The sequence below is a fragment of the Anomaloglossus baeobatrachus genome, chromosome 5 (genome assembly GCF_048569485.1).
Source record: "Anomaloglossus baeobatrachus isolate aAnoBae1 chromosome 5, aAnoBae1.hap1, whole genome shotgun sequence".
NCBI classification, from domain to species: domain Eukaryota; kingdom Metazoa; phylum Chordata; class Amphibia; order Anura; family Aromobatidae; genus Anomaloglossus; species Anomaloglossus baeobatrachus.
The window spans coordinates 333,676,692-333,748,780 of NC_134357.1; positions in this window are offsets into that span (position 1 = coordinate 333,676,692).

The following is a 72,089-nucleotide window of genomic DNA, read 5'->3' on the forward strand; positions in this document are numbered from 1 at the left end:
ATGCTATCGTCATAACATACTGGGTACGTCATCCATCGTTAAGGCACAGACCAATATGATGTGCTCAGTAAGTCCAATGTCTGTAAAGGGCTAATGCACCAGCGTTTGTTTTTTTCTGCACTGGACAGGAGTGATAACCCCTTAAGGACGAAGCCAAATTTCTATTTAATGACCAGGCCAAATTTTAAAATTCTGACCAGTGTCACTTTATGATGTAATAAATCTGGAAAGAATCAACGGATTCCGGTAATTCTGAAATTGTTTTTTTTTGTGACATATTGTACTTCATGAAAGTGGTAAATACATGGTGATACTTTTTGCTTTTATTTTTCAAAAATTCAGAAATGTGCCAACATTTTTCAATTTTCAAACTTTTCATTTTTATGCCCCTAAACCAGAAAGTTATGTCACACAAAACAGTTAATAAATGACATTTCCTACATGTCTACTTTACATTAGAGAAATTTCTCAAACAAACTTTTTTGGTGGTGATGAAGTTAGAAGGGTTTAAAATTCATCAGCAATTTCCCATTTTTTTCAACAAAATTTACAAAACTATTTTTTATGGATCACACCGTATTTGAAGCGACTTTGAGAGGCCTAGGTGATAGGAAATACCCAAAAGTGACACCATTATAAAAACTGCACCCCTCAAATTACTCAAAACCACATCCAAGAAGTTTATTAACCATTTAGGTGCTTCATAGGAACTAAAGCAAGGTGGAATAAAAAGAAACCCAAAAGTTATCATTTTACCTAAAAATGTTGCTCCAGACCCAATTTTCTCACTTTTAGAAGAAATAACACAACAAAATGGACCCCAAAATTTGTTACACAGTTTTTTCTGAGCACACTGATACCCCATATGTGGTCAGAAACTTCTGTTTGGACAAATGGGGGGGCTCGGAACAATAGGAGCAATATTTGAATTTTAGAACACAAATTTGGATGAAAAAGAGTGTGGGTACCATGTTACATTTGTAGGGCCCCTAAGGTACCTAAACAGCAGAAACCCTCTTAAAGTGACCCTTCAAGGAATTTATCTAGATGTTTGGTGAGCACCTTGAACCTCCGGATGTTTCATAGAATTTTATAACATTGAGCCATGAAAATAAAAAATACATTTTTACTACAAAATTGTTACTTCAACCAGATAGCTTTTTTCACAAGGGTATCAGGATAAAATGCACCATAAAATTTATTGTGCAATTTCTCCTGAGTACACCGATACCTTCTTTTTTTTAACATGGGTAACTGAAGAAAATGCACTGTGCAATTTCTCCTGAGTACGCGGATATGTGGTGGAAATCAATTGTTTGTGTGCACGGCAGAGCTCGAAAGGGAACTAGCGCCATTTAACTGCAAAATTGGCTGGACTCATTAGCGAATGCCATGTCGCGTTTGGAGAGCCCCTGAGATGCCTAAACAGTGGAGCTCCCACATAAGTGACCCTATTTTGCAAAATAAACCCCTCGAGGAATTTATCTAGATATTTGGTGAGCACCTTAAACCCCAGGGGCTTCACAGAAGTTTAGAATGTTGAGCCGTGAAAATAGAAAAACACATTTTTGCCACAAAATTGTTACTTCAACCAGATAGCTTTTTTCACAAGGGTATCAGGATAAAATGCACCATAAAATCTACTGTGCAATTTCTCCTTAGTACGCCTATACTTCATATATGGTGGAAATCAACTGTTTGAGTGCTTGGCAAGGCTCAAGGAGCGAAGGGAAAAAGCGCCATTTGACTGTGCAATTGGCTGGAGAGCATTTGGAGAGCCCCTGAGGTGCCTAAACAGTAAAGCTCCCCCACAAGTGACCCAATTTTAAAACTAGTCCCCTCAAGGAATTTATTCAGGGGTATACTTAGCATTCTGAACCCACAGGTACTTCACAGAATTTTATAACCTTAGGTCATCATTAGAGATGAGCGAGCCTCTTAAGGCTCGAGTTCTATTTGGTTCGTCGAACGGAGGCCCTCGACGAACCTCTCGAACCCCATTGAAAACAATGGGAGGCAAACACAAACACATAAAAACACATTATACATGTACACATACAGTTAATAAACATTGCCATAACACTTACAGGTTCCCGCGACGCGTCCTGCACTCTGTATCCCGCTGCTTTTCCTTTCGATAATCGCTGCGTCCTCCCGGTAACCAGCACTGATGATAGGACCTATCGTGACGTCAAAATAGAATGTGACCAGTCACGTGTCTATTATCTCATTGGCTACAGACTGGTCACATGGCTAGACGTCATTGCTAGGTCCTGTCAGTGCATCTCTCCGGTAAGCGGTGCTCGTTGTCCTTTTACCGGCGAGATGCTCTGGCACATGATCAGCTTCCCCGTCCATGCATGTCGGTGCTCTTTACAGAGTCAGCCCACATGCAGGAACTAACTGTCACAGCCAGTAAGTAGTGGCACCGGGAATCATGTGATCGGAGCACCGTTGCTATGGTAACCCGCCTGTCAGCGGTGACGTCACCGCTTACAGCATGCAGCTGCTGTTCACTCACTGAGTGATTAGACTGCACGGGAAGCAGCAGCGTCTTCCTCCCATGCTGTGCTGTCTGATGTAGCAGAGCTGCATGGGTTGAAGGAGAAAGAAGACGGAAGAGCAGGATCGTGGAGGGCTGATAGGGAGTAATAAACATGGAGTCTCTAATGTGTCTGTGTATTTATTTCTATTAAAGTATTTTTTCTCTGTGTGGTGTCTTTTTTTAACCCTTTATTGGAGATTCTTAACTTGCCTGACATTAAGAATCTCTGGCTTAATACTAGCTAGTAAAACAAAGCTAGTATTAACTCATTATTACCCAGCAAGCCACCCGGCTTCAGGGCTGCTGGAAGAGTTGGATACAGCGCCAGATGATGGTGCGTCTATGAAAGCGCCATTTTCTGGGGCGGCTGCGGACTGCAATTAGCAGCAGAGGGGCCCAGAAAGCTCAGGCTAACCTGTGCTGCGGATTCCAATCCCCAGCTGCCTAGTTGTACCTGGCTGGACACATAAATGGGGCGAAGCCCACATCGTTTTTTTTTTTAATTACTTCATGAAATTCATGAAATAATTAAAAAAAGGGCTTTCCTATATTTTTAGTTCCCAGCCGGGTACAAATAGGCAGCTGGGGGTTGGGGGCAGCCATACCTGCCTGCTGTACCTGGCTAGCATGCAAAAATATGGCGAAGCTCACGTCATTTTTTTTTTTTAGTTTTTTGGCAAAAAAAAAGTAAAAAATGCTTCCCTGGATTTTCCATTGCCAGTGAAGGTAACACCAAGCAGTGGGGGTTAGCAGCCAGTAGCTAATGCAGCAGGAGCCCATATATATATTTTTTAATTATTTATTTAAATAACTAAAAAAAAATGGGCTTCCCTGTATTTTGATTGCCTGACATCAGAGTACTGTAAAAATAAATCATTAAAAAAAATTACGTAGCGCTCCGCTGTATTTTTGATTCTCAGCGCAGATAAAGCAGACAGCTATAGGTTGCCACCCCCATCTGCCTGGCGTTACCTTGGCTGGCAATCAAAATACAGGGAAGCCCATTAATTTTTTTTATTTAAAAAAATAGTTACAAAAAAAAATGACGTGGGGTCCCCCCATTTTTGATAGCCACCTAGGGTAAAGCAGACGGCTGTAGCCTGAAAACCACAGCTGGCAGCTTTATCGTGGTTGGGGATCCAATGTGGAGGTCACCCCAGGCTCTTTTTTATAATTATTTTATAAATAATAATAATTACAAAAAAAAAGTAGGGTCCCCCCCAAATTGTATCACCAGCCAAGGTAAAGCGGACAGCTGTGGTCTGGTGTTCTCAGGGTTGGAAGGTCCATAGGTATTGGCCCTTCACAGCCTAAAAATAGCAGGCCGCAGGCGCCCCAGAAGTGGCGCATCCACTAGATGCGCCAATCTTGGCACTTCACCCCAGCTCATCCCGTGCCCTGGTGCAGTGGCAAATGGGGTAATAAATGGGGTTGATACTAACTGTAAGGTCACCTGACATCAAAACCAGCAGTTTGGGATGTCATCGCGTCTATCAGATACCCGACATCACAAACTGTCAGTACTAACAAAAAAAATAGACAAAAAAAAATGTAGTTGAAAAAACACTCCCCAAAACATTCCCTCTTTCACCAATTTATTGTAAGGAAAAAAAATAAGGGGGTCCCACGACGACTCTGGACCGTCTAGAATATGGGGGGACACGCTCAGGGAACGTATCCTGTTATGATCCGGAACCATGGAAGACCACCACAAATCATTGGCAAAAGGTGACAAGAGCATTGGCAACTAATCTGGCCGCCATCCCCTTACTAACCATCACAAGTAGAAGTAGCCGAGGGGTGAACTAACATCCTGTGCACCGCGAACCCAGCCGGAGAACTAACTATCCTAAAGGTAGGAAAGATGAATAACTCTCTGCCTCAGAAAATAGACAAGAATAGCTAGCCCCCCACATTCAAAGACTGCGGTGATATAGGAAAAACACAATACACAGGTAGATGACAGGATTAGCAAAAGGTGAGGCCCCCGCTGACTAAAATAGGAAAGGACAGGAAAGGGACTGATGGTGGCCAGAGAAAAACCCTGCAAAATACCAACTTCCTGATAGTACAAAAAGGCCCTCAGATCGCACGATCTGAACTCCGTCCTATACCAGGTGCCCTTGTCATACCAATGAACAGAAAACAAGAATCATAACAAAGTCAACAAGCCACAAACATATGGACCCAAAGGAGCTATACTCCACACAGAACTGCAGGGAGTTCCTCAACAATCCACTAAGGGGGAAAATCCCTGCAAGCAAATAAACTGAAACCAACCACAGCAAATGACAAACCCAGATAAACAAAAGAACCAGACAATAAATAAAGAGTAAGCACTTATCTGGGGAAGATGTGGTGTAGAGCAGGATTAAGCAGGCTGGAGATACAAAGAACAACTGACATCCGGCAACAGCCTGCAATCAGACCAGGATTTAAATAAGCAGAGAGTTAGCAAAGGAAACACCCACTGCACAACACACCTGGTCCAAGTCCAAACCATTCCTGGCCACCAGAGGGAGCCTCCCAGCAGCCAAAACATAACTAACATTCACAACAGTATCCCCCATTTTCTAGGAGTGCAGACCTTCCATGTGAGGAGTGTGGGTGCAATGAATCTGCACCCAGTCTCCCCGGGTCCACAGCAGCAGAGTCCATGCCGTAACTGTTGCTACCAAAGCCTCAATGCCCTGCTCATGAGGTAAGGGCATGCCTAATCAGGAGAACTATTCTACATTTCCAAATATTGGTATTTGCTGATATTATTGCTATTCCACCTACTATATATTGGGGATAGGATCTTGGACATGGAATACCCCTTTAAGTCCAGTTATCCAGCTGAATGAATACTAAACAGAGCTCGCTATTTAGACATGTTTTCTTGTGGCATATAACGGACTCTCATGTTTGGTAGTCGTTCAGCAGGGCAACTATAAAATCAAATACCTCTATTTGGAAATGTAGTATAGCTCTCCTGATCAACTATGTTCCTTACCTCATGAGCAGGGCATTGCAGAAGCTTACAGATGCATGGTTACCGCCACTCACTGTGTCTCAACACAGGAAGCTGAGCTGACAGCCGCTCTGTGCATGCGGCAGCGTCTATTGTGAAGGAGGGGGCCGTGGGGGATCAACGCTGCACAGGTACCGGGGGACACCGGGGAACACCGGTGGGGTTATAGGGGGTGACCTGGCAGGGCCTGGGGAGGAGTTTTCTGTTACATGTGTCATGGCACGTGCGACAGAAATCAGAGGAGTAGGGTAAATGCGGCCGGCGCGCTGCGGTGCGCGCGGCCATCTTGGATTTCCGGGAGGGGGTCGGGGGGGGGGGGGCACTTTGGCGACACCGGGGGACCGGAGGGGACCGGGGAGGAGATTTATCTCCCATCTGACATGTTTGTTCATGCCAGATGGGAGATAAATAATTTTTTACCGGCGCTGTCATTTACTGTAACGTGATCATCGGTATACGGTGTATACCGGTGATCACGTGAGTAAGGACCGGAAAAACCGGCCTGAATCATGATCTCCAGGGTCTCAGCTATCCCCTGAAGCCCCGTAGATCTTCTGACGCTGGGGGGCGCTATTCACTTATTTCTGCCTGCTGTTTATAAACGGCAGATCAGAATAAAGGGTACTTTACATGCTGCGACATCGCTAGAATTTCACATCGCTAACGAGATCGCTAGCGATGTCGCAGCATGTAAAGTACCCTTAAGGCTACATTCACACGACCAATCCGTTTTTGCGGTCCGCAAAAAATGGTCAGTTTTTTTCACGGATGCATCGGTGTGGCATCCGTTTCCGTTCCGTTCCGTATACGGTCTGTTTGTCATCCATGTGCCTTCCGTTTTTTTGCGTACTGCAAAAAAACTGAAGGAGGGAAAATACAGAAATTTACCCAGGATCCATAGCTTCAACCTACATGAGGCGGTCACATGTTCACTCCAGTGCCATTTTCTACTGCTTTTCACAGCGTAGAGCGCTCTGGTGATTTTCCTGTGCTTGTACACTTCATATCAGTCTTTTCTGTCATAATGGCAGAAAGACACATAATGTCCCACTCTCCTGCATTTTGTAATTTTCCTTTCATGTGGCACTAAGGGGTGCTTAGCCTTGTATTTAGCCAAAAAAATAAATACATTTTAAAAAAAATGACGTGGGGTTCCACCTATTTTTGATAGCCAGCTAGGGTAAAGCAGACGGCTGTAGCCTGCAGACCACAGCTGGCAGTTTCACCTTGGCTGGTAATCCAAAACTGAGGGCATCCCACGCTGTTATTTTAAACTAAATAAATAATAAAAAAAAAAAACACGTGGGGGTCCCCCCAAAATTGGATCACCAGCCAAGGTAAAGCGGACAGCTGGGGTCTGAGATTATCAGACTAGGGAGGTCCATAGTTATTGGACTCTCTCCAGCCTAAAAATAGCAGGCCGCAGACGCCCCAGAAGTGGCGCATCCATTAGATGTGCCAATCCTAGTGCTTCGCTCCAGCTCATCCCATTGCCCTGGTGCGGTGGAAAACGGGGTAACATATGGGGTTAATACCAGATGTGTAATGTCACCTGGCATCAAACGCTGGGGTTCGTGATGTCAGGCGTCTATCAGATACCCGACATCACAAACTCAGTCAGTAATAAAAAGAAAAATAGACGACAAACACATTTTTATTTGAAAAAACACTCCCCAAAACATTCCCTCTTTCACCAATTTATTAGAAAGAAAAACAAATCCAGGTCTGGTTTAATCCAAGGCGGTCCCATGACGATCCATACCATAGTCAATGTCCCAGTCAATGAAGAACAGAATGTTCCATATTGGCTGGGAGAGCAATGCAGTGACCTGAGCTAACATCAATAGGTCAGCCCAGGTCACTGCAGCGCATGACAAGTGCTGCTGTCAGGAGGATAGCGAGGTACATTACCTTCGGTGATCGCTGCACTCCTGATAGCAGAGCTGTCACTGCAGGGCATGACAAGTGCTGCTGTCAGGAGGATAGCGAGGTACATTACCTGCGGTGATCGCTGCACTCCTGATAGCAGAGCTGTCACTGCAGGGCATGACAAGTGCTGCTGTCAGGAGGTTAGCGAGGTAATTTACCTGCGGTGATCGCTACACTCCTGATAGCAGAGCTGTCACTGAATTCAATGACCGCCTGTAACGCCTGCCTGGATCCACAGACTCAGATGGACTGAAAAGGGGAGGGTAGAGGGAAGCCACTCACCAAGCAGGACCCCCAGAACCCTGAAACCCTTTAACCCCTTATACAGGGATTTGGAATTACACAGAGCCCTGGAGATCACTACCTGTGGAAGGCTGCAGTCCAATGAGAGTAGTAGTCAGGCAGGGTCAAACCAGGAATTGTGGAACAGGGACAGAATCGGCAGGCAATGACGTAGTCAGCAAACGTAGCAGAGGTCAAATCCGGATCGGGCAGCGAGGTACAAAAACAGTAGGCAGGAGGATAGTCAGAAAACACTCAGAAGTCAACACACAGGAATCACCAAACAGAATAGGACGTAACAGGAGTGAGGAAAATCAGAACTATCTCTGGCAGTGGTAATGTGACAGGAGGGGGAATAAGAAGGGTGTGGTGTCTTCCCATTGGCTGTAGCTGAACACTGGCAACTTCAGCAGGAAGACACATGCCACCCACAGTCAGCCAGCGGTACTGCAAATCCCAAGCTAACCCAGCCCAGTGGATGATCAGAGCCTGCGCCCACCGGTGCCGCTGGCATCGACTCCTCTCCCATCACCAGCACCATCTATGGCAGGAACACGGCGTCGCCTGGCGATCGGAACAGAAGTCGCTGCAGCAGACTCCGGAGGTGACGTAACACCGCCGCCTTCACAACCAAGTATCGCGGGTGCCTGTGACGTCACCGCTTGTGACAGTCTCGGTTCGGCAGCGAGAGGAGATGTAACAAGCGGCGGCCATGGAGGACAGTGACAGCGCTGACGTCGGGAGGGCAGGACTTCATCACCTTAGGTGAGGAACTTCACTAACCTCCTGACGGCAGCTCTTGTCATCCCCGAGGCTGCTGTCACTGCAGTGTGGGCAGCTGCAGACACCGTACAGTGCGGGCAGCTGTGGACACTGCTGAGCGGGCAGCTGCGAGGCTGGGGCTGGAGCGGGACACAGACTGCAGCGGCATCTGATGGAAGTCACACGGAAGTGCTTCTGTGTGGCTTTCGGGGATTTTTGCACACGTAGCCAGGGTAAACATCGGGTTACTAAGCAAAGCACTTTGCTTGGATACCTGATATTTACCCTGGTTACCAGCTTAATGCAGGCTGCCAGCGATGACTCCCTGCACACATAGCTGTAAAAAGCCATGCTTTTGGTGCTCGATCCGTTCTCGAATGTTACTCGAACTGTCGAACTTTTAGCAAAAGGCTCGAGTTCGTCGAACGACTCAAACACCCCCCAAAATCACTTGAACATGAAATTGACGAACCTCGAACTTCGAACATCGCTCATCTCTAGTCACAAAACCTGTGACTCAGCAGCGATCTCGCTAGCGATCTCGCTATGTGAGAAGTACCCCTAAGGGTGCGTTTTTTGCGGCGTTGTTGCGCGTTTTTCAGGTGCATTTTTGCTCAGAAAACGCTCTGACATTGCTTCCCCCGCAAAGTCTATGAGTTTTCATTTTTGCTGTCTACACACAGCGTTTTTTTAGCTGCTTTTTGTGCTGCACACAAAAACGCAGCATGTCAATTATTTTTGTGTTTTTCACTGCGTTTTCCACCCATTGAGTTCAATGGGATGTTAAAAAATGCAATGAAAAACGCAAATTGCAAATATAGCTGCGTTTTAGTGCGTTTCTATGACTAAAAACGCAGCTAGAAACGCAAGGGGTGGGTAGTAAAGTGACATGTACAGGAAGAGGATTCCTTCTGTCAGTAAATACAGAAGTGTGAATCCTCCCGGTACCGCCACCGCTGCGTCCATCTCCAGTCCTGTGCCATGTCAGCTCCCGTGCGGCGCCATGGCCAGGCGGGAGGTGGAGGCAGCTGTGAAAACAAAAGTGAACAGTAGAAAAAAAAATGTCATATTCACCTGTCAGCAGACTCCCGGTGCCATGTCCGCTCCCAGCTCCTCTCCCGGTACCGCCGCTCTGGCTGTGTGCTCTCAGGCATGTCCGATGGCTGCAGGACCTGGTGGTGGATTACCTGATGCGGTCACCTGATGCATCAGCTGATCGTTAAGTCTCGCGGTGACGTCGGCGCCCGGCGGGTTTAACCTATCAGCGGATGCTGTCAGGAGACTTCATCACTGATTACTGACAGCTCCTGTAGCGGTCGGACAAGATCAGACTCCGCTCCAGGAGCTGCCAGTAATCAACACATAAGTGAGTATTTTTTTTTTTTTGCACTGATACATCAGCTCATTGTATAAACGGCTTTTATACAATCAGCTGATGTGTCATGTGATTCACGTCCTTTAATGACATCATCTGATCGCTTTGCCTTCCAGTACACCGCTCAGATGATATGAATCCGGATTGGACGGCGCGGGACCCTGACCCAGTATTACTGCGGAGGGGGGTTCTTTATTTCATTAAAGATGGAGTCATTAATTGTGTTGTGTTTTATTTCTAATAAAAATATTTTTCTGTGTGTTGTGTTTTTTTTTATCTTTACTAGAAATTCATGGTGGCCATGTCTAATATTGGCGTGACACCATGAATTTCAGGTTTAGGGCCAGCTGATAATATACAGCTAGCCCTAATCCCATTATTACCCAGCAAGCCACCCGTCACCAGGGCAGCTGGAAGAGTTGGATACAGCGCCAGAAGATGGCGCTTCTATGAAAGCGCCATTTTCTGGGGTGGCTGCGGACTGCAATTCGCAGCCGGGGTGCCCAGAAAGCTTGGGCACCCTGAGCTGTGGATTCCAATCCCCAGCTGCCTAGTTGTACCTGGCTGGACTCAAAAATTGGGCGAAGCCCACGTCATTTTTTTTTTAGTTATTTCATGAAATTCATGAAATAATAATAAAAAAAAAGTGCTTCCCTATACTTTTGGTTCCCAGCCGGGTACAAATAGGCAGCTGGGGGTTGGGGGCAGCCCGTACCTGCCTGCTGTACCTGGCTAGCATACAAAAATATGGCGAAGCCCACGTCATTTTGTTAGGGGGCAAAAAACTCCTGCATAAAGTCCTGGATGGAGGATGCTGAGCCTTGTAGTTCTGCAGCTGCTGTTTGCTCTGCTGCATACACTATTGGATGTAGGATGCTGAGCCTTGTAGTTCTGCATCTGTCTGCTCTCCAGCATACACTAGTGGAAAAGGAAGAACATATTGAAAGTAATGACATCAGACATTTTTTTTTTTCAACAATCTTTAATGGCATTGTTCACTGATAAAAAAAACGCATAAAAACGCAGTGAGCAAAAATGCAGCAAAAAATGCACCAAATCGCAGTAAAAACGCATGCATTTTTGCTTCGTTTTTTGCCGCGGGTGCATTTTTGTGCAGCAAAAAACACACAAAAACGCACCCGCGGCAAAAAAAACGCGATTTGGTGCGTTTTTTCCTGCGTTTTGCTGCGTTTTTTCTTACTGCGTCTTTATGCATTTTTTATCAGTGAACAATGCCATTAAAGATTGTTGAAAAAAAAAAAAGGTCTGATGTCATTTCCTTCTTCAATATGTTCTTCATTCTCCACTAGTGTATGCAGGAGAGCAGACAGCTGCAGAACTACAAGGCTCAGCATGCTCCATACAGGACTGTATGCTGGAGGGAGAGGCAGGGGGAGCAGAACTACAAGGCTCAGCATACTCAATCCAATAGTGTATGCAGGAGAGCAGACAGCAGCTGCAGAACTACAAGGCTCAGCATCCTCCATCCAGGACTGTATACAGGAGTTTTTTATCCCCCAAAAAAATGACGTAGGCTTTGCCATATTTTTGTATGCTAGTCAGGTACAGCAGGCAGTTACGGGCTGCCCCCAACCCCCAGCTGCCTATTTGTACCCGGCTGGGAACCAAAAATATAGGGAAGCACTTTTTTTTTATTTCATGAATTTCATGAAATAATTAAAAAAAATGACGTGGGCTTCACTCAATTTTTGAGTCCAGCCAGGTACAACTAGGCAACTGGGGATTGGAATCCACAGTGCAGGGTGCCCATGCTTTCTGGGCACCCCTGCTGCGAATTGCACTCCACAGCCACCCCAGAAAATGGCGCTTTCATAGATGCGCCATCTTCTGGTGCTGTATCCACTTCTTCCAGCTGCCCTGGTGACGGGTGGCTCGCTGGGTAATAATGGGGTTAGGGCTAGCTGTATATTATCAGTTGGCCCTAAGCCCGAAATTCTTGGTGTCACACCAATATTAGGCATGGCCACCATGAATTTCTAGTAAAGATAAAAAAAAACACAACACACAGAAAAATATTTTTATTAGAAATAAAACACAACACAATTAGTGACTCCATCTTTATTGAAATAAAGAATCCCCCTCTGCAGTAATCTTGGGTCAAGGGTCCCGCGCCGTCCAATCCGGATCCAATATCATCTGATCGGTTTGCTGGAAGGCAAAGCGGTCAGATGATGTGTCAGGTTCCAGGATGTGAATCACATCACACATCAGCTGATTGTATAAAAGCCGTTTATTCAATCAGATGATGCATCAGTGCAAAAAAAAAAAAATACTCACTTATGTACTGATTACCGGCAGCTCCTGGAGCGGAGTCTGATCCCATCCGATCGCTGCAGGAGCTGCCGGTAATCAGGGATGAAGTCTCCTGATGGCATCAGCTGATAGGTGAAACCGGCCGGGCGCCGGCGTCACCGCGAGACTTACGATCAGCTGATGCGTCAGGTGACTGCATCAGCTGATCCATTGCCAGGTCCTGCATCTATCGTTGGTGTCCCAGCCGTCTGCACACAGCCGGAGCGGCGGTACCAGGAGAGGAGATGGGAGCGGACATGGCACCGGGAGTCTGCAGACAGGTGAGTATGACATTTTTTTTTCTACTGTTCTCTTTTGTTTTCACAGCTGCCTCCACCTTCCACCCAGCCATGGCGCCGCACGGCAGCAGACATGCACAGGACTGGAGGTGGAAGCGGCGGTGACGGTACCGGGAGGATTCACGCTTCTGTATTTACTGACAAAAGGAATCCTCTTCCTGTACATGTCACTTTACTGCCCACCCCTTGCGTTTATAGATGCGTTTTTAGTCATAGAAACGCACTAAAACGCAGCTATATTTGCAATTTACAGTTTTTCATTGCGTTTTTGAACATCTCATTGAACTCAATGGGTGCAAAACGCAGTGAAAAACGCAAACATAATTGACATGCTGAGTTTTTGTGGGCACCACAAAAATTCAGCTAAAAAAAAACCGCTGTGTGCAGACAGCAAAAATAAAAACTCATAGACTTTGCTGGGGAAGCAATGTCAAAGTGTTTTCTGAGCAAAAACGCACCCGAAAAACGCGCAAAAACGCCGCGAAAAACGCACTGTGTGAACTAAAGACTTGCCAGAAACCTGTATAGGTAGATTATCTTATCTTCTGATGGAAGAAACAATTGGTCATCTTCAAATACAAAATTCTTTCCCCATCATCTGCTGTATGGAGTTGGTTTGAGTTCTCCTGATACACATTTAATAGTCTGATGATCATTCCAACAACGGTAGGTTCGTCCTGCCTATTCTCTACTTTATTCTACATGAATAATATAAAAAAATCCTTAATGGGCTTTTTATAATAAAAAGTTTTCTGAACCAATATCCCCTTTTTAGTAACACTGCATGAGGTGGTGCATTTACAATCACAACCTGTATCCCAGAATGATGTATCCATTTAACTACAGGAATATCATAATATAGGGTGTAATATTGTGATAAAAGTTAAGACTAGCCTGTCATGTCTGTAAACACTATTGGACTGAAAATGTGACTACCAGGAAAATGTTATTCCTCTCGGGAGTCACCGACATTCAGTCATAGAGGTGTGCATGAGGTGCTGCTAGTTCATCTTAATCCAATGCTGTCCTGCACTTTCAGTAAGGCGGACGGACAGCATTGGAAAGTTATTAACCTGCAGATTAACTCTATATCTGCAGGTTAATAGCATTTTTTTTCCAGCAATGCAGTGGTGCTTTAAACTGCCCCATTCTTATGCAATAAAATGACCAATTTCCATCAGTGTTATGGATCAGTTTTTCATTAATATGTGATCACTGTGAAAAATTTTTACCAACAGAGTTTCATCAGTTTTCTTACATAGTGAAAGTTTCCGCAATCTTCTCCAACCGAACAAACATAAAAATCGGACAACACAGAGATTGCACCCAGATCTCATCCGAGTCCTGTCTCTGAATTTTTCAATGCACCCATAGACTCTTATTGGCCATGTTTGATCCCTGGCTCAGTTGAAAATCGGACATTTCCATGTTTTGGTGCAGGCCACTCAGTCTGCAAAAAAAACACAGACCTGTCAACTTCCTCATAAACTATAATGGGTATACCGAACCCAGCTGCGCATCATAGACATGCAACACCCAGACATCAGCTTTGCCGAATTCAAAGACCGGGCAATTCAAGTGCTGCTTGAACCATCTCGGTCCAATCCTGTGTCCACTACCAAGCTAAAGGTGGTTGCCAAAGAGCAAGCCATGGAAAATAATCCCCCCGATGATTGGTGACTCCAGATTCAGGAACTGATCAAGTGTGTGTCCACCTTAACCCATGCAGTGCAATTCAAGCAGGTGAAACAGCAATCGGTATCCATTGAAGTGGCTTCCAGTACTGGTAACCTTCCCTGGTAAGGACCCATTGTCCCAAGTTACTGATCGGTATACTGCCGATGAGCAGCCCATCTGTTGCCGTTGTGGTAAAGCGGGACATTTTGCAAGAGGCTGTCCCATGAGTGTGCAGAACCAGGAAGCCGGGACCGGTTCCCTGGTACAGCCATTTCCATCAGAAGCAGCAGTAAAGAAAGAGTGATAGTAAATGTTTTCTTGCATAAGAAAAAGTTAAAGTTAATGTTGATTTTACTATGCTGCACTTTGAAAAGTTAATATAACCTGCTGAACTGTCTGAAAAAGTTGAAATGTTTCAAATGTTTTATTTGCTGTGTCTCCCAAAAAGGGAAGCAATAATGTTTTGGTTTAATGCATAACAAAAATGCGGTAATCTTTGTAAAATGTTGCAGCACCGAAGTGCTGCCATTTGCCACTGGGGAATGTGGCGCCCCTGGGCTTCAGGCGCCACAGGGTATTATACCACTTTAATGGGGTAATATCTATCCCTGGTCAGAATGGGGTAACTGCCGGTGCCTTCACAAAACACACACATGCAACAGTAAGGTGCCTTCCCACAGGGTGTTGGACTAGGGCAGACAGGGTAATTAGCCATCACGAATCATGGGACTTTCCCAGTTGCTAGGACAACCACCGTGGCAGGCACCACATGTGGTAGAAGTAAGCACAACCAACACACTTACAGCAGAACCTTCCCGGGCACAGCTTGAGATAACATCTAGCACTGACAACAGGAGTTAATGTTTCTCTCTCTTTGTGGGCCCATGGCTTGGAGCAAGAGGTACTATCTCAGCTACGACCCTCACCATCAGCCCCGAAGATCAGCACTCGCAGTGGCGGCCCATCCCTGGCCTCATACCACAGGTGGCGTCACAATCTTAAAAATACTTTCCTTACCTCCAACTACCACCTCCATCCTTCCTACCACCCTCCGCCCTCCTTTCTTTAAACCTCGGGGCAACGGAACCGGGCCAGGCCACCCCGTGACGACACAGAGGATCTGCTTCCCCGGCCCATCAATGACTAGGTTAAAACACCTGCCCCGTGGGGTGCTACATGTGCACTCATGTACTCTGTAGTCTCAGGTGATCTGATATGGAGTCTAGTGTAGCTAAAGGATTGGGGCATTCTCATACTAAAATGGAACCAATATTTTTTCCTCTGAAAGTCCATGTTTGAGGGGAAATATACAGAAATAAGGAAAATACAATTTTCATACGTTTTTTTCAGAATCAGTTGATTTGCCCTCAAAATAATTACCTCAGAAGTGAATCCTTTAATTCTGCTTTGTATTTGTAAATGTGTGTGTGACGCCCTGGCCTATCAGGTCGTCACAGGGTATTGTGCAATCTGCCCTCCTGTGTAATATCCGCCTCCTCCTTGGTTATGGGTTCCTAACCAAATGGTGTTGCCAAAGACCAGCTAATCAAAATCCTAGGAGCACTCTGCACCACACCCACCAGACACACCAGTGGACGGCCTGAGTGGAATAGGGTCGCCCACTTGGGGGGTTGGTTAAGGGGAGGTCAGGAGTGTCAGGAGTAAGTCTGAGAAAGAGAGAGTGTAGTGTTGGAAGTGAAAGTGAGAGGAGGTCAGCAGCTGGGCTTTGCTACCCTAAAGTAGAGGCCATCAAAGTTTTGTAGCTTCCAGAGGCCCCTGACTCCCCACTCCTGTCTTGGCAAGCAGGTACATCCCCATTACAGGTGAAGACCCCTGCTTTAGCACTGCCCAAGCCGGCTCCTCTAATGACACACGGGGGCAGAACAAGTGATTTGTCTGCCCAAGTACAACAACTGAGTCACGACGTCGACAGGATTCTGGAAGCGATGCAACTGAAGACCACCCCGTCGAGAGAAATCTAGCTGGCCCACTGCCTGGAAGATGTCCCCTTGATGATGAAGAGGACACAGACGTACAAGGGATGGAACAGTGACCGGTATGGACCACCCGTTTGCTATAAGTGTAACAAGACCGGACACTACGCACAGAGCTGTCCTTTAAACGGACAACCCCTGGGGCCAAGGGCCAATCCCCAGGAATAAACTCCCAAGGCCCAGCAGACTGGCGTGAGCGGTATGTAGGGGGACGACCCATCGTTTCCATCATCCTGAATGGGATCCCGACTTCTGCACTCCTTGATACCAGGTAACAACTATTCCTTATGTACTGTATAAAAAGTTTTGGCTTGACGATGAACTCACCCCACCAGATGACAGCATTGCCATCTACGCCATCAACGGGTTACCAGTAACTCAAATTGGGTTCAAGGAGGTGACCGTTAAGGTGGGCCGGGTAGAATTGACAAGGCAAGGCCTCATAGTGGTACAAAATGACCCTAGTGATCGGAACCCTAAGATCATTTTAGGCACAAATGTCATTGAAAACTGCATGGGAGAAGTATTGTTTTTGCTTCAAAAGCTGTCTGAGACTGCAGGAGTGGGATGGCAGAGAGTCCTGCAACGTGAGATCCGAGCCCTCCTGCAGCGACTACAGGTAAATCTTTCTGGAGGTGAGATAGGTGGTGTACGGGTGATGGATGTGGCCCCTCTTATAGTGCCCCCACAAAGTGAAATGATGATATGGTGCAGGGCAGCTGTAGGATCCCGTGGACAGGATTACTAGGCAGTGGTAGAGCCCCTGCCCTCAGAGCATTGCCCCACAGTGTTTACTGCCAGGGTGGTAGTCATCATCTGGAAGGGGAGAACGCCCATGCGAGTGTTGAATTGTGGGGAAGAAGAGTTCACCCTACCCAGATATGCCACCATAGCCAAGATGTTTGTAGTCCATGCAGATGACATCCATACAGCGGGTTCCTCAGATAAGCCTAGTCAGTCCCCCGATGACAGCCCCCAGGGACCGGTAGAGAAGTGGTGTCAGGAATTACACATGGACACCGACTCTACACCTGCACATCATAAACAGGGGGTCTACAGGGTTGTCCAGGAGTATGAGCAGGTCTTTAGCAAGCACCCGTTGGATTTCGGGCAGATGAAAGGGGTACAACATCACATACCCACAGGCACTCATCGACCTATCAAGGAGAGGTATAGGCCCATACTACCTGCCCATTACCAATGTGCTAAAGATATGCTCCGAAGCAAGAAGGACGCGGGAGTAATCCGCAACAGTTGCAGTGCCTGGGCCACTCCCCTGGTACTTGTGAGAAAAAAAGATGGTACCATGAGAATGTGTGTAGACTACTGACAGATTAATAAAATCACACACAAAGACGCTTACCCTTTACCCCGTATTGAGGAATCGTTGGCTGCCCTGAAGTCTGCTACTTACTTTTTGTACTCTTGACCTCACCAGCGGATACTGGCAGATGGCTGTTGCCGAGGAAGATCAGGAGAAAACTGCGTTCACTACCCCGATGGAACTGTGCGAATTCATCGGTATGCCATTCGGGATGTGCAACGCACCGGGGACATTCCAGAGGCTGATGGAGTGCTGCTTGGGTCACTGCAACTTCGAGACGGTCTTGCTGTACCTGGACGACGTCATCGTCTACTCCAAGATGTATGAGGCACATCTAGAACACCTGGCAGATGTGATTGACGCCCTGTCTAAATACGGGATGAAGCTCAAGCCGTCCAAGTGCCACCTCCTGAAGCCGAAGGTACAGTACTTGGGGCATGTGGTTAGTGCCGAAGGTATGGCACCGGACCCCGAGAAAATAACAGCTATTCAGAATTGGCCAAGGCCCACCACCGTCAGAGAAGCAGTTCCTGGGTCTGATGTGATACTACCGAAGGTTCGTCAAGTGGTAAACACAGATGGCGGCCCCCTTGCAGGATCTTCTGGTGGTCAGTCTGTAAACGGAAAATCCTCAGGACCTCTGTTCCAGTGGGGTAAGGAGCAAGAAGATTCCTTTGAGCGGATGAAGTCTGTTTTAACTGGGGACGAGATCCTGGTGTATCCTGACTACGGTCTCCCATTTATACTGTATATGGATGCCAGTAACGTGGGATCCGGAGCTGTCCTGTCCCAGGTGCAGAATGGCAAGGAGAAGGTGATAGCCTACGCAAATCGGAAGCTGAGGCCCACGGAGAGGAACCCGGAGAATTATAGCTCCTTCAAGTTGGAGTTCCTGGCACTCGTATGGGCCGTGGCTGAAAGGTTTAAGCACTACCTTGCTGCTGCCATGTTTACTGTATACACGGACAATAATCCGTTGACTCATCTGGATACGGTAAAACTAGGAGCCTTGGAACAACGCTGGGTTGCAAGGTTGGTAAATTACGACTTTGTTATAAAGTACAGGGCTGGTCGCAAGAACACCAACGCAGATGCACTGTCCAGAATGCCCCATCTGTTCGATGATGGGAGGGATGAAGATGACCTGGAGGAGATTGAATTGCCTGCATTCCATCAACCCACTTCTGCGGAGCGGCCTCGACCATATACCCATCAACAAGAGATGACCTGTGACCCGTTGCCTCACCATGGTTGGCAGGAAGCCCAGGATAGAGACCCTGCAATCAGGCTAGTCAAGGCGTTGCTGGCCAGAGCTGATGCCCGTCTGGAACCAGGCGCCCCAGAGGAAGCTAGAAAATTGTGGCAAGACCGGAGTCAGCTTTATCTTCAACAAGGCAAGTTATGCAGGAGCCTGACAAACCCCAAGACTCATGAGAGGATCTGCCAGATCGTGGTCCCTCGGGCGTATGTCCCGGTAGTGCTGGAGGCGTACCATGATGGAGCCGGGCACTTTGGTTGGAAGAAGCTGGAGATGTTGCTGAGGAGTCGCTTATACTGGATAGGAATGAGGGATTCCATAGAAGCCTGGTGTAGGAATTGCGGCCCTTGCCCCTTGAGAAGGCAGGATGGCACCAGTCACCGAGCACCAGTTCAGCCGATTGTCACCAAGCAGCCCCTCGAGATTGTGGCTCTGGACTATAGCGTGCTTTACATGCTGCGACATTGCTAACAATATATCGTTGGGGTCACGTCGTTAGTGACACACATCCGGCGCCGGTAGTGACATCGCAGCGTGTGACACCAAGGAGCGACGATCAACGATCGCAAAATCGTCCAAAACCGGTGATCATTGACACGTCGCTCCTTTCCTTAATATTGTTGCTGCTGCAGGTACGATGTTGTTCGTCGTTCCTGCGGCAGCACACATCGCTATGTGTGACACTGCAGGAACGACGAACATCTCCTTACCTTCATCCACCAGCAATGAGGAAGGAAGGAGGTGGGTGGTATGTTATGTCCCGCTCATCTCCGCCCCTCCGCTTCTATTGGACGGCCGCTTAGTGATGTTGCGGTGACGTCGCTGTGATGCCAAATGCACCTCCCCCTTGAAGGAGGGATTGTTCGGCGGTCACAGCGATGTCGCTGCACAGGTATGTGCGTGTGATGCTGCCGTAGCAATAAAATTTGCCACGGCAGCGATCACCAAATGTCGCACGTACGACAGGGGCGGGTGCTATCATACTCGACATCGCTAGAAATCGCTAGCGATGTCGCAGCGTGTAAAGCACCCTTATGTCAAATTGACCCCCAGCAGGAGTGGGTACACATATGCACTAACGATGGTCGATAATTACTCACGGTTCTTGGTGGTGGTACCCGTTAAAGATTTGACTGCCAGCACCGCGGCGAAGGCGTTCCAGGCACACTTCTGTAGGCCGCACGGGTACCCTGACCGAGTTCTCACAGATAAAGGCCCTGCATTTGAGACTGAAATCTTCCAGGAGTTCTGCAGTCTGTACGGGTGCAAAAAGATACGCACCACACCCTATCATGTGCAGACGAATGTGATGTGCGAGAAGATGAATCACCTAGTGATTAATCTGTTGAAGACAGGGTGGAGGATGAACCTCATCCTCAGCCTTAAGCGGTGGAAGGAAAGAAGAGAATGATCCGTACCATCCTTGGTGACTTTCCGGAAGATTGGCCTATGCAGAATGGAGCAGTAATAGTCCCTGTGTTAAAATTCCCACAACCCGTGGAAGAACCAGAACAGGAAAGGCTTACTGACACTGCACCCACTCCAGCACCTTGAGTAGCGCCTGTACCATTGCCATGCACACGTAGGGTCCTACCAGCTACACCCAGCACTGAGGGCGAGGAACCTGTAGAGATTATTGCCATACCACCAGAAGGGGATAAGAGTCAAGAATCAAAAAGGAGGTCAACCCGTGCTAACTTTGGTCAGCCCCCGCGGAGGTATAGAGAAGAGTGCTAAAGGCACCAGTAATGTTTTAAATAGAAACCGTTAGTTATCTGTGCTTTCGTTTATTGTTTTTCTAAGTTTATCATTTTTCACATGGAAAATGTTAGAGAATGAGTGCCTAATTGATAAGGTTTAAATGAACGAAGAAGTTACCTGATTTACAAAGAGATTCTTTACAGTGTGTACACCCAGTACATGGACTTTGTTAATTTTCTTTAGTAAAAATGGACCACGGTCACAGAACTGGTGTGACCAACACGAACTTGTGTTTTGTAAATAGTTGCACCTCCTGTGCCCACCAGAGTCGTCTATTGCAAAGCCCGGGACCTTAACCTGGAAACGGACTCACCATAGGTTTGCAGGGGGTCAAGTTGTTTGGGTGGCGGGTTAATGGGATCTGGGACATTGGGACTGGACTGTCGGGGAAAGAGGCTGCAACGGAGCAGGTTGAGCCTTCTCTACTTCTGAAACCGGTAGCGTCCCACCTTTGAAATGATGAACTTTAAAGTGTTCAGTAACGTTTAAGTGACAAGCCTCCCTATTGTGGGATGAATCTGTGTAAATAAAAAATGTTTTTTTTTCTATTTTTCTACAGTTAAAAAAAATAAATAAATAAACCTCTAATGTCCTGTAGCTCGGGGACGAGCTACGTTTAACCAAGGTGGAATGTGACGTCCTGGCCTATCAGGTTGTCACAGGGTATTGTGCAATCTGCCCTCCTGTGTAATATCCGCCTCCTCCTTGGTTACGGGTCCCTAATCAAATGGTGTTGCCAAAGAACAGCTAATCAAAATCCTAGGAGCACTCTGCACCACACCTACCAGACACACCAGTGGACAACCTGAGTAGAATAGGGTCGCCCACTTGGGGGGTTGGTTAAGGGGAGGTCAGGAGTGTCAGGAGTCAGTCTGAGAAAGAGAGAGTGTAGTGTTGGAAGTGAAAGTGAGAGTAGGTCAGGAGCTGGGCTCCGTGAAGTACTAGGTAGCAGACGTTGGTCTGGGCCTGGTAGGAACTGGATCCCCGGTCACAGGGGATCGTGACAAGGGGCACGACATTGTCATGGAGGACAGCCGGCGGCCTTGTACTATCACCGGGCTGGGACAAGGGCAAGACGGGGTACGTGGACCCTAGGTCAGGGAGTAGCTTCAGGCAACCAGACAATTTCCCCGACGAGAATGGAGCCTTCAAGATCCGCTCTCCACCCGCTTCAAAATCGGGGTACTAGCACAATGAGAGGGATAGGACTTTCCACAAATACGGTCAAAGAAATCCCAGTCATGAACCCTGAGAGCAAGCTTCCCCAGTTAGCCATACTGGGGAACGGGACCCGGCTAGTTTCAGGCTATAGGGACCAACCAGAGAGAAACAAGGTGCCAAGGGAAAGATCACAGATCAACAGGCAACACCAACAGCAACGGGATGCTCCCCCTCAGTGGCAGCGGTGTCCAGAACTTTGGTTTACTTCAGTTGTCGGTGTCAGCGTTATTGGACTGAGTGAGTACGCAAGTGACCCTTACCTCCCCAATGGCATCTCCCTGTCATCTTCACCGAGCCCCGGGGCATTCCCCTACCCGTGGAGGGGTTAAACACCTGGCTGCCCACTCCATCGCCCCCGAGTACTCCCAGCTGCAGCGGTGGTACTCCACTTTACCACACACCACGGGTGGTGTCACAAACTATTCCATACAATACCCCCTGTAAATACCCCCCTTTTCTATTCGAGTGGCCGTGAGACCCCCGAGTCCGGCGCCCCTCGAGCCACCGCGGATCCGGATCCGAGCAGCCCGGCTGCTGACACGGGGGCGGTACATGTGCCCTTTCATCTCATGTAATCTAATGTAGAGTATAGAGTAGCCAAAAGCTGGTATCAGGTAAAGGATGGGACATTCTCATCCTTCTAAGCTGGGACCAATATTTTTTTTCTACAAGTCCATTTTGTAAGAGGAAAATATACAGAACATGGAAAATACAAATTCGATAATTGTTTTTAGAAGTGCTTGGTTTGTGCTCCCAAGAATTTACCTTAAGGCCACTTTACACACTGCGATATGATGACCGATATCGCTAGCATGCGCACCCGCCCCTATCGTTTGTGCGACACGGTTAAATCACTGTCCGTGGTGCACAAAATCGCGCGCACTTGTCACACATACTTACCTACCTAGAGATGTCGCTGTGACCGGCGATTTGTCTCCTTTCTATGGGGGTGGTTCGTTCGGCGTCATAGCGACATCACTAAGCGGCCGCCCAATAGAAGCGGAGGGGCGGAGATGAGCGGAACGTAAACATCCCTCCCACCTCCTTCCTTCCTCATTGCCGCTGGCGGCAGGTAAGGAGAGTTTCCTCGTTCCTGCGGTGTCACACATAGAGATGTGTGCTGCTGCAGGAGCGAAGAACTACATCGTTACTGCAGCAGTAACGATATTCGAGATTAGGGGGGCATGTCACCGATTTTGAACGTTTTTGCGACGATTCAAAATCGCTCATAGGTGTCACACGCAACGACATCGCTAATGCGGCCGGAGGTGCGTCACGAATTCCGTGACCCCCAACGAGATCGCTTTAGCGATGTTGTAGCGTGTAAAGTGGCCTTTAGAAATGAATCCTGTAATAATGCTGTGCTTGTATTATTAGTCTTATGCTTCTTCTTACCTTTCATGTAATCTGATGTAGAATCTTATGAAGCTAAAGAATGGGATTTTCTCATCATACTAAACTGGGACTAATATATTTTCTTCTACAAGTCAATTTTTAAAGAAGTAAATATTTAGAAATAAGGAAAAACACATTTATGTCTGACGACATAAATGCAGGGGTGGGATTCAGCCGATTCTGTCCGGTTTGGGTGAACTGGTTGCTAAAATAGCAGCCGGTTTCCCAAACCAGCAAGAAATGGCTCCGGCGATCCGGTTCAATGTATTCACTTGTGTTAGTGTCTTTAAGACACTAACACAAATGAATCCCCGTACCTCCGTACGTGCCGCACTTCCGGGTTGAGTGGAGCCTGTTTGCTCCCTGACCTGGCATGCAGTGAAGTGCTGACGCTGCAGAAGTCATGGCAGTGTGGTGAGGTAGTTCCTCCTGCTGCCGCCTGCCAGCATCCGAGTGACTGCAGAGTGCCGTGGAGGACGGAAGACAGAGGAGAGGCAGCCGGTGCTTGGAGCAGGTAAGCGCTCAGTGAGCCGAAGATGCAGGGAGAGGAAGCCGCATAAAGATGGGAACTAGATGGGGAGAGGAGGCTGCATAGATGTGTGACGCCCTGGCAAAACCAGGTAGCCACACAGTGAGGCCCCAGCACAACACCTTCCCACACAGGGTTACATACACCCTTAGGGTAGGACAGACACACCAGTGGGCCGGACCAGGCAGATGAGAAATGCCCACCTAGGGGTCTGCAGAACCTGGGGCGGGAAAAGAGTCAGTTGAGTTGAGTGTAGGTAAGAGTGGTAGTTCAAGTGGTAGTTCAAGTGGAGTAGTTGAGAGGAGTGGAGGTTTAAGTTAAAGCCAGAGTGGAAAGTCATCAGGGTTGGAGCCCCGGCGTGCTGGCTAGGTGGCAGACGGTGGTCCGTATCTAACAGGAGACGGGAAGATGGCTGCCGGAGATCCGAGGTGGACCGGGACAGGGTTGGAGCCCACCGGAGAACCGACCCGGAAACCGTGCACAAAGTGGGTACTGGACCCTGAAGCCAGGAGCGGAACCAACGGCCTAGCTAATTAACCAATTGAAGGCAGGATTATAGGTCCTGTCCCAACCAAAGTCCCAAAAGCAGACAATCACCCACCGAGAGGGATAGGGCATTCGCCAGGGCCCGGTAGATCCCAAGGGTCAGCGTCAGCGGGCAAGGCTCCCAACAAAAAGGACCGGGAGCGGACTCCCGTGTTTCACACTGGGAAGTCCAACACACAAAACACTGAGTGCAGAGGAAAGTGATACGGATCATCAGCACGGGTGTGGGACCAGATACACCCGACTATGGCGGCCGGCCACCAGCACCTTGGCTTACCACTGGACTTGTGTGATTTATTCAACCGTGAGTAACCTAACATCCCCCGGTCTGACCGGGCTTGCCGGCCCCTGCAATCACCATCCCCGGCATAGAGACACTGGGCCCCGGGGCATCCATCCCTACCCACAGAGGGGTTAACATTCAGCTGCCATTCTATCTCTCCCAGGAGCCCCACAACAGCAGCGGTGGTGCCATACTTCACCACACACTGTGGGTGGCGTCACAAACAGTTTACGGCAAATCCCATACAAATACGTCCCCTTTTATTTGAAGTGTCTGCGCGACCCCCGGGTCCGGTAGAATCCCTCGAGCCACACTGCGGATCCCGATCCGAGCAGCCCAGCTGCTGGGACGGGGGTGGCACAGATGGAAACTATATGGGGAGAGGAGGCCGCATAAGATGGGAATTATAGTCACAAACAGTTTACGGCAAATCCCATACAAATACGTACCCTTTTATTTGAAGTGTCCGCGCGACCCCCGGGTCCGGTAGAATCCCTCGAGCCACATTGCGGATCCGGATCCAAGCAGCCCGGCTGCTGGCACGGGGGCAGCACAGATGGAAACTATATGGGGAGAGGAGGCCGCATAGATGGGAACTATATGGGGAGAGGAGGCCGCATAAGATGGGAACTATATGGGAAAAGGAGCCATTTGGCACAGGATCTGCAGGGGAAAAGGAGCACATGAGATAACATCTGCTGGGGAAAGAGGCCATGATAGGTAGGGATCTGCAGGGGAAAGAGGCCATAATGGGATGGGATCTGCAGGGGAAAGAGGCCATAATGGGATTGGATCTGCTGGGTAAAGAGGCCATGATGGGATCTGCAGGGGAAAGAGGCTATAATGGGATGGGATCTGCAGGGGAAAGAGGCCATAATGGGATGGGATCTGCTGAGAAAAGAGGCCATGATGGAATCTGCAGGGGAAAGAGGCCATAATAGGATGTGATCTGCAGGGGAAAGAGGCCATATTGGGATTGGATCTGTAGGGGAAAGAGGGCATAATGGGATGGGATCTGCAAGGGAAAGAGACCACATGGGATGGGATCTGTAGAGGGGAAAGGAGCCACTTGGGATGGGATCTGCAGGGGAAAGAGACCACATGGGATGGGGTCTGCAGGGGAAAGAGACCACATGGGATGGGATCTGCAAGGGAAAGAGACCACACGGGATGGGATCTGTAGAGGGAAAGGAGCCACATGGGATGGGATCTGCAGGGGAAAGAGACCACATGGGATGAGATCTGCAAGGGAAAGAGACCACATGGGATGGGATCTGTAGAAGGACAGGAGCCACATGGGATGGGATCTGCAGGGGAAAGAGACCACATGAGATGGGGTCTGCAGGGGAAAGAGACCACATGGGATGGGATCTGCAAGGGAAAGAGACCACACGGGATGGGATCTATAGAGGGAAAGGAGCCACATGGGATGGGATCTGCAGGGGAAAGAGACCACATGGGATGAGATCTGCAAGGGAAAGAGACCACATGGGATGGGATCTGTAGAAGGACAGGAGCCACATGGGATGGGATCTGCAGGGGAAAGAGACCACATGGGATGGGGTCTGTAGGGGAAAGAGACCACATGGGATGGGATCTGCAAGGGAAAGAGACCACACGGGATGGGATCTGTAGAGGGAAAGGAGCCACATGGGATGGGATCTGCAGGGGAAAGAGACCACATGGGATGAGATCTGCAAGGGAAAGAGACCACATGGGATGGGATCTGTAGAAGGACAGGAGCCACATGGGATGGGATCTGCAGGGGAAAGAGACCACATGGAATGGGATCTGCAAGGGAAAGAGACCATATGGGATGAGATCTGTATGGGGAAGGTCGTTCATTACAATTTTAGCAGGGCTCCTTTAGTAATAATTTTTAAAAATTGTAGAAAAACCGTTTAATACAATATGACTGACAGTGACTGGAACAACTAGTACTGGACAGGAGAGTGAAGGTATAGGAAGATTAGATGGGGAAAGAGATTTTACTTTAAATTACTTGTATTTTTCGGTTGAGGAAAGTGCGTGAAAATGGGTGTGGCTAACAAAATGGGTGTGGTTACAGAATGGGTGTAGTTTTCAAAGGGGTGGGGTTTACAGAGAACCTGTTGTTAAAAATGTGAATCCCACCCCTGCATAAATGTCTATCTGTGCTGTACAAACACTAATATCCCACTTAAAAAAGTAAAACCACAAAGAAACAGCACTATTTTCAATTGGAAAATGTCCCTCAGAATCTATTTACAGTTTTTTTAATCTTTGACTGCCTCACATACACTTTGATTAAGCTTCCAATTGGTTTTGATAGAACAAAAAAACATGATGTTATAAAGCAAGTTGTTTTTCCAATTAGGTTTTTTAAAAAAACATTTTGCCATAAAAAGAGTTGTCACTTCTTTGATGCGGATTCCACAGCAAATTTGTCATTGAAGTCAAAGAACTGCAAAAAAAATTTATGTGTTCTAACCTAGTAGTAGTGTGATGTGTGGCCTAGTAACCCCTTCCTACCCATCCCTGTGTTGTAATATTGTGTAATTTGCATGTATAAAAATACATTTTATTACTTATGTGTTCCCTATGTAAATGACTGGGGCTCTAGTCCCATGTGCATCACATCGCCCTGTGGGCGTTTGCATGCTTTCCGTGTGGGCGTGATACCATAGATTTACATGAGTGACGTCCAGTCGCTCCTTGAGATCCCGCGCGTCCACACTTACCATTCCCGCAGCCTTGTTATCCGGGTGCTTGCTTCTCGTCTTCAAACGCGCACTGTCATGACCAGAAGATTCCTGCGGTTCCGGTCATGTGTAGTACGCGTCTGAAGACGAGAAGCAAGCATTGGCTGACAAACAAGGCTGCGGGAATGGTAAGTGCACACGCGTGGGATCTCAAAGAGCGATGGTCACGTCGCTGATGTAAATCCATGGTATCACGCCCACAGGGCGTGATACCATGGAGAACATGCAAACGCCCACAGGGCGATGAGACGCCCATGGGGCTAGAGCCCCTGCTCATTTACATAGGGTACACATAAGTAATAAAACATAGAACACATGGTTCCCTTTAAAATAAAGAGCTGAACACACAGATTGAAAATCTACATGGATTTCTCACATGGATTCTCTTGAAAACCACATTAGATTTTCCATCTCTAAACAGATTGTTATTTGAGGAGTTTTCAAAGCAGAAACTCACTAAAATCCTCCTATAGAAATCAAATCATCTCAAAAACTTGGAGTTTCTGCTTAGTTTCCACTTCAAAAACTCACAGACTTAAAACTAAAACAAAGACTTACGTGAACACTAAATGTCAATGTTAGTTTCTTACAAAGACAGTCACGTACAATGGAAGCATTTTTGGTACATTTTGTAAAATAATACACATCCATTTTGAAGTTTGTAGACATAGTCAATTATCGTTGGCTTGAGTCTTTTTTTAGTCAAATTTTAGGAAACTTTTTAAAACAATTGAGTGATTGAGACACACATATTATAAGTATTCTTTACCCGTGCTTAACCACTCAACGATCCATCAGACTATTAGGAGTTTAGGACTAAATACTGTAATCCCATGGTATTATAGGTTATGTTCACACAGAGCTTTTTTGGTTTGTTTTTTTTCTTGACCAAACCATGATCTTGTGGCAGGAAATCTCCTTTGAGTCAGCTGCGATTTTGGTGTGTTTTTTTAGTTGCATTTTTTGTGCGTTTTTTCTATAAAATGGCTTGTATACATGAAAAAAGTTGCAGAAATGCTGCAAAGAATTGACATGCTCATTCTTTGAAATCTGCCGCAAAAACGCAGGTATTTGACAAAACAGTCAGGAAAAAAATCTGGAGGTGTTTGTGTGTGTGTGCATAAGATTTCATAAATCTCATAGACTTTGCTGGTACTGTAAAAAGCAGCTTTTTATTAGCATGGATTTTCATAAAACCAAGGCAAATCAGCAGCTAAACAACGCAAAACCTTACCAAAAAATCCCTGTGTGATCATAGCCTTACAGTGTTCAGAACAAGCAATCCAAACTATTATTTCAAGTTGAAGTCTTCAGTGGAAACTAACTTTTAAAAAAAAAATGTATGTATTTACAAAAAAAACAAAAACAAATAAAAACCCCAAAACCAAATGTTTGAATCACTCCTTTCTCCTGTTAAAAAAAATAGACATTTAACATCATCAACATATTTGGTATCGACACATCCAAAAATCTATTAAAAAATAAAATAGTATAACTCATTATGGAAATTTTGTACACGAAAAAATCAAAGTGCCAACATTTTGCCATTTTTTTGATCCTTCCTAGATACAATAGAAAGCGAACCAAATCTAGCAGGTACACCAAAATGATACCAATAAAGTCTACTGCTCAGTGTGCAAAATACAAGCCCTCGCATAGGGCTGGAAATAGCAACATTAACCAAATTGCTTTATTTCTTCTTATTTTTCTCTTCTTTGTTTTGTAAAATTCTTTTATTTCAGCCACTTGAATAGTTAGAGAAACACAAATATATGCACATTTGGTAATACAATAGCCAGAACACTCATGTTAACAGGACGTTTTTACCATACAATGAATGACCTAAAACTAAACCCAAAACAAGTCCACATGAGGCTGTATAGACAGAATAAACAGTGCATAATATTAACTACTTATGCAGATTGTTATGTAGTTCAAAATGGTGACAAGAGGCTTTCTGATTCCAAAACATCACTCAGTTTTGGATCTATGTGAATGCCATCCACCATTTTCTTTTATTTGGTAAATTGGTGGGCTTCACAGAAAAGCCAGGGTGCTGTACATACACTACAGTGATTTAATAAGGGAGTAATCAACTGGTGTTGTAGTAAGTGATAACCAGAGCTAACACTGGCCCCTGGAAAAGTATTTTAGGACTATTAAGTATATTTAGGACTGTTAAGTATATTACAAACCCAATAAGCCAATAATCACAGGTACAATGGGAATGATTGTATGGGTGGTGACTTCAGATATCTCTATATCATTATAAGTCTAGGGGCACATGACAGTCTAAAAATTCATTCCAATTTTCATCCAATGGGACTATTACTTTCTTATTTTTCATCCGTGTGTTGTCCATGTACAATCTGTAATTAATCTCTTACAGGACCATTTACAGCTTCCTATGCTATAGAATTGTAATGTATCCGTAATAATCAGATGCTATATTGTGGCTCCATATGGCGTCTGATTTGTTTCTCACACCCATCTGATTTTGGAGGGAAATCACAGCATGTTGCAATTTTTACCCACAGACGGATTCTGTTAGTGAAAAAATAGGTTATATCACCACTGCCACAAATCAGACAAATAAAGAGGAGCCGAATATGAAGCGTTTTCTGCGAGTTTTGAGGGGGATTTTGGAGGGTTGTGTGCCAGTGACTGTGTCTATAACCCTGACAGATACTGTATCCATGACAGGGAACCTGACGGCAATTCCCTCCTGTGCCACACACAGGACCAGTGTCAGAAGTGTGTGAATGGCGGCCCCTGCCCCCCGCACGGTGTGCACAGATAACAGTGAGGAGACAGGACGCGTTTTGCATTATAACACCTGGCGGCTGACAGTGCAGCTCAGTGTATGGCCACCATTCATCTCACTAAATTGCATAGAATAGAAGTTTCAGTCAGGAGACAAGTGACAGCTCAGGTGACACCACAAGCCCCCCGGAGCGCCGGCCAATCACAGCTCGGGACTCAGACATTGTCCCACCCACAACCTGGGCAGCCAGCAGATAAAGCTGTCACCCACCGTCTCACAATTCGTGACTGATCTCACCTGCCCCCCAGGACCAAGGACCACCAGGACCAAGGATCCAACAACCGCAGAGACCGAAGCAGCTGCTGAGCCTTAACCTGTAAGTATGGAACTTCTTCCATCCAATGTGATAGTAAGCTGTGCTAAGTTATCCCGAGAAGTGGGAGAAACACGTGTGGAAATGTCACTGCTCAGCTTTGGGGCTGGAGATTTGTTGGGAGACTTCTCCTTATTCCTGCCATCTTGTCAGTGATTGTGGAGAGGCTGATGGGGGCAATAGATGGTGCTCGGCCCCTCTGCACGTAGTGACAGGATACTACAGAGCAGGGTCCCCGCCTGTGATGGCTCCTACCTGCCCTGCACATTGGGCTCTGCTTATTGGGGTCTGAAGTGACAGCTGGAGGCAGATTCCTGTTTCTCCGAAATGAAGACACTGTCAGTGGGAAAAGTTTACTGTGAAGGAGCCAGTTCTGGGGATCCCGCCCCCCACATAGTGCAGATTGGCCCTATACTGTGGAGGTGATCAGTAAGTACAGGAGGGGGTTACAAAGGGTGATGGATCCCTAGTATACCCCGAGTATGGACAGCGCCATGTGCTTTACAGCCCATGTATTGTATTGCTGAAGTACTGCTGTGCTGCTGTGGTGCTGGTGATAAATCTGGGCTGACGGCTCCCACCATAGATAGACCCATCAGATGTATATTCTGTGTATATTGTGTGCCCACATGCCCTGTGCAGTACTCAGCCCTCCTCCCCCATCTTTTTAGGGGGGGACATCCATTGCTCTGTCTTGAGTTTGTAGGAAGGTCCTTGCTCTTTTCTTGCTTGTTTTGGAGGGAGAAGCCTTTATTCTCTGCATTGATCAGACACAGACTGGGGGTCTCCAGCCTATTGTCTTATATGCAAAGCTTGTCCATGAGTTTGATGCTAATTATATATTTACACTATTTACATTTTTTTAGTTGTTTTGTTTTTTATTCCATGTCCATTCTGTGACAGTGACCAGAACCTCATGCTGTTTTTCCCACTTTTTTATGTATTATTATTTATATGCATTACTTCACTATTATATGTATTGTATGTATTTTCAGTTTTATATGTATTATGTGCATATTATTATATTGTTATTGTATCCTTTTATTATATATATATATATCTTTTGTTCCAAATGACAAGATTGGTTGCAGATATTATATAATTAGATATCGGTGCTGTTTATATGACAGGGGTCATATGTGCGTCTTTAGATTAAATGGACAGAATTTTTACAAGAAATCTGTCAAGTGGGAAGTTATTTTAATACATATTTAGGGCTGATTCCTATTTATGTCTAAAGTATTGGTCCAAAAGTTGGAGGAGTGAAATCTGTTTGGTATTCGATATGCCATATGTGCTATATATATATATATATATATATATATATATATATATATATTTATATATATATATATATTTTATATATATATATATATATATATATATATATACATACTAGCTGTAGTACCCGGGCGTTGCCCGGGATAGTAACTGTCTCTCTGTCCCTCTCCCAGTCTCTGTCTGTGTGTCGCTGTCTGTCTGTCTCTCTGTCTGTCTCTTTCCTTGTCTGTCTATGTCTCTGTCTGACTATTTCTATCTCTGTCTGTGTTTGTATCAGTCTATCTGTCTCCATCTCTGTGTCTGTCTGTCTGTCTCTCTCTATCTCTGTGTCTGTCTCTATGTGTGTTTCTGTCTGTCTCTTTCCTCGTCTGTCTCTTTCCCCGTCTGTCTCTTTCCAGGTCTGTCTCTTTCCAGGTCTGTCTCTTTCCTTATCTGTCTCTTTCTCGGTCTGTCTTTTTCCCCGGCTGTCTCTTTCCCCAGCTATCTCTTTCCCTGTCTGTCTCTTTCCAGGTCTTTCTCTTTCCAGGTCTGTCTCTTTCCCGGTCTGTCTCTTTCCAGGTCTGTCTCTTTCCCCGTCTATCTCTTTCCAGGTCTGTCTCTTTCCCCAGCTGTCTTTTTCCCTGGCTGTCTCTTTTCCCGGCTGTCTCTTTCCAGGGCTGTCTCTTTTCCTGTCTATGTTTTTCCAGGTCTGTCTCTTTCCAGGGCTGTCTCTTTCCCCGTCTGTCTCTTTCTCGGTCTGTCTCTTTCCCCATCTATCTCTTTCCCCGTCTATCTCTTTCCCCGTCTATCTCTTTCCCCGTCTGTCTCTTTCCCCGTCTGTCTCTTTCCCCGTCTGTCTCTTTCCCCGTCTGTCTCTTTCCAGGTCTGTCTCTTTCACCGGCTATCTCTTTCCCCGGCTGTCTCTTTCCCCGTCTGTCTCTTTCCCCGTCTGTCTCTTTCCAGGTCTGTCTCTTTCCAGGTCTGTCTCTTTGCCCGTCTGTCTCTTTGCCCGTCTGTCTCTTTGCCCGTCTGTCTCTTTCCAGGTCTGTCTCTTTCCAGGTCTGTCTCTTTGCCCGGTCTGTCTCTTTGCCCGTCTGTCTCTTTGCCCGTCTGTCTCTTTCCCCGTCTGTCTCTTTCACCGTCTGTCTCTTTCCAGGTCTTTCTCTTTCCAGGTCTGTCTCTTTTCCGGTCTGTCTCTTTCCAGGTCTGTCTCTTTCCCCGTCTATCTCTTTCCAGGTCTGTCTCTTTCCCTGGCTGTCTCTTTTCCCGGCTGTCTCTTTCCAGGGCTGTCTCTTTTCCTGTCTATCTTTTTCCAGGGCTGTCTCTTTCCAGGGCTGTCTCTTTCCCTGTCTGTCTCTTTCTCGGTCTGTCTCTTTCCCCGTCTATCTCTTTCCCCGTCTGTCTCTTTCCCTGTCTGTCTCTTTCCCCGTCTGTCTCTTTCCACGTCTGTCTCTTTCCCCGTCTGTCTCTTTCCAGGTCTGTCTCTTTCCCCGGCTGTCTCTTTCCAGGGCTGTCTCTTTTCCCGTCTGTCTCTTTCCAAGGCTGTCTCTTTTCCCGTCTGTCTCTTTCCAGGTCTGTCTCTTTCCCCGTCTGTCTCTTTCCCCATCTGTCTCTTTCCAGGTCTGTCTCTTTCCAGGTCTGTCTCTTTGCTCGTCTGTCTCTTTGCCCGTCTGTCTCTTTCTAGGTCTGTCTCTTTGCCCGTCTGTCTCTTTGCCCGTCTGTCTCTTTGCCCGTCTGTCTCTTTGCCCGTTTGTCTCTTTGCCCGTTTGTCTCTTTCCAGGGCTGTCTCTTTCCAGGGCTGTCTCTTTCCCCATCTGTCTCTGGCTGTCGTTTTCTGTCTCTCTATCCATCTCTCCACCGACATCATATAACCTCACGCATAAGCTTCAATTAACAGTTTATTTTGTTCCTATAGCAACCACTGACAGTTGCTATTAATAACCTATAGCTCCCACCTCCATTCAGTTTAATGGCGGCAGGATTTTAGAGACTAACTGTAAAGCACGGGGTTACATTTTTCTGTCAAAACATAGTCTACGACACTCCCTGGGTCACATGAGGCGTCTGTGCAAAATTTCGTGATTGTAAATGCGACGGTGCGGATTCCTTTAGCGGACATACATACAAACACACATACATACATACACTGAGCTTTATATATTAGACTAGCTGTACTACCCGGGAGTTGCCCGGGATAGTAACTATCTCTCTGTCTCCCTCCTAGTCTCTGTCTGTGTGTCACTGTCTGTCTGTCTCACTGTCTGTCTTTTTCCTTGTCTGTCTGTTTCTATCTCTCTGTATTAGCATCAGTCTATCTGTCTCAATCTCTGTATCTGTCTCTCTCTCTGTCCCTTTGCCCGTCTGTCTCTTTGCCCGTCTGTCTTTTTGCCTGTCTGTCTCTTTCCAGGTCTGTCTCTTTTTAGGTCTGTCTCTTTTTAGGTCTGTCTCTTTCTAGGTCTGTCTCTTTTCAGGTCTGTCTCATTCCAGGTCTGTCTCATTCCAGGTCTGTCTCATTTCAGGTCTGTCTCATTCTAGGTCTGTCTCTTTCCAGGTCTGTCTCTTTGCCCGTCTGTCTCTTTCCAGGTCTGTATCTTTGCCCGTCTGTCTCTTTTCCTGTCTGTCTCTTTGCCCATCTGTCTCTTTGCCCGTCTGTCTCTTTGCCCGTCTGTCTCTTTGCCCGTCTGTCTCTTTACCGGGCTGTCTCTTTACCGGGATGTCTCTTTGCCGGGCTGTCTCATTCCTGGGCTGTCTCTTTGCAGGGCTGTCTCTCCAGGTCTGTCTCTTTCCCGCTCTGTCTATTTCCCGCTCTGTCTCTTTCCCACTCTGTCTCTTTCCCCGTCTGTCTCTTTCCCCGTCTGTCTCTTTCCCTGTCTGTCTCTTTCCAGGTCTGTCTCTTTCCAGGTCTGTCTCTTCTGCGGCTGTCTCTTTGCCCGGCTGTCTCCTTTGCCCAGCTGTCTCTTTCCAGGGCTGTCTCTTTCCAGGGCTGTCTCTTTCTCCGGCTGTCTCTTTCTCCGGCTGTCTCTCTATGTCTGTCTGTCTGTCTTTTTCTGTCTCTCTCTATGCGTCTATCCTATCTTATACTAAGGGGCACTTTGCACACAACGACATCGCAAGCCGATGCTTGCGATGCCGGGTGCGATATTCCCCGCCCCCGTCGCAGCTGCGATATCTAGTGATAGCTGCCATAGCGAACTTTATCGCTACGGCAGCTTCACATGCACTCACCTGCCCTGCGGCGTCACACGGTAGGCGGCAAATAGCAGCGGAGGGGCGGAGCAGAGCGGAACTTAAACATCCCGCCCACCTCCTTCCTTCCACATAGCCGACGGGAGCCGAGGTGACGCAGGTAAGGAGATGTTCCTCGCTCCTGCGATCTTCACACACAGCGATGTGTGCTGCCGCAGGAACGATGAACCACATCATACCGTCGCAGCAGCGTAATTATGGAATTCCCAGACGCTACACCGATGATACGATTACGATGGTTTTGCGTTCGTTAATCGTATCATCTAGGATTTACACACTACGATGTCGAGAGCGACGCTGGAAGTGCGTCACTTTCGACATGACCCCACCGACATCGCACCTGCGATGTCGTATTGTGCAAAGTGCCCCTAACAGTTTATTTTGTTCCTATAGCATCCACTGACAGTTGCTATTTATAGTCTACTACAGCTCCCAGCTTCATTCAGTTTAATGGCTGCAGGATTTTTGTAGAGTAACTGGAAAGCACGGGGTTAAATTTTCCCGCCCAAACATAGTCTATGACGTTCCCTGAGTCACATGGAGTGTCTGTGCAAAATTTCATGATTGTACATGCGACGGTGCGGATTCCTTTAGCGGACATACACACATACACACAGCTTTATATATTAGATATTGCTCTCCTACCATTTATGTGTCATGCATATGCATTTTTTCCTATATTATTCTACAATCATTTACAGTGTTCTATTCTACAGAATGGTAATGTATCTGTAAAAACGTTGGTCTGTGCCGTCTCGTTCTTTTTCTTGCACCCATAGACTTGCGTTAGCGAGTCTTGTCCATTTTAGGACTTTCTTCATTTTGTGTATAAAGCACAAGTAAAACAGCTGAGAGTCGCCAATGCAAGTCTATGGGTGCGAGAAAAAAGAAAATTGACGTCACACAGACCATCTGATTTTTATAGATACACTAGCTGTAGTACCCGGCGTTACCCAGGATAGTAACTAAGTTTCTCTCTGTCTATCACTCTCCCTCTCTGTCTGTCTTTCTCCCTCTCTGTCTGTCTGTCTCCCTCTCTCTCCATATGTGTCTCTGTTGCTGTGTTTGTCTCTGTAACTGTCTTTCTCTGTGTGTCTGTGTCTCTGCGTCTGTTTGTGTCTGTCACTGTATGTCTCTGTCCCTGTGTGTCTGCATGTCTCTGTGTGTCTCTCTGTGTCTCTGTGTGTCTGTCTGTCTTTGTGTGTCTCTATATTAGTCTCTGTGTCTTTAGCTTTGTGTGTGTATCTTTGTGTGTCTCTGTCTCTGTTTGTCTCTGCATCAATCTCTGTGTCTGTGTCTTTGTGTCAGTCTCTGTGTATTTGTCTCTGTGTGTGTCTCTGTATCTGTCTCTGTGTGTCTCTCTGTGTCTGTGTGTGTCTCTGAGTCTGTGTGTGTCCCAGTCTGTGTGTGTGTGTCTCTGTGTGTGTCTCCGTCTGTGTGTGTGTGTCTCTGTGTGTGTCTCCGTCTGTGTGTGTCTCAGTCTGTGTTTGTTTCAGTCTGTGTGTTTTTTCTGTGTCTGTGTGTGTCTCTGGGTCTGATTCTGTGTGTCTCTGTGTCTGTATCAGTCTCTGTGTGTGTGTCTGTCTCTGTATCAGTCTCCGATTGTCTCTGTCACAGTGTGTTTATGTGTGTCTGTCTCTGTGTGTTTCTGTCTGTCTCTATATCAGTCTCTGTGAGCCTGTGTATCAATCTCTGTGTGTCTGTGTATCAATCTCTGTGTAACTCTATCAGTCTCTGTATATGTCTCTGTATCTGTCTCTGTGTGTCTGTCTCTGTGTGTCTGTCTCTGTATCAGTCTCTGTGTGTCTTAAGGGGGCTCTACACGCTGCGACATTGCTAACGATATATCGTCGGGGTCACGGTGTTTGTGACGCACATCCGGCGTCGTTAGCGACATCGCAGCATGTAACACCTCTGAGCGACCTAAAACGATCGCAAAAGAGGTAAAAATCGTTGGTATTGGAGAGGTCGCTCCAAAACCAAAAATCGTTGACAGGTGAGTAGCGAGGTTGTTTGTCGTTCCTGCGGCAGCAAACATCGGTACGTGTGACACCGCAGGAACGAGGAAACTCACTGTACCTGCATTCCGCCGGCAATGAGGAAGGAAGGAGGTGGGCGGGATCTTCCGCCCACTCATCTCCACCCCTCCTCTGCTATTGGGCGACCGCTTAGTGACGCGGCAGTGACGTCGCTATGACGCCGAATGCACCTCCCCCTTGAAGGAGGGATTGTTCGGCGGTCACAGCGACGTCGCTGAACACGGTATGTGCGCGTGACGCTGCCGTAATGATAATGTTCGCTACGGCAGCGATCACCACATATCGCACACACGATGGGGGCGGGTACCATCGCGCATGACATCGCTAGCAAACGCTAGTGATGTCGCAGCGTGTAAAGCACCCTTAAGGCTGTATGTGTCTCTGTGTTTGTGTCTCTGTGAGTGTGTTTTTGTGTGTTTCTGTCTCTGTGTGTCTCTGTCTCATTCTCTGTGTGTCTCTGTATCAGTCTTTGTGTGTGTGTGTGTGTGTGTGTGTCTATGTGTGTCTGTCTTTGTATCAGTCTCTGAGTGTGTGTCTCTATCTCTGTATCAGTCTCTGTATCAGTCTGTGTGTCTCTCTGTGTCAGTCTGTGTGTGTCTTTGTCTTTGTGTGCCTCTGTCTCTGTGTCGCTTTGTGTGTGTCTCTGTGTGTCTGTCTCTGTGTGTGTTTGTCTCTACTGATATCATTACCTCACACATAAGCTGTCTTATACTAAGATTGTCCTTCGTTGCCTATAGCAACCAATCACAGCTTTTATTAATGACCTGTAGCTCCAGCTCCATTGACTTTAATGTAAGAAGGTTTTTTGGCAAATAACTGTAAAGCATGGGGTTAAATTTTCCCCTCAAAACATAGTCTATGAAGTTCCCTGAGTCAAATCAGGTGTCTGCAAAATTTCGTGATTGTAAATGCGATGGTGCGGATTCCTTTAGAAGACATACATACACACATACACACACAGCTTTATATATTAGACTAGCTGTAGTATCCGGGCGTTACCTGGGATAGTAACTGTCTCTCTGTCAGTCTCTGTCTGTTTCTCTCTGTCTGTCTCTCTCTGTCTGTCTCTATGTGTCTGTCTCTCTCTGTCTGTCTCTATGTGTCTGTCTCTGTCTTTCTCTTTACCTGTCTGTCTCTGTTTCTCTGTGTGTCTCTTTCCCTGTCTGTCTCTTTCCCTGTCTGTGTGTCTGTCTCTATCCATGTATGTCTCTGTCTGTGTGTCTGTCTCTGTGTGTCTGTCTCTGTCTGTTTCTGTATGTCTCTGTCTGTCTCTGTGTCTGTTTCGCAGTCTGTCTTTTTCCCTGTCTGTCTCTGTGTGTTTGTTTCTCTGTCTATTTCCATGTCTGTCTCTTTCCCTGTCTGTCTCTGTCTGTGTGTCTTTCTCTATCCATGTGTCTCTGTCTCTATCAATGTCTGTCTGTGTCTCTCTGTCTGTCTGTGTCTATCTCTGTCTCTGTATCAGTCTCTCTGTCTGTCTCTATCTCTGTCTATCTCTATCTCTGTGTCTGTCTCTCTCTCTCTCTGTGTCTGTCAGTCTCTCTCTCTCTGTCTGTTTGTCTCTCTGTGTCTGTCTGTCTCTCTGTCTGTCTCTCTCTATCTCTGTCTGTCAGTCTCTTTCCTCGTCTGCCTCTTTCCCCATCTGTCTCTTTCCCTGTCTTTTTCCTTCTTTGTCTATTTCCCTGTTTTTGTCTCTTTCCCTGTCTGTGTCTTTCCCTGTCTGTCTCTCTGTCAGTCTTTTTCCCTGTCTGCCTGTATCTTTCCCTGTCTGTCTCTGTCTCTTTGACTGTCTCTCTCTCTGTCTCTTTCCCTGTCTGTCTGTCTGCCTCTTTCTCTTTGACTGTCTGTCTCTGTCTCTTTCCCTGTCTGTCTGTGTCTGTATGCCTCTGTTTGTCACTTTGACTGTCTGTCTCTCTCGCTGTCTCTTTCCCTGTCTGCCTCTTACTCTGTCTGTGTCTATGTCTGTCTGTCTCTTTCTGTCTGGCTCGCAGCTCCATTGACTTTAATGGAGGCAGATTTTTTGGAGAGTAACTGTAAAGCGCGGCGTTAAATTTTCCCATCAAAACATAGTCTATGACGTTCCCTGGGTCACATGGGGCGTCTGTGCAAAATTTCGTAATTGTAAATGCGATGGTGCGGATTCCTTTAGTGGACATACATACATACACACACACACACACACACACCCACATACACTCAGCTTTATATATTAGACTAGCTCTAGTGCCCAGCGTTGACCGGGATAGTAACTGTCTCTCTGCCAGTCTCTGTCTGTCTGTCTTTCTCTATCTCTTTGTCTGTCTGTCTCTTTCTGCCTGTCTCTGTGTGTCTGTCTGTTTCTTTCCTTGTCTGTCTCTGTCTGTCTGTCTATCTGTGTGTTTGTCTTTCCCTGTCTGTCTCTGTATCTCTTTGTCTCTCTTTGTCTGTGTCTGTCTGTCTCTTGGTCTTTCTACCTCTGTCTGTCTCTTTCCCTGTCTGTCTCTGTATCTCTTTGTCTGTCTATTTCTATCTCTCTCTGTCTATCTGTTTCTCTGTCTCATTCTCTGTCTCTCTGTTTGTTTGTCTGTGTCTGTCTTTCTCTGTGTCTGTCTATCTCTATCCATGTCTGCCTCTGTCTGTGTCTATCTCTCTGTGTCAGTCTCTGTCAGTCTCTCTCTATGTCTCTTTCTGTCTCTGTGTCTGTTTATCTGTGTTTTTCTGTCTCTGTGTGTTTGTGTGTCTGTCTCTTTCCCTGGCTGTCTATTTCTCTATCTCTGTTTGTCTCTGTTTGTCTCTATCTGTCTCTGTGTCTGTCTCTCTCTGTCTGTCTCTATCTGTCTCTCTGTTTCTTTCCCTGTCTGTCTTTTTCCCTGTGTGTCTCTTTCCCTGTTTTCCTCTGTCTGTCTTCGTCTGTCTCTTTGTCTGTCTCTTTCCCTGTTTGCCTCTGTCTGTCTTCCTCTGTCTGTCTCTTTGTCTGTCTCTTTCCCTGTCATCCTCTGTCTGTCTCTTTCCCTGTCTACCTCTTTTCCTGCCCGCCTCTGTCTATATCTTTCTCTGCCTTTCTCTTTACCCATCTGTCTCTTCCTCTGTCTGTCTCTTTCCCTGTCTGCCTCTTTCCCTGCCCGCCTCTGTCTATATCTTTCTCTGTTTGTCTCTTTCCTTGTCTCTTTCCCTGTCTGTCTCTTTTCTTTTCTGTCTCTTTCCTTGTCTCTTTCCCTGTCTGTCTCTTTCCCTGTTTCTCTGTCTGTCTCTTACCCTGTCTGCCTCTTTCCTTGTCTGTCTCTTTCCTTGTCTGTCTGTCTCTTTCCCTGTCTGTCTGTCTTTTTCCTTGTCTGTCTCTTTCCCTGTCTGCCTCTGACTATCTCTTTCCCTGTTTCTGTCTCTTTCCCTGTCTGTCTCTGTCTATTACTTTTCCTTTCTATCTGTCTCTTTCCCTGTCTGTCTCTTTCCCTGTCTGTCTCTTTCCCTGTCTACCTCTTTCCTTTTCTGTCTCTTTCCCTGTCTATCTCTTTCCCTATCTGCTTTTGTCTATCTCTCTTTCCCTGTTTGTCTGTCTCTTTTCCTGTTTCTCTGTCTGTCTCTTTCTCTGTCTCTTTAACTGTCTGTTGCTTTCTGTCTCTCTTTTTCTGTTTCTCTGTCTCTTTCCCTGTTTCCCTGTCTGTCTCTTTCCCTGTCTGTCTCTTTCCCTGTCTGCCGTTGTCTGTCTGTTTCTGTCTGTCTCTTTCCCTGTCAGTTTGATTCTGTCCCTGTCTGTCTGATTGTTTCTCTGTCTGTCTGTCTCTTTCCTTGTCTGTCTCTTTCCCTGTGTGTCTGTCTCTTTCCCTGTCCATCTGTCTCTTTCATTGTCTGTCTCTTTCCCTGTCTGTCTGATTCTTTACCTGTCTGTCTGATTCTTTCCCTGCCTGTCTGTCTCTTTCCATGTCTGTCTCTTTCCTTGTCTGTCTCTTTCCCTGTGTGTCTGTCTCTTTCACTGCTTGCCTTTGTCTGTCTCTCTGTCTGTCTCTTCCCTGTGTGTTTATGTCTCTTTACCTGTCTGTCTCTGTCTCTTTCCCTGTCTGTCTCTTTCCCTGTCTGTCTCTGTCTTTTTCCCTGTCTGTCTTTTTCCCTGTCTGTCTCTTTCCGTTTCACTTTCTGTCTCTTTCCCTGTCTGTCTTTCTCTGCTTGTCTCTTTCCCTTTCTGCCTGTCTCTCTCTTTTCCAATCTATGTCTGTCTTTTTAACTGTCTGTCGCTTTCTCTGTCTGTCTCTTTCCCTGTTTCCCTGTCTGTCTCTTTCCCTGTCTGTCTCTTTCCCTGTCTGTCTTTTTTCCTGTCTGTCTCTTTCCCTGTGTTTTTCTTTCTCTGTCAACCTTTGTCTGTCTCTCTGTCTATCTCTTTTGCTGTCTGTGTGTCTTTTTCCCTGTCTGTCTCTTTCTCTGTCTCTTTGTCTGTCTGTATCTTTCCCTGTCTGCCTGTCTCTGTTGTTGTCTGTTTGTGCCTATGTCTGTCTGGGCCTGTCTGTCTCTATCTCTCTGTCTCTTTCCCTGTCTGTCTCTCTTTCTCTGTCTCTTTCCCTGTCTCTCTCTCTCTCTCTTTGTCTCTCCACTGACATCATATTACTTCACACATAAACTTCTTATGCTAATAATATCCTTCAATGCCTATAGTAATCAATCAGAGTTGCTATTGATGATCTGTAGCTCCCAGCTCCATTCACTTTAGTGGAGGCAGGTTGTTTGGAGAGTAACTGTAAAGCGCGGGGTTAAATATTCCCATCGAAACATAGTCTATGACTTTCCCAGAGTCACATGAGGCGGCTGTGTAAAATTTCGTGATTGTAAATGCGACGGTGCGGATTCCTTTAGCGGATATACATACATACACACATATACACTCAGCTTTATATATTAGACTAGATGCAGTACCCAGCGATATTAACTATTTCTCTATCCCTCCCAGTCTCTGTCTGTCTGTTGGTCTCTCTCTGTTTGTCTGTCTTGGCCTGTCAGTCTCTATCTGTCTGTCTCTTTCCCTGTCTGCTTCTGTCTGTCTCTTTCCCTGTCTGTCTCTGTATCTCTTTGTCTGTTTCTGTCTCTGTATGTCTCTCTGTCTCTTTTCATAGTTACATAGTTACATAGTTACTTAGGTTGAAAAAAGACCTAGGTCCATCTAGTTCAACCTTCCTCCACCAGTTCTACATTTAGTCACTAAGTCATTTATAACCAACAATGTTTTGTGTACTGAGGAAATCATCCAGCCCTTTTTTAAAAGCTGTTATAGTATCTGCCATTACTACCTCTTGTGGTAGGGCATTCCACAGTCTGACTGCTCTAACTGTAAAGAACCCTTTCCTATTTAGCTGTTGGAATTGCTTTTCTTCCACTCGCAGTGAGTGCCCCCTGGTCCTTAGTACTGTCTTTGGAAGAAATAAGTCATGTGCCAGTCCTTTATATTGACCACACATGTATTTATACATATAAATGAGATCTCCTCTGAGACGTCTTTTTTCTAAGCTAAACATATCTAACTTTTTCAACCTGTCATCATATGGGAGGCCTCCATTCCTTGTAATAGTCTAGTTGCCCGCCTTTGAACTGACTCTAACTTCTGAATGTCCTTTTTAAAATGTGGAGCCCAAAACTGGATCCCGTATTCCAGATGTGGCCTTACAAGTGATTTATAGAGGGGTAACAATACGTTGGGATCACGGGATCTAATCTCTCTTTTTATACACCCTAAAATCTTGTTTGCTTTAGCAGCTGCTGCTTGACATTGAGTGCTGCTACTCAGCTTATTTGTAATGAGAATACCCAAGTCCTTCTCCTGTTCTGTAGTCCCGAGTTTACTTCCATTTAATGTATACGCAGCTATAGGATTACTCCGTCCTAGGTGCATTACTTTACATTTATCAACATTAAATCTCATTTGCCAAGTATCTGCCCATCCTGACATCTTATCCAGATCTTTTTGTAATATTGTACTATGCAGGTCAGTTTTTAATATCCTACATAGTTTGGTGTCATCGGCAAAGACTGACACTGTACTATCAATCCCATCCACAAGGTCATTAATAAAGAGATTAAAAAGAATCGGTCCAAGCACAGATCCCTGCGGCACCCCACTGCTGACTATAGCCCATTTAGAGAATGTACCATTTATGACTACTCTTTGTTTCCTATCTTTTAGCCAATTCCTTACCCAGTTGCATATTGTGTCCCCTAGTCCTTGCTTCTGGAGCTTTAGTATAAGGCTATTATGTGGTACAGTATCAAATGCCTTTGCAAAGTCCAAATAAATCACATCAGCTGCATTACCAATATCCAGGTTTGAACTTACCCCCTCATAGAACCCCAACAGGTTGGTTAGACACGACTTATCTTTCATGAATCCATGCTGTTTGTCAGATATCATATTATTTTCTGCAATATATTTTTGCATGTCATCCCTTAAAATGCTCTCAAAAACTTTGCATACTACTGATGTCAGGCTTACTGGACGGTAGTTGCCTGGATCTACCCTCTTACCTTTCTTAAATATCGGTACCACATCAGCAATCCTCCAATCCTGAGGCACCAACCCTGTTACAAGTGAGTCTAAAAAGATGAGATACAGCGGTCTGTCGATTACGGAGCTCAATTCCCTCAATATTCGTGGATGAATGCCATCTGACCCTGGGGATTTGTCAATGTTTAATTTACTCAGACGTAGGCGTACTTCATCTTGTGTTAAATTAATTATATCGGGTGGTGGACTTTGATTTTTCACTTGTTGAATGATCCCTGGTACAGTCAGTTCCTTGCTGAATACAGATGAGAAATGCCTATTTAATATCTCAGTCTTTTGTTTGTCCTCTATAACTAACTTGTTATTATATTTTAAGGGGCCGATACTATCCTTTGTTTTCCTTTTGGCATTAATGTATTTATAAAAGATTTTGGGATTTATTTTAATGTCATTGGCGATTTTTGTTTCAGTAGCTAATTTTGCTTGTTTGATTTCTTTTTTACATTTCCTATTGATATCTTTATACTTCTGAAATGCTATTTCTGTATTCTCAGCCTTTAAGATTTTAAATGCCCTTTGTTTTTGTTTTATTATACTTTGTACAGTCTTATTTATCCATAGTGATTTCTTTTTATTCCTGGACATTTTATTACCAGAGGGTATACGTTTTTTACAGGACTCTAGTAGTATATCCTTAAACTTACCCCATTTATGTTCGCTATCCCCAGTTACCATGACTTTGTCCCAATCTACACATTTAAGCTCTTCCCTTAATTTGTTGAAATCAGCTTTCCTAAAATTCCAGGTTTTAGCATTCCCCCTTTGAAATGTTCTATTGAATATTATGTTGAAGCTTACCATATTATGATCGCTGGTGCCCAAGTGGTCCCGGACCTGTAGATCTGAAATTGTATCCGGTCTATTTGACAGGACCAAATCTAGCAAATTATCTCCCCTGGTCGGTTCACCTACCATCTGAGAGAGGAAATGGTCTTGAATAGTAGATAAGAACTTACAGCTTTTAGCAGAACCAGAAGATTCTATGTCCCACTGAATGTCTGGATAGTTGAAATCCCCCATAATAAGAACCCGATTATTATTATTAGCTGCCTTTTCAATTTGTTACAGCATTTCACTCTCTATTTGTTCAGGTATGTTAGGAGGCTTATAGCAAACTCCAATTAGCATTTTTCCATTATTCCCCTCCCCATGTACATTTACCCATACTGACTCTACATTGTTGCTGTTCCCCTCAATGTCATCATACAACACAGGTTTTAGGTTAGATTTAATAAATATACACACCCCACCACCTTTTTGGCCTTTCCTGTCCTTCCTAAATGTACTATAACCCTGTATGTTTGTCACCCACGTCATGGCTTTCATCCAGCCAGGTTTCCGTAATGCCCACCACATCATAATTCATGGTTGACATAAGAGTCTCCAATTCATTCATTTTGTTTGCAAGACTTCTTGCATTTGCCAGTAGACATTTAATGCTATTAACACCTTTATTACTCCTAGCCTCCCTACGTTCCTTGTATGTCCCATCCCCCCCTAATCCTTCATTGACCCCTACCGTCTCCCTGTCTCTATCTGTTCTATCTATCCCCTTATTTGCTCCACTACCCTCCCACCCCCCCCCCCCCGATCCTAGTTTAAAAGCTCCTCCATCCGTCTGACCATTTTCTCCCCCAGCACAGCTGCACCTTCCCCATTGAGGTGCAGCCCGTCCCTACCGTAGAGCCTGTAGCCGACTGAGAAGTCGGCCCAGTTCTCCATGAACCCGAACCCTTCCTTCCTGCACCAATTTCTAAGCCACATATTTATCTCCCTAAGCTCCCGCTGTCTTTCTAGTGACGCTCGTGGCACCGGTAGTATTTCTGAAAACACCACCTTGGAGGTCCTGGACTTCAGCTTCTCTCCTAGTTCCCTGTAATCATTTTTAAGGACCTTCCACCTGCCTCTAACTTTGTCATTAGTACCAATGTGCACCATGACCGCTGGGTTTTCCCCAGCCCCACCCAGCAATCTGTATATCCGATCCGCAATATGCCTAACCCGAGCACCCGGCAGACAACACACTGTTCGGCATTCACGGTCTCGGCGACAGATGACCCTGTCTGTCCGCCTAATTATAGAGTCCCCTACCACCAACATCTGTCTGGGCTTTGCTGCACTCCTATTTCCCTCCTTCCTACAGCAGTTGTTTTCCTGGTTGCTAGGAGCAACATCCTGCTGTAGTGACCCTAGTCCAGGCCCTTCATTCCTAATATCAGCCAAACAGGCATATTTACTAGGTTGTGCCAGGTCAGGACTAGGCTCCCTGACACTTTTCCCCCTACCTCTTCTTCTAACTGTTACCCAGCTACCTACCTCTGGGTCCTGATCTTCCCCACCTCCACCCTCCTCCATATCACTGGCCCCAGCCAGAGAAAGGTCAGTGAGCTCTAAACTCCTCTCCAGGTTTGCAATGCCCCTTAGTGTTGCAAGCTGCTTATTTAGATCAGTTACCTTGGCTTCCAAATACGCAACATGCTTGCATCGAGTGCAGACATAGTCACCCTCGAACGGCTGCTCAAGGCATGCATACATCTGACAAGATACACACCTGGTAGCATTGTCCATGGAGCACCTATTAATGGGGATAAACGTTAAAGTAGTAAAACAAAGAGAAAAAAAAAACAATCGAAAACGTATAAGGATAAATTCAAACTATGTTCTTGTGTCAAACTATGTAATTGTGTTGAAACTATGCACTTATCTTAAATTCAGCACCTTACTTCAGTTCAGCACCTCGCTTGCATTGGGTGGTTTATATAGATGTACAATGACTATCAGAAGCTGCTAGAAGCTTCTAGAAACAGGTGTGACTAATCCTACTAATTAAATCACAAGACTAACTTTTTTTTTTATCCCTTTTCACAGAATCACAAACAGACACACAATTCCCTAATGAAATTCCACAATTACAGTTATCACCACTATGTAATTGTGTTGAAACTATGCACTTATCTTAAATTCAGCACTTTACTTCAGTTCAGCACCTTGCACGCTCAGCACCTCGCTTGCACTGGGTGGTTTATATAGATGTACAATGACTATCAGAAGCTGCTAGAAGCTGTCTGTCTCTTTTCCTGTCTCTCTCTGTCTTTCTGTCTGTCTGTCTCTGTGTGTCTGTCCATTTCTCTATCTCTGCCTGTTTGTCTCTCTCTGTCTTTCTCTGTCTCTTTCCTTGTCTCTGTCTGTCTGTCTCTTTCCCTGTCTGTTTGTCTCTGCCTCTTTCCATGTCTGCCTCTTTGTCTGTCTCTTTCCCTGTCTGTCTTTTTCCTTGTCTAATTGTCTTTTTCCCTGTCTGCCTCTGTCTTTGTCTGTCTCGTTCCCTGTCTGCCTCTTTCCTTCCCTATCTGTCGCTTTCCCTGTATGCCTCTGTCTGTCTGCCTCTGTCTGTCTTTCCCTGTCTGTCTTTTTTCCCTGTCTGTCTCTGTTTGTCTCTTTCCCTGTCTGCCTCTGTCTGTCTCTTTCCCCTTGTGTCTTTCTGTCTTTCTCTTTCTCTGCCTGTCTGGCTTTTTTTCACCTATCTTTCTTTCTATCTTTCTTTGTCCGTTTGTCTTTCCCTGTCTCCCTCTGTTTGTGTGTCTGTCTCTTTCCCTGTCTGCCTTTTTCTCTGTCTGTGCCTGTCTCTGTCTGTCCCATTACTGACATAGGAGATGAGAGCTGCTACTGATGAGAGTCTATGTAGCTAGAAGAGGGAGGAGCTAGAGAAAGAGGGAGGAGTTAGAGGCAGAGCTCCTCCCCCTCCTCATTCTTCTATCTACATAGAATCTCATCAGCACCAACTGCCTTCTCCTATCTTAGTAATGAGAAAGTCTTCACTGAATATAGATTTTACCTCAGAATTGAGAATTTTCATAATTGATTTATACAATAAAATTAAAACGATGGTTACATTTTAATTGTCTGTATATTTCTCTTCCCTAATAATTTGACCAGTAAGTTATTCCCATGTTTTATGGTATATATGTACCGCCCCCACGTCAGAGGCCGAGACGCTCGGATCCGGAGGCGTGGTGGTTCGAGGGGTCTCCGGATCCGGGGGGTCCGCTCGGGCACCCAGATTAAAAGAAGAGGGGGAATATGTACAAAGGGACTAGAAAGTTCGTGACGCCACCCACGGTGTGTGGTAATGTGAGGGACCACCGCTGCCGTTGGGGAGCCCGGTGACGATGGTGTGGCAGTCTAATGTTTAACTCCTCCGTGGGTAGGGGGTTTGTGTCCCGGGGCCCGTTGGATGGTTAGTGTTTAGGTGCCATTGTGGATAAGAACAGGGGTTTTCAGTGTACTCACTCAGTCCAGGAATAACAACAACGACAGCTTGTAAACCAGAATTCTGAGCACCACTGCAGCTTGTAGGGAGCATGCTTGGGTCCGTGCCCTTGGTGTTGCTGTTAGCCTGTGGCCCTGTCCTTGGCACCTTTGTCTCTATTTGGACCCTCGGATATAAAACTCTTTGGGTCCTGCTCACCCGTATGGCTAACGGAGTGAGCTTGCTCTCAGGGTTCATGCGTAGGATTTCTTTGGACTGTAATGGGAAACTCCTATCCCATCGGTGCATTAGTACCCCGATTTTGGAGCGGGTTGGGGATGAATCTTCAAGTCTTCACCCCCTGTCGGGTAAATTACCAGAACGCGTGAAGCTACTTTCCGGCCTAGGGTCCACGTACCCCGTCGTGCCCTGGCCCCTGCCCGGTGATCGCTCAAGGCCGACGGCCACCCTCCTCGGCAGTCCATGCCCCTTGACACAATCCCCTGCGACCGGGGTTCCAGCTCCTACCAGGCCCAGACCAACGTCTGCCACATAGTAACTACAGGAACCCTGATCCAGGCCGGTGACCTCTCCCTCTCAGAGAGTCACCTCAGCCTGCTCCACTCTCTAGCTCAACTTCAGCTCAACTGTCACTTTCTTCACTTTTCCCTTACCAACCGCCCTATTCCCTTCAGGCCCCCCAATGGTGTGTCTGGTGGGTAAAGTGTAAGTGTTTCTAGGATTTTGATTGGCTCAGCTGTTAGCAACACCAAAGGACCGAGACCCGTAACCAAGGAGGAGTGGATACTGTGCAGAAGGGCAGATTGCACAAAACCCTGCGACGACCTGATAGGTCAGGTCGTCACATATACACATGATAGGACACATATATTTATCAAATGTTAATGGCGCATCCTTCAGATATGTCACATGTGTTTGATTGAAGTAAGCACAAAAAAGTGCAGCATATTGGACTATTGACTCCATATGTTCAGCCTAAGCAACCTAGAATAACCTCTTCAAGTAGCTATCCTCACTATTTGGAATGGGAGAAGGGTGCTACCAATGAGGAGAGGTGAGAAGAGGAATGTGTTAAGGTGAATAGGCTTCTTACCAGAGTTTACAGCTAATGTCTTTCAGTCGTGGTAGATTTACCATTTCTTCACTGTATACACTCCAGTTTTTCTTCTCTTGTTTGACCAATGTTTCTCACCACAGGACCAATTATGGCTGAAAGACCGGAACATGTCTCTTCTGACAGTGAGACTGGAGAAGATGACAGCAGCGTGGAGATGGAAGTAGCTGGTTGTAAGAGGAAGCGCAGAGGAAATCTGCCGAAAGAGGCTGTGAAAATTTTACGTGACTGGTTATATGGGCACAGATACAATTCATATCCGAAAGAGGTAGAGAAAGCTTTCTTGGCTGAACAGACCGGCCTCACGAAAACACAGGTACGACCTCAAAATGAGCTGTATAGCTATAGTCTCTAAGTGAAAACTGTTTTTTTGGGGGGCTTGGATACCATATTGTAACTAATGTTAGGAAGTTGTGTGTGTAAGAGTCTCTGTGCTAACCATGAGGTTATATGCCCACGGGACTATGTACCCACGGATTTTGCCATGGAAAACCTGTAGATTTATCTGGACTTTCCAAATAAATCTGCAGGTTTTAGCAAGTACAGACACTCCCTGTTGTGAATACATTTGAAATAGATTCCAGTTTGGGGCTCCCTCTTGTGGTCAGTGCTGGTAATGCAGTTGACTTGCTGAGTGTGAACTGGATAGCTGAGTAGGATTTGCAATCAGGCCATTTGGTTTTGGCCTATATAATTATGTAGCTTCCTTTTGTTCCTTGCTGGTGCTCAATTGTATTTCCTGTGTTCTAAGGACTTCCTGAAACCAGCCCTGTTCTCTGTGTCTACCAGAACTCCTCTCAGATAAGTTGGTCTTGTACCTTTGCTTATAGTTTTTCACTTTCTTGTGATTTTGCCTGTGTGGAGTTCCTGGTGGAATTGGATTATTCCCTGCTGGCAGTATCTGTTTTCCTTGCTCCATGTTCTGTTATGTATTGTGTTTTGTCATGCTTGGTACAATATTCAGTCCCCTCTCTATATTAATGTTTTTCTTGGATCCCAGTAACACCAGAATACTGATATAGCGGGGGAGAGCCTGTTCAGGCTCAGTATGTTTCCATGTCAGGCGTGCTGGTATTTATTAGGGTTTTTATGGCTGCAGTCAGTACTCTTTCTTATTGTTTCCTATGGAGATAGTTTTGGGTCTCATCTTTGCTGAATCTGTCCTCTAGCTACGTATTGTGTCTTCCTATATCACTGTAACATGTGGGGAGCTATCTATATCTTTGAGAATTACTCTGAGGCAGATTAGCTTTTCTACATTTCTCTCTGTTAGAGTATTTAGTTCTCCGGCTGTGTCAAGACGACAAGGTCATCGTAGGCACGTCCCACAGCTACTTCTAGTTCTTAGTCAGTATTAGGTCTGCAGTCCGTTAAGGTTCCAGCCACTCTGGTTATTCTTTGGGTTTCCGAGTTATTGCTCTTTTTCTGATTCTCCTCGGTCACTGGATCACAACAACTCCCCATTTTATCCTATGTGATTTGGAGAGTACTGCATGTCGATTATTCATGCAGAAATATCTGTGGAATTCCCGCTCCTCCACTATGGAGATAGAGGCCAGGAATTCTGCAGGTATTTCCGCACTTGTCTCGCAGATTTACAGCAAAAAAAATTCTCGGAACCCACAGCAATGGATAGCTGCGGATTCCAGGGAGCAGCTGCGGTAAACCTGCGGAAATATCCGCGGGTATATTGTCCCATGGGCACATAGCCTTAGACTAAAGTGGTGGTGGTGGTGGGAGTGGATTTCTGTCACCTGACAATGCTTTTAAAAACATCAAGATATTGGCCTTGTAGCAAAAAGATTTTTTTTCCCTTAAATAGTGCCTCTCTTGCCTTTGCAATGTAGGATGAGGGCTTTGCCTTATTCCAGTAAAGTGGGTGTACTATAGTCTTGGCAGTGCTTTCTAGATCTCTCATGCACCCCCTGACTTGTACAGAAAAGCATCTGGAACACTTAATTGTTTGATTGTTGAATGGTTTAGCTGATCTTGTTCCTCTCTTCTTGTAGATTTGCAACTGGTTTATCAATGCTCGGAGACGGTACTTGCCAAAGATGCTGCAAAAGGATGGTAAAGATCCAAGTCAGTATACACTCTCTCGAAAGGGAAACAAGAGCCCTGAATTTCCTCCTCGATGTCTGCATAGATCAAGTGGCTTCTCATCTATTACACAAGTGGAACAGCCAACTATTCCTGGTGTGCTGGTTGTCCCCACTATGCAAATCACCTTTACAAATTCCTTTCATGCTGTTGCTACAGTCAGTCATGATGTTTTAGTGCCAAGAGTGGCCCCTGGCATAAAAGCAGAGTGTTCAACTGCAGAAATGTCTACCTCCCCCGAAATGTCTACCTCCCTAGAAATGTCCACCTCCCAAGAAATGTCCACATCACCAGAACCGCCCACATCTTCTGAACTATCCACCTCTCCAGAATTTTCTGCATCAACAGAACGCAATTCAGCAGATAATGTTAGACAAACTCGTTCAGAACCTAATGAAAGGGAAATGACAATCGGCTCATTGGATATCCTGGTGGAAGCAGCCGACCAATGTCGATATCTGAGAGTAGAGAGAATAGGTAATGTTGAGTCTCCCAAGGACATGAGTGATATGGAGAAACTGTAATTCCTTTACCTCTACATAAGGAGTCCACTCACTTCCTGTTGGGTTTTTTTCCTGTGACTTTTCACTTAAGAATATTGATTCCCTCGAGGACAGGCTGGACTAAGATGGAACAGACCCATTTTATCATCTGCAAAGAATGCACAAACTCTAATCCTTTTTATGGGGGCTTTTTGTAGATGGGATTGCAGATCATAAATATTTTTTCTTATGAACTTCAAGTACTTGCAGATTACATTTCATATTGAATTCCCAGCTGCTTATTCTGTGGTTGGATATATATATATATATATATATATATATATATATATATATATATATATATATAAAATGGAGCATAGGCACCTTGGAACACTGCAGGTGGGGCGGCCATGTTGTATGAACCCTTACAGCATAGTGTTCTGCAAAGATGCTGCTACTCCACTCAGCACTTTATTGATCATTTTGTCATCCGACAATGTAAAATTACTGACTGGCATTAAGAGAAGGACACTTGTGCACATGGCTATGGCTCAACCTTCTCATTAGCTTCCTTGTCAGACATTGCCGTTTGGTTATTAAGTGTTAGATAGGTAGGGGGTGATTCATTCTCATTAATTGAGCTTCCTTCTAGACATTGTTTGTTCAGATGTGTTTTTTTTCTAAAATATGAATGTTAATTGCTGTTCTATAACCTCAAAGTATTCAGTATTGGTAAAGTAGTAGTAGATTCCGACACCAAATCTATTTATCACATGAGGAATAGAAAAAACTGTATTATTGAAAACTACTTTCTATTCGCTTCTGCGATGCCTGCCTTCACTTCTTATAGGGCTAAAGAAATAGTTGTTTTTTTACCACGACTGCTCTCTGCAGTATGCATTTCAGTAAGTGGCATAATATACAACAATTTTTCACCTCTAATTATTCTATATTATATAAATAATTTTAAGCTAGGAGCTTCAATTTTTGAGCTTGCGAATTTTTAGCACATTTTTGTACAATTTTTATATCTTGCACAGTAATACTTTTTTATGTACATTTTTCATTTGTGCGTCTTGCACGTATGAGAACACAAACGAACAATCTTATCACTTTATAAAAAAAATGTTGTTTAGGTTCCTATATATTTGTAAGGAAAAAAAATAAGTGTCTTAAATGTTCAAACTTTTTTTATTGCCCCCTATTTCCTTACCCTTTCCATTCCTTTATCCCTTATTCTTTCCTCTTCCCACTTAGCTCCCAACGTGAAGTTTAGTTACAAACTAAGGCACACCTTTGCCCTTTCTGCCAAATTTACTTTTCAGTTATGAAAATTTCTAGCATACTTTGTGCAGTGTGCCCGATAGAATAACTGAAAAACTAAATGTTTAAGCTTTATAAGACAAATCAAATTTAGGCTCTGTGTGTACTAGAAAAAGGATTTTTCTTAAGAAATTTCTTGAGAGTGAAGGATTAGCGCACCTGCATTAAAAAAACGTACTAGTAAAGCACCGAAAAACACATGCGTTTTTACCGCTTTTTGGTGCGTTTTTGGTGCGTTTTTTGCAGGTTGGTCCCTGCGTTTTTTAATGCTTTAACAGCAATAAATAATATAGATAATAGATAATTGATAGATAGATGGATAGATAGATAGACAGATAGATAATGGATAGACAGATAGATAGATAATGGATAGATAGATAGATAATGGATAGATAGAAAGATGGATAGATGAATTAAAAAAAAAAAAAAAAACCGACGTGAGGTCCCCCATATCTTTTGTAGCCAGCTAGGGTAAAGCAGACGGCTGCAGCCTTTAGACCACAGCTGGCAGATTTACATTGGCTGGTAATCCAAAACAGAGGGCACCCCATTCTGTTATTTTACATTAAATAAATAATTTAAAACAAAAAACGTGGGGTCCCCCCCCTTCAAATTGGATCACCAGCCAAAGTGAAGCGGACAACTGAGGTCTGGTATTCTCAGACTAGGGAGGTCCACCATTATTGGACACTCCCCAGCATAAAAATAGCAGGCCACAGCCGCCCCAGAAGTGGCGCATCCATTAGACGTGCCAATCCTGGCGCTTTGCCCCAACTCATCCCATTTCCCTGGTGCGGTGGCAAACGGGGTAATAAATGGGGTTGATACCAGATGTGTAATGTCACCTGGCATCAAGCCCTGGGGTTAGTGACGTCACGCATCTATCAGATACCTGACATCACCAACCCAGTCAGTAAGAAATAAAAAATAGATAACAAAAAAAGTTTTATTTGAAAAAACACTCCCCAAAACATTCCAACTTTCACCATTTTATTGAAAAGAACAATCAAATCCGAGTCCAGCGTAATCCAATAAGGGAGTCCCACGACGATCCATACCATAGTCACTGTCCCAGTCAATGAAGAATGTTTCCCATTGGCTGGGAGAGTAGTGCAGTGACCTGAGCTAACATCAATAGGTCAGCCCAGGTCACTGCAGGGGATGACGAGCGCTGCCATCAGGAGGTTAGATGAGATCATTACCTGCTGTGACGATCTTCTGCATGCCTGACATCAGCGCTGTCACTGACTTCCATTGCCCGCCGCGTTCTCAGCGATACGTGGGACCCTGTGACGTCACCGCTAGTGACAGTCTCGGGCCGCCCACAAGACGTGACGTGAGAACACGGGAGGCAATGGAAGGCAGGGACAGTGCTGACGTCAGGAGAGCAGGTAATGATCTCATCTAATCTCCTGACAGCTCGTCATCCCTGCGGCTGCCCGCACTGCAGTGAGAGAAGCTGCTGATACTGCAGTGCTGACAAACACTGTCACACTGCAGTGCGGGCAGCCGCGGGGCTGGCAGGGACCGGGACACAGACTGCACCCGACGGAGGTCACACGGAAGTGCTTCCGTGTGGCTTCCAGGGATTGAGTGTGATCTGTGTGTGTTTACTCTTTGCTTACCTTCCTCTTTCTGTCATAATGACATCAGATCCCTGCAAAACGCAGGGCAGTGATAAACATTATGTCCAGAAAAACGTGAAATAACACGGGAAATAACACGGGAATAACGCAGGAGAATGCAATGAAATGCACAGAATGTGCTACCGGCGTGCGTTATTCCCTGCGCTATTTCATGATTACATTACAGTCAATGGAGTGAATAACGCAGTTAGCTGCAGAAAAGAAGTGACATGCTCATTCTTTTTCTTAAGAAAATCTACTGAAAGAATGTTCTTAAGAAAAAAACGCAGTAGGCTCACAGCAAATTTTTTTTGCCATAGGTTTGGCTGGGGAATGTCTGCAGAAAGGTTACAAGAATTTCTCAAGAAATTTGTGCAGCAAAAACGCACCAAAAACGCGGGTAAAAAACGCAGTGTGTGAACATAGCCTTAAACGTTTATATGTATGTAGTCAGACTTTATGTAGCATTTAGTGTATAGTAGATCCCGGAGAATGGATTTTGCGAGTGTGTTGGTAAGGGCGCTTTTCCACTTGCTTACCGCTTCCGATGCAGGAGCATCGGAAGCGATATGCCAATGACCCTCTGCTGCGGTGTCAGCCAAGGGTCATGCGACTGTGATGCGATCTTGCGATCGCATCACAGGAGCGGAGAAGATGGAGGGAGCACTTTCTCCCCATCTCCTCCACTGTCTGTCTCTGCATGCAACTCACTGTAGTCTCATAACATGTGAGTGCAGTGCGATTTTTACACACACGGGAGCCGAGACTCGGTGCAAATCACAGCATTCTGCAATTGTACTGAGAGCCCAATTCGTGTGGAGAAAAAAACGGGACAGAGGAATGTCTCATTGTTTAACACTGGTGCGAATGCGATCAGATTTTTTATATCAGATCACACTCGCACCAGCAAATCGCAGATGGAAAAGCGCCCTAAATGTAATTGTTATATGTGTGTTACTGCCCAATCTCATCTAATTGGTACTCCCTTAAACTGAAATGTTTTGTATTTTTTGTTTTAATTACTTTGGATTGAAATAAAGATTTGCATGATTAAAAAGTATTCTCTGTGTACAGAAAGCCTTTGTTGAAACAGTAGCTACAAAATAGCAGCATAAATTCAGAAATCTCTTAAGTGGTTATTATACCCTTCAGATAATTTGATTTCATTTGATAATGTGCTAAATAGACGATCATTTTACTTGTCTACATAAAAATTACTCCTCACTATATTGAAGATCCTCACTCCCGAATGACCACAAAAGCTCACCACCATTGGGTTTTACAGCCTCTTCTTAGTTAAAAATTTTCCCCATACCTTACCTGCACCTTACTTGCCAAAACATAAATAACATGAAGAACCAGTACAAAAGAAAACAATAACTTTAGATAACTAGAAATGGTGTTCGCTCTTACTGAAGAAGCCTGTTTTCACCTTACTAACAGCCCCATTATTCAATTCTGACCTGTGTCTCTTTAAATGATGAGAACTTGAATGCTTTTTCCAATCACAGTGATTCTGAGAATCATTTTTCGTGACACATTGTTGTTAGTGGTGGGTACAATTTGTGTTTAGTTAATAAAATGGGACATTTCTTAAATTGCATAAAACTAGCAATTTTCAAACTGAATTCCTATGCCCTTATAATAGTCATGTGATAAAAAATAGTAAAAGGGGTATCCCCATCTCAAAGAACCTATCCCATTAATAGTAGCACATACCTCCAATTACAAATGTGGTAAGTTGTCCTGATATAGCGATGTTTCTTACCTCATGTGCAGGGCATTGCAGCTTAGGTATCCATACAACCACAAGCAACTAAAGCACTATATGAGTAGACACAGCCATGGATACATGAGCTGCAATGTCCTGCACATGAGGTAAGAGACTTGGCTATATCAGCAGAACTATACTACTGTACATTTCTAATTGAAGGTATTTGCTAATATTATTATTATTATTACACCAACTGCATTTTGGGACAGGAGCTTTGAGATGGGAATAATAGGGCAGCACGGTGGCTTTGTAACACCCGAATGTCAGTGCTGTAGGTAGATAGATACGGTGGTGCTATGGAGGACTCAGAGATGCAATGATGATAAATAACAGTTTTACTTTATGTGTTTCAATTAATATGAATAATTGCACCTCCTTACAGCTTATAGGCCACAACAGCCCAAACAATACAGTTAACAATCTATGCAGCTCAGAGAACGTCAAGTACCGGCCCGTAAGGAGGGTGTGGACTATATTCTCCGGCTATGTACTCCCTCTCTTAAATATTAATGGGGTTTACCCGGGATGTGCTACTACGGGTTGTGGTACATGGTCTCTCCAAGAGTACAATCTTACAACCGCCACCGCCCTTATATTCATAATTTACATAGGGTACTCGGCCAATTCTCCCCTTAAGTCCCTCTGCAGAAAACACTTAACACTATATATATATATATATATATATATATATATTCATACTTTTATGGAATCACTTTATCTTTCGCTGCCTTCGGGCAGTGGGAGGAATCAGAAAGAAAATAATTTTAGTCCTCTGCCGTGAGTAAAACACAGTTTCACTTTATATACCTTCTGGATTAATGCAAAACATCTTCATTTAGCACAGTCCTTTCTCTGTAAACAACTCTTTAACAGTATTTTTTTTTTTATAAGGAGTCTTTGCTCTAACTAACTGTCCCTATCTAACTATTAACACACATTTCGTCTCTCAATCTCAACTGATTTAATCAGTAGTATTAGTCACACCTGTTTCTAGAACCCTCTGGCAGCTTCTGGAAGTTCTTGTAGAACTATATAAACCAGCCAGAGCAAGTGACGTGCTGAGCGTGCGAGGTACTGAAGCAAAGTGTGCGGGGTTTGAAGATAAGTGTGGCATAGTTTAAACACAATTACATAGTTTGACACAAGAACATAGTTTGAATTTATCCTTATACGTTTCCCATTGTTTTTTGTTTTGTTTTTTTTCTTCTGTTTTTCTACTTTAACGTTTATCCCCATTTAATAGGTGCTCCATGGACAATGCTACCAGGTGTGTATCTTGTCAGATGTATGCATGCCTTGAGCAGCCGTTTGAGGGTGACTATGTCTGCACTCGATGCAAGCATGTTGCGTATTTGGAAGCCAAGGTAACTGATCTAAATAAGCAGATTGCAACACTCAGGGGCATTGCAAACCTGGAGAGGAGTTTAGAGCTCACTGAGCTTTCTCTGGCTGGGTCCAGTGATATGGAGGAGGGTGGAGGTGGAGAAGATCAGGACCCAGAGGTAGGTAGTTGGGTAACAGTTAGAAGAAGAGGTAGGGGGAAAAGTGTCAGGGAGCCTAGTCCTGACCTGGCACAACCTAGTAAATATGCCTGTTTGGATGATATTAGGAATGAAGGGCCAGGACTAGGGTCACTACAGCAGGACATTGCTCCTAGCAACCAGGAAAACAACTGCTGTAGGAAGGAGGGAAATAGGAGTGCAGCAAAGCCCAGACAGATGTTGGTGGTAGGGGACTCTATAATTAGGCGGACAGACAGGGTCATCTGTCGCTGAGACCGTGAATGCCGAACAGTATATTGTCTGCCGGGTGCTCGGGTTCGGCATATTGCGGATCGGATAGACAGATTGCTGGGTGGGGCTGGGGAAACCCCAGTGGTCATGGTGCACATTGGTACTAATGACAAAGTTAGAGGCAGGTGGAAGGTCCTTAAAATGATTACAGGGAACTAGGAGAGAAGCTGAAGTCCAGGACCTCCAAGGTGGTGTTTTCAGAAATACTACCGGTGCCACGAGCGTCACTAGAAAGACAGCGGGAGCTTATGGAGATAAACACGTGGCTTAGAAATTGGTGCAGGAAGGAAGGGTTCGGGTTCATGGAGAACTGGGCTGACTTCTCAGTCGGCTACAGGCTCTACAGTAGGGACGGGCTGCACCTCAATGGGGAAGGTGCAGCTGTGCTGGGGGAGAAAATGGTCAGAAGGATGGAGGAGCTTTTAAACTAGGATCTGGGGGGAGGGAGGGAAGTGCAGCAAAAAAGGGGATAGAGCAGATAGAGACAGGGAGATGGTAGGGGTCAATGAAGGATTAGGGGGGGATGGGACATGCAAGGAACGTAGGGAGGCTAGGAGTAATAAAGGTGTTAATAGGATTAAAGGTCAACTGGCAAATGCAAGAAGTCTTGCAAACAAAATTAATGAATTGGAGACTCTTATGTCAACCATGGATTATGATGTGGTGGGCATTACGGAAACCTGGCTGGTTGAAAGCCATGACTGGGTGACAAACATACAGGGTTATAGTACATTTAGGAGGGACAGGAGAGACAAAAAAGGTGGTGGGGTGTGTATATTTATCAGATCTAACCTAAAACCTGTGTTGAATGATGACATTGCGGGGAACTGCAACAATGTAGTAAATGTATGGGTAAATGTACATGGGGAGGGTAATAATGGAAAAATGCTAATTGGAGTTTGTTATAAGCCTCCTAACATACCTGAACAAATAGAGGGTGAAATGCTGGAACAAATTGAAAAGGCAGCTAATAATAATAATAATAATAATCGGGTTCTTATTATGGGGGATTTCAACTATCCAGACATACAGTGGGACATAGAATCTTCTGGTTGTGCTAAAAGCTGTAAATTCTTATCTACTATTCAAGACAATTTCCTCTCTCAGATGGTAGATGAACCGACGAGGGGAGATAATTTGCTAGATCTGGTCCTGTCAAATAGACCGGAGACAATTTCAGATCTACAGGTTCGGGAGCACTTGGGCACCAGCGATCATAATATGGTAAGCTTCAACGTAATATTCAATAGAACATTTCAAAGGGGAAATGCTAAAACCTGGAATTTTAGGAAAGCCGATTTCAACAAATTAAGGGAAGAGCTTAAATGTGTAGATTGGGACAAAGTCATGGCAACTGGGGATACTGAACATAAATGGGGAAAATTTAAGGATATACTGCTAGAGTCCTGTAAAAAACGTATACCCACTGGTAATAAAATGTCCCGGAATAAAAAGGAACCACTATGGATAAATAAGACTGTACAAAGTATAATGAAACAAAAACAAAGGGCATTAAAAATCTTGAAGGCTGAGAATACAGAAATAGCATTTCAGGAGTATAAAGATATCAATAGGAAATGCAAAAAAGAAATCAAACAAGCAAAACTAGCTACTGAAACAAAAATCGCCAATGACATTAAAATATATCCCAAAATCTTTTATAAATACATTAATGCCAAAAGGAAAACAAAGGATAATATTGGCCCCTTAAAATATAATAACAAGTTAGTTATAGAGGACAAACAAAAGACTGAGATATTAAATAGGCATTTCTCATCTGTGTTCACCAAGGAACTGACTGTACCAGGGATCATTCAACAAGTGAAAAATCAAAGTTCCCCACCAGATTTAATTAATTTAACACAAGAAGAAGTATGCCTACGTCTGAGTAAATTAAACATTGACAAATCCCCAGGGCCAGATGGCATTCATCCACGAATATTGAGGGAATTGAGCTCTGTAATTGACAGACCGCTGTATCTCATCTTTTTAGACTCTTGTAACAGGGTTGGTGCCTCAGGATTGGAGGATTGCTGATGAGGTACCGATATTTAAGAAAGGTAAGAGGGTAGATCCAGGCAACTACCGTCCACTGAGCCTGACATCAGTAGTATGCAAAGTTTTTGAGGGCATTTTAAGGGATGACATGCAAAAATATGTTGCAGAAAATAATATAATTACTGACAGACAGCATGGATTCATGAAAGATAAGTCGTGTCTAACCAACCTGTTGGGGTTCTATGAGGGGGTAAGTGCAAACCTGGATATTGGTAATGCAGCTGATGTGATTTATTTGGACTTTGCAAAGGCATTTGATACTGTACCACATAATAGCCTTATACTAAAGCTCCAGAAGCAAGGACTAGGGGAAACTATATGCAACTGGGTAAGGAATTGGCTAAAAGATAGGAAACAAAGAGTAGTCATAAATGGTATATTCTCTAAATGGGCTATAGTCAGCAGTGGGGTGCTAGGACCAATTCTTTTTAATCTCTTTATTAATGACCTTGTGGATGGGATTGATAGTAAAGTGTCAGTCTTTGCTGATGACACCAAACTATGTAGGATAATAAAAACTGACCTTGATAGTACAATATTACAAAAAGATCTGGATAAGATGTCAGAATGGGCAGATACTTGGCAAATGAGATTTAATGTTGATAAATGTAAAGTAATGCACCTAGGACGTAGTAATCCTATAACTGCATATACATTAAATGGAACTAAACTTGGGACTACAGAACAGGAGAAGGACTTGGGTATTCTCATTACAAATAAGCTGAGCAGCAGCACTCAATGTCAAGCAGCAGCTGCAAAAGCAAACAAGATTCTAGGGTGTATAAAAAGAGAGATTAGATCCCGTAATCCCAACGTATTGTTACCCCTCTATAAATCACTTGTAAGGCCACATTTGGAATATGGAATCCAGTTTTGGGCTCCACATTTTAAAAAGGACATTCAGAAGTTAGAGTCAGTTCAAAGGCGGGCAACTAGACTACTACAAGGAATGGAAGGCCTCCCATATGATGAGAGGTTGAAAAAGTTAGATATGTTTAGCTTAGAAAAAAGACGTCTCAGAGGAGATCTCATTTATATGTATAAATACATGTGTGGTCAATATAAAGGACTGGCACATGACTTATTTCTTCCAAAGACAATACTAAGGACCAGGGGACACTCATTGCGAGTGGAAGAAAAGCGATTCCGACAGCTAAATAGGAAAGGTTTCTTTACAGTTAGAGCAGTCAGACTGTGGAATGCCCTACCACAAGAGGTAGTAATGGCAGATACTATAACAGCTTTTAAAAAAGGGCTGGATGATTTCCTCAGTACACAAAACATTGTTGGTTTTAAATGACTTGGTGACCAGGGGTAGAACTGGTGGAGGAAGGTTGAACTAGATGGACCTAGGTCTTTTTTCAACCTTAGTAACTATGTAACTAAGTTATAACTCACAGACTTCTTTCGATGTGTTTTGCCACACAGACACAGCACTCAGGGTTAATTCGCAGGAGGCCAGTCTGTTATCCCAAGATTGCGGATCTCTCTTTGGAGGTCAGTCTGTTATCCCAAGATGGCAGATCTCTCTTTCTCCTCGCAATATTCACTCTGCTTCTTGTTTATTTAAACCACGAGTTAAACACTTCATTCCTTGGAGACAGATCAGCAATCAAGCCCACAGGACCACACTCCTCTCCTTAACAGCTCCAGCGTACGCACGCACTTTTTTCGCCCAACTGCCACACTATTTTAAAAAATCAACTGTGCCCAGTCATGCTCTACAGTGACACCCGGTGGCCATTCAAATCATAGCACAGATATACTCCACTATATGTATGTCTTTCACACTGTTACACTCCACCCCACTTAAGATTTGGCATCCCGGCAAATCATTTTCTACACTCTACGTGCAATACATACTCTTCAGGGTTGTATCGTATAGGGGAACACCAGCTGTGCTCCTCTCTGACCTCCTTAAGCTGGGACCAGCTGTGCTTGAGGGGGCGATTGCCACGTCTGGCGGCATGACGACACTTGGGGGCAGTGCTGGAACAACCGGAATCTGCAATGCCACACCTTGGTCGTCTGAGGACACGTTACTGAAATCATCACAGCAGTCACACACAGGTTTATTTGATTGACCCGTGACTGGTGAGTTAGACGAAATAGGTGGGCATGGGAGCTCGTCGGAGATGCACTTCTTCAACCAGTTTCGATGCATTGTACGTCAAGGCCCAACACATCCCTCAGGGATCACAGTGTACACACTTCCCCCTGCAAGTGGCCCGGCCACCACCGTGTATGGTGTAGCCTCCCACCGATCATCCAACTTTCCACCCGGGCGGGTAACCCGTACAAGTACTCACCCACCTGAAACTCCTCTCCATACACACGTACACGGTCTCGATGGGGATGGTCCTGTATCCGTTCCCCCACCAACCGGTGGATTTTCCGTAACTCCCTTTGTTGGTTCTGAACCCACTCACTAGCTGTGCGATATTCAAGTTCTCCAGGTACTGACAAATTCAGTTCCTGGTAGTGATGAGCGAGTACTAAAAAGCTCGGGTGCTCGAGGCTCGGGCCGAGCATCCCAAGATACTCGTGTACTCGGCCCGAGCACCGAGCCCAATGTTATCCTATGGGAGACCCGAGTATTTTTGTGAAATGACCACCGGCAGCATGTAGAAACCCTAAAAATGTCACAAAAGTCTCAGAAAAGTGCTCAAATGACATGGCAACAGCATGGGGAAGACCCCTTGAAGCATTTATCACTCAAAAGTCACAGCTGTGAACAATTTTGTCCGCGTTTTACGCCATTTTTACGGACTCACCAGAAAACCTTCCAAAATGACACCAAAATGAATTTTCATGGCGGAAATGTTAAGGGCACATACCCAATAGTGAGATAGAGCTAATGTATGTTACTTTTTGAGATCAATACATGAAAGATTTTACGTAAAACATTGTGTGGCACTCCGATGTCCAAAACGCACGTTTTGTGCTTTTTACTAGCGATGTCGGTCATTTTTTTTTTTCATTCTATCTCCCGTCGGTCGGTCTCGCTCTGTCTGTCTCTCTCTGTCTTGTCTGTCCCCCTCTCACAGTCTGTCGGTCATTCTCCCCCCTCTCTCTTACTTACCGTTCCCCGATCACTGCTGTGGCGCTGCACGGCTGTTCACTAAACTCCGGCGGCTTTTCCTCTTTAGAAAAAGCCGGCCGCTCATTAAACAATCTCGTAATCCCTGTTTTCCTGCTTTTCGGCGCCTATGATTGGTTGCAGTGAGACATGCCCCCCACGCTGAGTGACAGGTGTCTCACTGCACCGAAACACAGCAGCCGGTGTGTGTGTGTATACTGTGCAGTGAAATAAATAATTAAATAATTAAAAAAAACGGCGTGCGGTCCCCCCAATTTTAATACCAGCCAGATAAAGCCATACGCCTGAAGGCTGGTATTCTCAGGATGGGGAGCTCCACGTTATGGGGAGCCCCCCACCCTAACAATATCAGTCAGCAGCCGCCCAGAATTGCCACATACATTATATGCGACAGATCTGGGACTGTACCCGGCTCTTCCCGATTTACCCTAGTGCGTTGGCAAATCGGGGTAATAAGGAGTTAATGGCAGCCCATAGCTGCCACTAAATCCTAGATTAATCATGTCAGGCGTCTCCCCGAGATTCCTTCCATGATTAATCTGTAAATTACAGTTAAAAAACACACACACACGAAAAATCCTTTATTAGAAATAAAAAACACTAACAAAGTCCCTCATCACCAATTTATTAACCCCGACAAACCCTCCTTGTCCGGCGTAATCCACGGTCCTCCAGCGTCGCGTCCAGCTCTGCTACATTGAGGTGACAGGAGCTGCAGAATACACCGCCGCTCCGGTCACCTCCACGCAGCTAATGAGGTGAGTATAGCGATCAGCTGAGCTGTCACTGAGGTTACCTGGATGCAGCGGTGGATGCAGCGGTGGCCGCGGGTACCCTCAGTGACAGCTCAGCTGATCGCGCTACTCACCGCCGCTCCGGTCACCTCCACGCAGCTAATGAGGTGAGTATAGCGATCAGCTGAGCTGTCACTGAGGTTACCCGCGGCCACCGCTGCATCCACCGCTGCATCCAGGTAACCTCAGTGACAGCTCAGCTGATCGCTATACTCACCTCATTAGCTGCGTGGAGGTGACCGGAGCGGCGGTGTATTCTGCAGCTCCTGTCACCTGAATGTAGCAGAGCTGGATGCAACGCTGGAGGACTGTGGAGTACGCCGGACAAGGAAGGTTTGTCGGGGTTAATAAATTGGTAATGAGGGACTTTGTTAGTGTTTTTTATTTCTAATAAAGGATTTTTCGGGTGTGTGTTTTTTAACTGTAATTTACAGATTAATCATGGAAGGAATCTCGGGGAGACGCCTGACATGATTAATCTAGGATTTAGTGGCAGCTATGGGCTGCCATTAACTCCTTATTACCCCGATTTGCCAACGCACTAGGGTAAATCGGGAAGAGCCGGGTACAGTCCCAGATCTGTCGCATATAATGTATGCGGCAATTCTGGGCGGCTGCTGACTGATATTGTTAGGGTGGGGGGCTCCCCATAACGTGGAGCTCCCCATCCTGAGAATACCAGCCTTCAGCCGTATGGCTTTATCTGGCTGGTATTAAAATTGGGGGGACCGCACGCCGGTTTTTTTAATTATTTATTTATTTATTTTACTGCACAGTATAGACACGCCCACCGGCTGCTGTGATTGCGTGCAGTGAGACACCTGTCACTCAGCGTGGGGGCGTGTCTCACTGCAACCAATCATAGGCGCCTGTGGGCGGGGATAGCAGGGAATATGAGATGGCTGTGTGCAGAACACAGCGCGCCCGCCGGTATAAAGGCTCGGTCACGCTGTGCAGGCCGGCCAATCACTGCAATTCCACAACTAACAGGGCTGTGGCATTGCAGTGGTCTGCCAGCCAATCCCTGCATGAGGGCTGGCTCTCAAAAGAGCGCCAACATGCAGGGATGAAGACCACGAGTACAGCACGAGTATTGCAAAATTACTCGGTCCCCGCCGAGTAGCCCATGTACAGTGATACTCGTGCGAGTACCGAGTAGTAACAAGCATACTCGCTCATCACTAGTTCCTGGACTTCTCTTCCCGGTCACCCAAACATCATCATATATGGGGCAAACCCGGTGGTGCCATGGACCCAATTGTTGTAGGCCCACACCAGTTCAGGGAGGAATTCAGTCTCCCTCATCTTCTGCTGCTGTTCCAGCGTCCTCAGCATCTGCAGCAGTGTAATGTTGAATCGTTCACAGACCCCATTCCCCTGTGGATGATAGGGGGCTGTCCGTGATTGTTGAATTCCATACACCTGCAGTAAACCCCGTCATGAGCTTATCCTGAAAGCAGGCTCCCTGATCCGAGTGTATTCGCTGAGGACACCCGTAGATCGGGATGAAATGTCTGCAGATTGCTTCCGCGGCAGATTCAGCAGTCTGATCTTTGGTGGGAACGACCACAGCAAATTTTGTGAAGTGATCAGTCATTACTAGACATGAGTGATCCCCACTCTGGGAATACCCAATCGTCAGGTAATCTATCATTAAAGCGGGCTTTACACGCTATGATATCGTTAATGAATTATCGTCGGGGTCACGTTGTTTATGACGCACATCCGGCGTCATTAACGAGATCGCAGCGTGTAACACTTAAGAGCGATCTTAAACGATCGCAAAACAGGGCAAAATCGTTTGCCGTGGAGAGGTCGTCCAGAAACAAAAAATCGTTTTCAGGATGTTAGCGATGTGTTGTTCCTTGTTCCTGCGGCACCACACATCGCTGTGTGTGACACCGCAGGAGCGACGAACATCTCCTTACCTGCGTCCGCCGGCAATGCGGAAGGAAGGAGGTGGGCGGGTTGCTTACCCCTCTCCGCTTCTATTGGTCGCCCGCCATGTGACGTCGCTGTGACGCCACACGACCCGCCCCCTTAGGAAGGAGGTGGTTTGCCGGCCAGAGCTACGTCGCAGGACAGATAAGTCCGTGTGATGGGGTTAAGCGAGGTTGTGCGACACGGGCAGAGATATGCCCGTGTCGCACAACTGGCGGGGCAGGTACGATCGCTTGCGATCTTGCTAGCAAGATCGCAGCGTGTAAAGCCCGCTTAACACCTCCAACGGGCAGACGTCACAATGGTTTGAACAAGAGCCCTTTGTTCGGGAGACTTATTTAACTCACAGGGTCGGCACTTAGCGCACACCTGCCTTACTATTTCCACTAGGCCGGGAGCGTACACAAATTGGTGCAACCAATGTTTTCTCAGGTCTGATGTGCGCACCCTGGGTATATGCCTCACGTGCGATATCAGATACTATCGAGGGTGGGATTGCCACCTGCCATCGATACCCTAACTCAGTTTGTAAGTAGACCCAGCGATACATCACTCCCTCTACAATTGCTAGTCTGTCCCACTGTGGTAGCAGTTTCTGCCCCTCCGAACTCAGTCGGGCTCTAACCTTCTTTTCAGGCCAAATTTTCCGATCTAACCACCCTTTTATTCGTGACAACTCAGGATCTGTATCCTGCAGGTCAGCCCACTCTTGACGGGTTTTTCCCAACAATCTCACGGGTCGGGTCACTCACCACTCCATTTAAACATGCCAAGTCTACAAACACAGGTAATCGCCTCAGGTCAGGAATTTCAGTATCCTCGAGGTCTCATGCTCTGGTACACCTCGCGCCACCCGTGATAGGGCATCTGCATTTGAGTTCTCCATGCCAGGCCTGAACCGAATACGGTAATTAAACTTGGACATTCGCGCCATCCATCGCTGTTCTAATGCTCCTAGTTTGGCGTTCTCAAGATGTGCCAGCGTATTGTTGGCCATCATCACTAGAACTTCTGACCCTGACAGATATTCAGCAAATTTCTCAGTCATAGTCCACACCAGAGCCAACATCTCAAGTTTGAACGAGCTATAGTTATCAGGGTTGCGCTCAGTGTACAGTAGAGACTGACTGGCAGACGTGACAACTCGCTCTAGTCCATCTTGCTCTTGGGCTAGTACAGCTCCCAGTCCATGCTGACTTCCATCTGTATATAAAGTAAAGGGACGGCTAAGCAAGCATATGCCAACAGAGGTGCCTGTACGAGAGCGGCCCAGATCTGGTCAAATGCCCATTGTTGTCGATCAATCCATTGGATGGAATGATTTCTGGGGCCCTGAGAGGTCCCCCTCAATAACTCATTCAACGGCTCAGACACCTTAGCAAAATCCTTCACAAACCGGCGATAGTATCCGGCCAGACCAAGGAAAACCCGCACGTCCCTCATGGTTTTGGGGGTAGGCCACTCCTGGATAGCCTCTATCTTACTCTCAGCTGGGCGCACACCTTCTGCTGATACAACATGTCCCAAATATTCGATCTGAGTCTGAAACAAGCGACATTTTTTTGGTTTGATCTTGAGTCCATTGTCTCTTAGCCGATGTAACACTTGTCGGAGCTTTTTCAGGTGATCTTCAAATCAATCTCCAAATATAATTACATCATCTAGGTGTACAAACACAGATTCGAAGTTGTAATCGCCTAGACAGTACTTTATCAGTTGCTGAAATGTTCCGGGGGCATTAGTAAGCCCGAAGGGCATCCACTTGAACTCATAGAGTCCCATCAGTAGGATAAAAGCTGTCTTATGACGATACTTAGCCGCCATGGGTACCTGCCAATAGCCACTAGCCAGGTCTAGTGTGGAGAAATACTTCGCCTTTCCCAGGGCGCACAGGGACTCTTCAATCCTTGGCAACGGATAGGAATCACACACAGTTTGTGCATTCATCTTACGGTAATCAACACAAAACCGTATAGACCCATCTTTTTTTCGAACCAGTACGACTGGTGCAGCCCAGGGACTCTGGCTTGGGCGGATTGCGCCATATTCCAGCATTTGTGCTAGCATGCCCTTGACCTCCTGATAGAGATTCGGGGGAATCTGACGATACCTCTCTCGGATTGGGAGCACGTCTCCGGTAGGTATCTCATGCTCGATCACTTTCGTGCAGCTGAAGTCTTCATCACTTCTGGAAAAGGCAGACTGATACTCCCAAAGGGTGGCCTGTAGATGGTGTTTTTGTTCCGGTGTCAACTGGGTCGTGTCCATTCCCATCAACTCCATGATCTTTTCACCATTCCACATGGGAGTGGGTGGCTCTTCTGCCGCCGCTTGCATTGATAGGGTCCAAGCAGTCTGGCAGTCCGCTCTCAACGTGAACTGTCTCTTGTGAAGAATTTCTTCACCGCACACATACACATCGACCAGTGTTGAGCCCGCCGCCAATGTCACCTCACGTTTCTGCAGATTCAGACATCTCACCGGTACCCTTGCATTTTGTACCTTGGCTAGCGTCCTGGCGATTATGGGGCCTTTCATATCTTCAGACTGTTCCACTGGCTCCAAGATTACTTCTACGCCCTTCAATTTCCTATGGGTCCCCACAGGCAGTAACACCAGCTTCTCTTGTCCTGGAGCGATGGTGATAGCAGAGTCACGGGGGACGTACACCGCTCCCACTGCTTTTCCTCCAGCTGAACTCTTCTGTATGCCACACGAACGGACCACCTGCTGTAGGGCCCTCTGTGTGCCCTTGTGAGTTGTGGCTCTTTTCCAGTATCCTGGACCATCACGTGCAAACAGCAGGGAATCCAGTTCCCTCAGGATGTTCATCCCTAGAACCACTGGGAGATTTGACCTTACCTGTGTCTTCACGAGTATCACTCCCTTGATTCCCAGCTCTTGTCCGCACAGCCGCACTTTCATCCATACGATGCCCGCTACTGGGATATTCTCATTGTTTGCCACTTGCAATTGCAACAGGTGCCCCGACTCTAGCTTACCAACCTCCTTGAAGTGGGTCTGGAAGTATTCCATTGGCATAGTCGTCACCTCCGACCCAGTGTCTTCCAGACACATAATTTTCTTCCCAGCAAACTGTACCTCCAGTGCAGGGCTTTCTGTAATCAGATCCTTCGTGCATGGTTCGGGCATTGGTTCTAGGTTTTGCCTCACCATATGCCCAGTTACAGCGAGGGCCTCCCTTTTACTGCCGAAGTTCCTTCAGTCCTTTCCCTCCGGCAGTCTTGTTGCATATGTCCAAACCCTCCGCAGCCCCAACATTGGACAGACCTTCTCATCCCACTTCTTATCGACTCTGATCTGGGACGGCCGCTGTCCCTCGTGGTAGATAGCGCCGCATCAGCATCTCTCCCCCAGAAGGTGACGCTTGTCTGAGCATGGGAGTATAGGAGTCCATCGGGACTGGGTAGATTGGAGGTATCCCCTGAACACGCATCTGTTGCATTTGTTCCGCCAGGACCTCCGCAGTCCTCTGCAAAGCTGTTAACTGTACTTGTACAGGGTCTGTATTCGATTCTCTTGAATCAGCCATCTTTTGGTGGCTCCACTTTGGGGCAGGCTTTACCTTCAGGGTCCGCGCCACTGCCTCCTCTTGTATTTCTGCGAAGGTGGCGCCAGGGGTATTTCTCGCTTTTAACAGCAGCTCGCTCTTTAACAGTTCCCTTTGGATTCCCTCAATAAACTGATCTCGTAGTATATGATCAACCTCGGCCTCAGAGCCCACTGTTACATTAGACTTCTTCTTAATCTCCTGATGTACGGTAATTCTTCCAAGGCGATGCCATACTGAATTAGGCTTTCTCCACTCCTCTGAGTCCGAGTGAAGAACTGCACTCATAGCTGTCCGGCCGCTGCCACATGGTCGAAAGCCTTTTCCAAAATCTGCATTATTTAATCCACCGTCTTACGCTGACCTTTTGGTTTCAGCAGAACAACCTTGCGGGCATCCCCCTCCAGAGCATTCAATGCGACCTCGGGCTGTAGTTTGGGGTGTACGCTGTGCAAGGCAATGGCATTCTTCAGCCAGCTCACCCAATTACTCAACAATAAATTATACCCATCAAACTTAGCCAGGTGGTTCAGCAGCGCACCTTTGGCGGAGCACCCTATTAGTCGCTCACTATTATTCACCAAGGGGAAGGGGGATTGAAGTACTACAGAGGCCGCTGCGACGTTCTCTGCTTGCTCAGAGTTATCCATAGCGAACACCGTATCCTGCCGACTACGCCAAATATGTAACACCCGAATGTCAGTGTAGTAGGTAGATAGATACGGTGGTGCTATGGAAGACTCAGAGATGCAATGATGATAAATTAAGGGTGCTTTACACGCTGCGACATCGCTACCGATATATCGTCGGGGTCACGTCGCTAGTGACGCACATCTGGCGCCGGTAGCGGCATCGCAGCGTGTGACACCAAGGAGCGACGATCAACGAGCGCAAAAATATTTCAAAAACGGTGATCGTTGACACGTCGCTTCTTTCCTTAATATCGCTGCTGCCACAGGTACGATGTTGTTCGCCGTTCCTGCGGCATCACACATCGCTATGTGTGACACCGCAGGAACGCCGAACATCTCCTTACCTGCGTCCACCGGCAATGAGGAAGGAAGGAGGTGGGCGGGATGTTACGACCCGCTCATCTCCGCCCCTCCGCTTCTATTGGCCGGCCGCTTGGTGACGCCGCAGTGACGTCGCTATGACGCCGAACACACCTCCTCCTTGAAGGAAGGATTGTTCTGCAGCAACAGCGTCGTCGCTGTTAACGTATGTGCGTGTGACGCTGCCGTAGCGATAATGTTCGCTACGGCAGCGAGCACCAAATGCCGCATGAACGACGGGGGCGGGTGCTATCGCTCGCGACATTGCTAGCAATTGCTAGCGATGTCGCAGCGTGTAAAGCACCCTTAACAGTTTTACTTTATGTGTTTCAATTAATATGAACAATAGCAAATACTTACAGCTTATAGGCTACAACAGCCCAAACAATACAGTTAATAATCTATGCAGCTCATAGAACGTCAAGTACCGGCCCATAGGGAGGGTGAGGACTATATTCTCCGGCTATGTACTCCCTCCCTTAAATATTAATGGGGTTTACCCGGGATGTGCTACTACAGGTTGTGGTACGTGGTCTCTCCAAGGGTACAATCTTACAACCGCCACCCCCCCTTATATTCACAATTATAGGGTTCCCGGCCAATTCTCCCCTTAAGTCCCTCTGCAGAAAACACTTAACACTATATATATATATATATATATATATATATATATATATATATATATATATATATATATATATATATATATGTATATATTCATATTCATACTTTTATGTAATCACTTTCGCTGCCTCCGGGCAGTGGCAGGAATCAGAAAGAAAATAATTTTAGTCCTCTGCCATGAGTAAAACACAGTTTCACTTTATATACCTTCTGGATTAATGCAAAACATCTTCATTTAGCACAGTCCTTTCTCTGTAAACAACTCTTTAACAGTAGTCTTTTTTTATAAGGAGTCTGTGCTCTAACTAATGCGGGCGTCACATGAGACGATCTATCGTGCTATATGTCGTCGGGGTCATGGTTTTCGTGACGTACATCCGGCATCGTTTACGACGTCGTCCCATGTGACACCTACAAGCGACGCAGAACGTTTGCAAATCGTGTATCGTTGACACGTCGCTCATTTTTAAAAAGTTGTTTCGTTTTCTTTGCGCCGGTTGTTCATCGTACCCGGGGTAGCACACATCGCTCCGTGTGACTGTGATGCCCTGGACTAGCCAGGTAGTCACAGATAGCGCCTCGCACAACACCAGTCCCTCGCTAGGTAACACCAGCCAAACCATAAACCCTAGTCACCTCCCTCAGTGCTTGATGAACACACAAGGGGGCGGAGCCAGGCGATTGGACATGCCCACCGAGGAGTCCAGAGGGCCTGAGGCAGGAAACACAGTAGTCAGTTGTGAGTAGTGAGTTGTGAATAGTCAGAGGAGTGAGCAGTCGAGTAGTGAAGGAGTCTGACAGGTGCCGGGGTTGGAGCCCGGGCACCTTTGGCTAGGAGGCAGACGGTGGCCTAGCCTGCAGGAGTCGGGAAGACGACTCGGGGGAACCGTGGTGGACCGGGACAGGGTAGTGGCCCGCCAGTACCAACCCGGGGAACCGACTCGGAAACCGGAGCACACAGGGGAGTACTCAGACCCTGAGACGAGGTCCAGAAGCCACTGGACCGAGTTACTCAACTGATTGCG